This window comes from Salmo salar, chromosome 09 (genome assembly GCF_965601325.2).
Source record: "Salmo salar chromosome 09, fSalSal1, whole genome shotgun sequence".
Lineage (NCBI taxonomy): Eukaryota > Metazoa > Chordata > Actinopteri > Salmoniformes > Salmonidae > Salmo > Salmo salar.
The window spans coordinates 10,292,508-10,364,596 of NC_138299.1; the positions used below are offsets into that span (position 1 = coordinate 10,292,508).

General features: G+C 43.7%; 3 protein-coding genes and 1 non-coding gene across 4 annotated transcripts; 1 reads left to right on the forward strand and 3 right to left on the reverse strand.

Annotated features, from left to right (window-relative positions):
• Positions 1-7,314: 7,314 nt before the first annotated feature.
• On the reverse strand, positions 7,315-34,999 carry tonsl (tonsoku-like, DNA repair protein). The gene is made up of 28 exons (XM_014210148.3): positions 34,601-34,999; positions 34,193-34,288; positions 33,523-33,665; positions 33,036-33,219; positions 31,140-31,269; positions 30,527-30,698; positions 30,090-30,204; positions 29,746-29,894; positions 29,333-29,485; positions 29,061-29,186; positions 28,622-28,820; positions 28,361-28,407; positions 28,135-28,224; positions 27,972-28,044; positions 25,297-25,460; positions 25,024-25,147; positions 24,325-24,545; positions 23,658-24,135; positions 23,293-23,477; positions 22,727-22,821; positions 22,029-22,185; positions 18,915-18,993; positions 18,297-18,604; positions 16,152-16,323; positions 15,705-15,880; positions 8,146-8,219; positions 7,862-7,995; positions 7,315-7,784 (listed from the first exon to the last, which is right to left on the reverse strand). The coding sequence occupies exons 1-28, from the start codon at positions 34,623-34,625 to the stop codon at positions 7,585-7,587; spliced, it is 4,269 nt and encodes a 1,422-aa protein (XP_014065623.2). The 5' UTR covers positions 34,626-34,999; the 3' UTR covers positions 7,315-7,584.
• Positions 35,000-40,537: 5,538 nt separating this feature from the next.
• On the forward strand, positions 40,538-55,292 carry LOC106610684 (gamma-aminobutyric acid receptor subunit rho-1). The gene is made up of 10 exons (XM_014210149.3): positions 40,538-41,145; positions 47,456-47,509; positions 47,736-47,842; positions 52,009-52,076; positions 52,476-52,699; positions 53,535-53,617; positions 53,732-53,872; positions 54,046-54,198; positions 54,444-54,640; positions 54,971-55,292. Exons 1-10 carry the CDS (start codon positions 41,030-41,032, stop codon positions 55,286-55,288), a joined length of 1,461 nt encoding a protein of 486 aa, XP_014065624.1. The 5' UTR covers positions 40,538-41,029; the 3' UTR covers positions 55,289-55,292.
• A 23-nt stretch (positions 55,293-55,315) lies between these two features.
• On the reverse strand, positions 55,316-62,749 carry LOC106610685 (xaa-Arg dipeptidase). The gene is made up of 7 exons (XM_014210153.3): positions 62,286-62,749; positions 61,959-62,107; positions 61,685-61,827; positions 57,893-58,047; positions 57,660-57,786; positions 57,462-57,569; positions 55,316-57,218 (listed from the first exon to the last, which is right to left on the reverse strand). The coding sequence occupies exons 1-7, from the start codon at positions 62,718-62,720 to the stop codon at positions 57,040-57,042; spliced, it is 1,296 nt and encodes a 431-aa protein (XP_014065628.2). The 5' UTR covers positions 62,721-62,749; the 3' UTR covers positions 55,316-57,039.
• Positions 56,583-56,658, reverse strand: trnat-ugu (transfer RNA threonine (anticodon UGU)). The gene has a single exon. It is a non-coding gene; the product is annotated as a tRNA-Thr (tRNA).
• Positions 62,750-72,089: the final 9,340 nt, after the last annotated feature.

The following is a 72,089-nucleotide window of genomic DNA, read 5'->3' on the forward strand; positions in this document are numbered from 1 at the left end:
GCTCCACAGCGGAGATTGGAGTATCTGTCCATAGGACCACTTTAAGCCGCATACTCCACAGAGCTGGGCTTTACGCAAGAGTGGGCAGAAAAATTGCTTAAAGAAAAAAATAAGCAAACAGGTTTGATGTTTGCCAAAAGGCATGTGGGAGACTACCCAAACATATGGAAGAAGGCACTCTGGTCAGATGAGACTAAAATTGAGCTTTTTGGCCATCAAGGAAAACACTATGTCTGGCGCAAACCCAACACCTCTCATCACCCCGAGAATACCATCCCCACAGTGAAGCATGGTGGTGGCAGCATCATGCCTTGGGGATGTTTTTCATCGGCAGGGACTGGGAAACTGGTCAGAATTGAAGGAACGATGGATGGCACTAAATACAGGGAAATTCTTGAGGGAAACCTGTTTCAGTCTTCCAGAGATTTGAGACTGGGATGGAAGTTCACCTTCCAGCAGGACAATGACGCTAAGCATACTGCTAAAGCAACACTTGAGTGGTTTAAGGGGAAACATTTAAATGTATTGGAATGGCCTAGTCAAAGCCTCAATCCAATTGAGAATCTGTGGTATGACTTAAAGATTGCTGTACACCAGCGGAACCCATCCAATTTGAAGGAGCTGGAGCAGTTTTGCCTTGAAGAATGGATGAAAATCCCAGTGGCTAGATGTGCCAAGCTTATAGAGACATACCCCAAGAGACTTGCAGCTGTAATTGCTGCAAAAAGGTGGCTCTACAAAGTATTGACTATGGGGGGTGAATAGTTTTGAATGCTCAAATTTTAAGTTTTTGTCTTATTTCTTGTTTGTTTCACAATAAAAAATATTTTGCATCTTCAAAGTGGTAGGCATGTTGTGGAAATCAAATGATACAAACCCCCCCCAAATTTTTTTTAATTCCTTTAATTCCAGGATGTAAGGCAACAAAATAGGAAAAATGCCAAGAGGGGTAAATACTTTCGCAAGCCACTGTATAAGCACACACACACACTGTATAGATGGTCAGTCCCTTGCATCCATAGCTCTGCCTATGAAACTGACAGTGGTTACACTTTTCCAGTGTTTTCCCATTAAAAGCGATAATAATTAAAAGCGATAATACTCATTCAAGGGGTTTTCTTTATTTTTACATTGTAGAATAATAGTATGAAATAATACATTTTGAATCATGTAGTAACCAAAAAAGTGTTAAACAAATCAAAATATATTTAATATTTGAGATTTTTCAAAGTAGCCACCCTTTGCTTGATGGATTAAATAAGGATTTTTAAGCTTTGAGACATGGATTTTGTATGTGTGCCATTCAGGGGGTGAAGATTTAAGTGGTAGTAGGTGCCAGGCGCATCGGTTTGTGTCAAGAACTGCAACGCTGCTGGGTTTTTCACACTCAGCAGTTTCCGGTGTGTATGAAGAATGGTCTACCACCCAAAGGACATCCAGCCAACTTGACACAACTGTGGGAAGCATTGGAGTCAACATGGGCCAGCATCCCTGTGGAACGCTTTTGACACCTTGTAGAGTTCATGCCCTGAGGAATTGAGGCTGTTCCGAGTGTAAAAGGGGGGCGAGTGCAACTCAATATTAGGAAGGTGTTCCTAATATTTGGTATACTCAGTGTATACTGATGTTCCCTTACAGCCTGCGCTTGAGGTTCTAGTGAGAGTGCAAATAGGTATCCCTGTTTTGTACTCCTATGCAATACAACTCAGGCGGACCAGGTTTCCTATTTGGATGCATGCAGTGGGACCACGGTAGAGGGTACGAACCATATGGATAAATGAGGGTGCGAAGCCAAAACGCTTAAAAAGCTGGACATAGATAGTCCCACTCCACACCGTCAAAGGCCTTCTCTGAATCCAAAGAAAAGCCTGAACAAGACTGCTGCTGAGCAGGGGCAGCATCAATAAAACTGTACGTAGTAAACAACGGATATTATCCGAAGCCATACGGCCCTTTATGAATCCTGCCTCATCTAGATTTACCAGGGATGAAATACAAGTGTCCAATCTTCTTGATAGAACCTTTGCATACAGCTTGAAATCACAATTCAAATATGACAAGGGCCTGTAGCTGGAACATTTCACAGAATCTTTTTCACTTTTTAAAATAAGGGAAATAAGTGCAGTTTTCTGATATCTGTGAATAGTTCCAACCTCAAGCGAATAATTAATTGAGTCCAGAAGAACAGAACCAACAGTATCCCGTAATACAGTGAATAATTTGAGTGGTATGACATCCTGCCCTGGCAATTTAGATTTTGGCATTGAGTCCAAATAATCTTTCAATTCACCCAAGGTGATGGAAGCATGACATTTGATTGCATGATTCTCTGAGTGTAGGGAGCTCCAAAGAAGTGAAGGCTTGATTGATTAGAGGTACATAAGTTACCATTTACATTTTTTATTATATCAATGGATGCTAATTGTTCCGATTGCCTCAGTCTCAATGCCAAAAGTCTGCTCAGCCTGCATTTTGCATTCTGCATTTTCATAGTTGTTTTGACAGGTTCTCAGATGGAGAAATTCTGCCTTGGAGGACATTAGAGACTTGCATTCAGATTTGACAGTAGAAAGTTCCCTCTGTCTGTCATCTGTATAGTTGGATCTTTGTAAAGACTCAAGGCGAGATATTTTATTCTCAAGGGAAGATGACTTACAGTTAGGTTCTCTATTCCGATGTGAGGAAAAATATGTACAAGCTCCCTTTATGAAACACTTTGTTACTTTCCATAAGGAGTGTGAATTGACATCTGATTGAGAATGAACCTCGAACAAAATCTTGACCGCCTTTCTTAATTTGGTTAAGGAAGTCGTTATTCTGTGAGAGAGAAACATTGAAATGCCACCTCTTAAACCCAGAAGGTCCAGGGGTGTTCAAAATAAATCAAGGCAGGCGCATGATCTGACAAGAGTATCTAATAGTTGCATGGGTAACACATTTAAAAAATATATATATAATCAATTTGAGAAAATAAATGGTGGCGAGAGGAATAGAAGGTGTAGTCTTTGGTAGTTGGGTTTCTTAGACACCAGACATCAAAAATGTTCAATGAAGCCCTTCCTGCAGAGATGTCAGGGTAGAATCAATAGAGTGGTCAAAAAGTTCAAATCATCTCCCAGGATGAGAACATAGTCTGAGAAATCCTACAACTTTAGCTTTAGCGTAATCCAATAGTAACCAATACAACAGAAATATGTACATAGTTCTCTCAATCTCCGTCACATGAATTCTAATACAATTACTCTTACATATGTAAATAACTGTAGCTCAATGAGTTAACTGTAAACATTAACTCTGTAACCCATTAAAGTTACAACATCCTCCTCCCCCATGAACAAATGTGTTCATCTAAATCTCTCAACAGTATATCAACTGAATAGGTCTTCTCATCAAAGTCCCTGAGGCAGTACAAACTGAACATGACCTAACTAGGCTATCTGGGCCTTCTGTCCCACTTTTGACTGAGCTAGCCCGATTCTTCTACCCAGAGACCTCCAAAGAAAATCCTGATTGGATATTTTTTTCTCGTAAGTATTAACTATTCTATTTCCAACAAAAACTGAAGAGTTTCAATCAAAAGATCATAAAAATGATTGTAAAGATTAAGTAAAAATTAAAAACGAAATTGAATGAAATATATACAGTACCAGTCAAACGTTTCAACACCTACTCGTTCCAGGGTTTTTCTTTATTTTTACTATTTTCTACATTGTAGAATAATAGTGAATACATCAAAACTATGAAATAACACTTATGGAATCATGTAGTAAAAAAGTGTTAAACAAATCAAAATATATTTATATTTGAGATTCTTCAAAGTAGCCACCCTTTGCATTGATGACAGCTTTACACACTCTTATCGTGTTGCACACTCTTGTCACTCGGGGCTCCCGAGTGGCGCAGCGGTCTAAGGCACTGCATCTCAGTGCTAGAGGCATCACTACAGATCCTGGGCTGTATCACAAACGGACGTGACTGAGAGTCCCATAGGGCGGCTCACAATTGGTCTAGCATGGTCCGGGTTAAGGTTTGGCTGGGGTAGGCCGTCATTGTAAATAAGAATTGTTCTTATTTTAATTGTTTTATCAATCTGTATTCGCTTCTGAATCTCAGTCTCTTCAACCCAGCGAGTGAAGGTTATGAGCTGTTGTAAGAAGTGACTCTGGAGGCTGGAAAGTCCCGCCTATCACACTGTCAAATGAAACACAACGCTGGAAATCTATCTGCATCCACATGAACTAGTCCCGGCATTGTTCTTTGACAAACACGAAAGGTTGTACATTGAATTCAATAGAAGAAAACAGAGAGAAAGGGAGAGAGACTGCCAATTCCTTAATGTGGGAATTGGCTACAGTCTCTCTCTCTCTCCTTCTCTCGCTCTGTTTTATTGTATTGAATCATATGTGGCCTAAATACTTAAACACTTATCTAAAGTGGGCAGGGGGAAACACTTGAAATGCACTAATCTGAAATATGTAGTTTGGCTGTTATAAGGTATTATATAAGCCAATGGTCATCTATTAGGCATTTATTCAGTAATATTTCTTCTTTATCTAATAAATGTGTTCATTCATTCAGAAGTAGGAAGTTGCTGGGCCCAGCACATGCAGTGTGGTCCCCTGTTCTTCTGGTACCAGTGCAGTGGGAAAGGATACTAGTTTTAGCAGAGACAGCTCAGAAGTGAGTGCAGTAGATATAGGAGAAGAGAGACACACAGATGTAATGCCAGTTAATATGTTGGCTCTATTTGTAATAGCAATTAACACTTAGGAGTGACAGTGACAGACAGAGTGACAACAGAGGAGCACAAGGAGAATCACAGACAGACAGTGACAGGCAGACAGACAGACTGCACACCAAGGAGGCAACAGAGGCAGTTATACTGGTGAGTTGCATCTCCAGTGGTGCTTTTACCTGTTGTATTTTTATTAAACATGAGCTGGTTAAAAAAAAAGGACTATGTTTCACCGGTCACTGTTACAGTAAAATGAGAGGGGGGAATTTGTCCCAGTCCAGCCTTGTTTTTAAGAGACACTTTCCCAAGTAAAGTATTGTTAATTGTGAAACGCACCATAACCAGAGTTTTCTCATATCTGACATGTCTTAGTCTGGCTTGCCTTACACTCATAGGTTAGCACAGCAGCTGTGGGAAGAGAACATAACCACAGATATGCACTTGCTGCACGTTTGCAACACTGTCCTATACCATAATACTGTAGTTAGCAACACATTTTATTTGTCACATGCACCGAATACAACAGGAGTAGACCTTACAGGGAAATGCTTACTTACAGGGTCTTAAAAACAATGCTTTAGGAAGTTAAGAAAAATAAATAAAAAGAAGTGTTAAGTAAAACATTTTAAATAGAAAATAAAAGTAACAAATAATTTAACAACAGCAGTAAAATAACAAGCGAGGCTATATCCAGGGGGTACCGGTACAGAGTCAATGTGTGGGGTCACTGGTTAGTTGAGGTAATTGAGGTAATATGTACATGTAGGTAGAGTTAAAGTGACTATGCATAGATTATAAACAGAGAGTAGCAACAGCGTAAAAGAGGGGTCTGGGTAGCCCTTTGATCAGCTGTTCAGGAGTCTTGTGGCTTGGGGGTAGAAGCTGTTAAGAAGCCTCTTGCACCTAGACTTGGCGCTCCAGTACTGCTTGCCGTTCAGTAGCAGAGAGAACCGTCTATGACTAGGGTGGCTGGCATCTGGGACAATTTTTAGGGCCTTCCTCTGACATCGCCTGGTATAGAGGTTCTGGATGGCAGGAAGCTTAGCCCTTTGATGTACTGGGCTGTACGCACTACCCTCTGTAGTGCCTTGCGGTCGGAGGCAGAGCAGTTGCCATACCAGGCAGTGATGTAACCAGTCAGGATGCTCTCAATGGTGCAGCTGTAGAACCTTTTGAGGATCTGAGGACCCATGCCAAATCTTTTCAGTCTCCTGAGGGGGAATAGGCTTTGTCGTGCCCTCTTCACGACTGTCTTAGTGTGTTTGGACCATGATAGTTTATTGGTGATGTGGACACCAAGGAACTTGAAGCTCTCAACCTGTTCCACTACAGCCCCGTCGATGAGAATGGGGGCGTGCTCTGTCCTCCTTTTCCTGTAGTCCACAATCATCTCTTGGGCACAGGGACTATGGTGGTCTGCTTGAAACATGTTGGTATTACAGACTCACTCAGGGAGAGGTTGAAAATGTCAGTGAAGACACTTGCCAGTTGATCAGCGCATGCTCGGAGTACATGTCCTGGTAATCCGTCTGGCCCTGCGGCCTTGTGAATGTTGACCTGTTTAAAGGTCTTACATCGGCTACGTGATCACACAGTCATCCGGAACAGCTGGTGCTCTCATGCATGTTTCAGTGTTACTTGCCTCGAAGCGAGCATTGAAGTAATTTAGCTCATCTGGTAGGTTTGTGTCACTGGGCAGCTCGTGGCTGTGCTTCCCTTTGTAGTCTGTAATAGTTTGCAAGCCCCGCCACATCCGACGAGCATCGGAGCCGGTGTAGTACGATTCAATCTTAGTCCTGTATTGACGCTTTGCCTGTTTGATGGTTCGTCAGAGGGAATAGTGGGATTTCTTATAGGCTTCAGAGTTAGAGTCCCGCTCCTTGAAAGCACCCGCTCTACCCTTTAGCTCCGTGCTGATGTTGCCTGTTATCCATGGCTTCTGGTTGGGTCTACTTAAACAGTTAACAAGGTGGCAGTAGCACCATCAGAAACCATTTACAAATTTTTTATAAATTGGAAATGACAATAACTATTAAAGAAATGAGTTCTCCTAACCGTAACCACCTAACCATAACCATAGTCATATTGTGGAACACTGAGGTGTGTGGTGTGAGTAGGCACTTTTCCCACATGATCTTGAAGCCAGTGGAGGCTGGTGAGAGGAGCTATAGGAGGACATGTGGTTTTCATGTTTGATACTATTCCATTAATTCCATTCTAGACATTACAATGAGCCAGACCTCCTATAGCTCCTCCTACCTCTGCTTGAAGCCCACCCAACACCCTCCTTTGTGGAACTATTCAACAGTGAGAAGGCCAGTCAGTGGGTTAACGAACAAGGTAGGAAACCACAGTGTGCAACTGTGTCTTCAGAAGCTCACACCAAGTAGGCGGGGGAACAGCCCCATTTGCAAGACTCATGATGCTCCAACCTGAGAGTTGTGTCGGAGACAGCGGCTGTGGAAAGAGACTAGGAGACAGAATAGAGGGATTTAATCATTTCACAGCTTGACCATAAAATCAGCTAATTTTGTGAGGTTGCATGGAAAAAAGCACCATGGAAATAAACAGCCCAAAAATAATGACAATCATGTTCACTTTATTTTTGTGGGTTTTCCATTGAATACATAGACAATACACAAACATGTATAAACGCACCCACAAACACACTGAGAAAAGTATATCTACATTATGCATACAAGATAATTCATTCTGAGATCCTTCTGCAGCCTGTGTCACCAAAATATGCCTCAAATATGAGGACCAAAGGGTGTAAATCATCTCAAGTGTATGTATTGGAATCCAAGTGACACTAGTCGTTAACGGTGTGAGAACTCAAGGAGGCATCCTCACAGTGAGGGGGCAGCAGTGAGCAGGCACTTGGCATCTCTGGAGAGGAAGTGGCCCACGGGACTCCTCTGGCCCCAGGTCTGCCGCAGGGCCTCGCGGTCCAGTTTGTTGAGCCTCTGGGAGCACAGCCGCAGGTCCTGGACCTGTTCTGACAGGCCGTCCAAACTACAGCTGTCCCAGGGGCCGGCTACCTGACAACCTGAGAAAGAGAGATGGAACAAATTAGAGGGACTTAGAGAGAGACAGAGCCAATAGACTACTATAGGCCTAATGTACCTTGGAGGTTGAGATGGGTCAAAGGTCTCTGGGCGTCACGGAGGGCGGAGAGGAGGCTGTAGAGTCCTGCTGAGGTCACCGCCGGGTTCCCTGACAGGTCCACAGACACCACGGAGGGACAGACAGGCAGACATCTGGACACACAGAACATACGGATCTCAATACTGGACAGTCACATAAACCGGAGGTGCTGTACAGGGCAGACACTTGGAAAAGGCACAGGCAGCTCAACTAAAAGGACAAGGGTGACATGAATAGAGAGAAAACACAAAATGCACACACACCTGGCGAGGGTGGCCACGCTGCTGTCCGTCAGTCCATTTCCCCCCAGGCTTAGGTGGGTCAGGGAGCAGTCATCCTGTGGAACACACAAAGAACCACAATCAGAACCATGTCCTCTGTGACTCCTCCATTTTCAGCAAGGGACCAATCAAATCCCTGATCTCATGGTGTGCCCCTGACCAGGCAATTAGAACCTTGTATGAGTAGTACGTCTTAGTACCACAGCTGGGTGTGTATTTGATCATTTGTTATTTAAATATTTATTTTCTGTGTATGAGTATTTTCAAATAAATGTGTCCCGAATCAACTGCTTCTATTGGTTAAATGGATGGGAGTGTATTTGAGTCAGTGAATTCTTTTTTCAAAATACATGCCAATACTTCAAGTGGATTTCCAAAAACGTGTTTTCCGGAAAATAATGCATGACGTGGAAGGTGTGTTCCAGAACACGTGAGCGGAGTTGCATTATTTTTCAGAGAACGCACAGAGCCCTGAGTTGATTATCCCTTTTAGACATACTATGGCTATAATTTAACATATTTGCTGCTAGAAATGTATTAATTTGCTAGTACAAAATGTGACAACATCCACTGAAGTAGCTAGCAAGTTTACTGGCTAGATAGTTGCAGTTGTTGCCTTGGTAACCAAACCATCATCCTGGGCTTGCTATTATGAAAATCGAATTAAACAATGCCAATGTTTTCAATTCGACTTTTGCCTTCAAAAGCAGCTCAAAAATAGAACATGTAAGAATGAACTTCATTGGCATTGAACTATACCGCGCAATTGTATGGAAATAATTAAGCAATAAAGGCCAATCAGCATTCAGGGCTCGAACCACCCAGTTTTATAATGTCCCCTGCATATTTATAAACTGGGTGGTTCGAGCCCTGAATGCTGATTGGCTGATAGCCGTGGTATATCACAGGTATGACAAAACTGTTATTTACTTTTATAATAGCAATAACACACCTCAGGGGGGAGTGATATACAGTGCATTCGGAAAGTATTCAGACCCCTTTACTTTTTCCACATTTTGTTATGTTACAGCCTTATTCTAAAATGGATTAAATTGTTTATTTCCCCTCATCAATCTACACCCAATACCCTATAATGACAAAGCAAAAATCGTTTTTTTTTAAAATTTTTGCACATTTATTAAAAATAAAAATAAACTTTAAAGCATTCAGACCCTTTACTCAGTAATTTGTTGAAGCACCTTTGGCAGGGATTACAGCCTCGAGTCTTCTTGGTTATGACGCTACAAGCTTGGCACACCTGTATTTGGGAAGTTTCTCCCATTCTTCTCAGCAGATCCTCTCAAGCTCTGTCAGGTTGGAAGGGGAGCGTCGCTGTACAGCTATTTTCAGGTCTCTCCAGAAATGTTTGATCGGGTTCAAGTCCGGGCGCTGGCTGGGCCACTCAAGGACATTGAGAGACTTGTCCCGAAGCCACTCCAACATTGTCTTGGCTGTGTGCTTAGGGTCGTTGTCCTGTTGGAAGGTGAACCTTCACCACAGTCTGATGTCCTGAGCGCTCTGAAGCAGGTTTTCATCAAGGATCTCTCTATAATTTGCTCTGTTCATCTTTCCTTCTATCCTGACTAGTCTCCCAGTCCCTGCCGATGAAAGACATCCCCACCACCATGCTTCACCGTAGGGATGGTGGCAGGTTTCCTCCAGACGTGACGCTTGGCATTCAGGACAAAGAGTTCAATCTTGGTTTCATCAGACCAGAGAATCTTGTTTCTCATGGTCAGAGTCCTTTAGGTGCATTTTGGCAAACTCCAAGTGGGCTGTCGTGCGCCTTTTACTGAGGAGTGGCTTCGTCTGGCCACTACCATAAAGGCCTGATTGGTGGAATGCTGCAGAGATGGTTGTCCTTCTGGAAGGTTCTCCCATCTCCACAGAGGAACGCTGGAGCTCTGTCAGAGGGACCATCAGGTTCTTGGTCACCTCCATGACCAAGGCACTTCTCCCCCAATTGCTCAGTTTGGCCGGGCAGCCAGCTCTAGGAAGAGTCTTGGTGGTTCCAAACTTCTTCCATTTAAGAATGATGGAGGCCACTGTGTTCTTGGGGACCTTCAATGCTGCAGAAATGTTTTGGTACCCTTCCCCAGATCTGTGCCTCGACACAATCCAGTCTTGGATCTCTACAGACAATTCCTTCGACCTCATGACTTGGTTTCTGCTCTGATATGCACTGTCAACTGTGGGACCTTATATAGACAAGTGTGTGCCTTTCCAAATCGTGTCCAATCAATTGAATTTACCACAGGTGAATTTTGTAAAAAGCTAACATCTGTGCTAACATGTAAAAAATAAAACCCCTCTGGTCGCATGCCTTTGACGTCTAGCTAACAGACTTAGCTTACTTATTAGACGGACCCAAAGTCTCCTCGGGACAACATCGTTCGAGAAACAATGAAATGAGCACCTTCCCGCTGAAGAGATATGGTTTGCAGCCTGGAGCAAAACAATATACCATCCTTGCATTTTTGTTTGAGCTGGTAAGCAGAAAGCTAACGAAACCAACTAGCTTTTTGGCGTAATGTAGTTGCTAACGAGTTAGTGACTCGTTAGCAACTAACTTATTTTGAGCACATAAAGGCTCTCCTGGAACAAAGCGTATAAGATCTCCTTAACCTGTGTTAACCTCAGACCTTATTGTTGGCATATCTCCTTATACCCAATTTATTTTCCCATTCATTTCCCCCTTTAGGAATGCCCAACGGAACGAGAGGTAGAAAATGCTAACTAATTTCAGCTTTTTTTAGGACTACAAGCTGGCAAGTTCTATTGAACACTTATGGGAAATTCTGGAGTGGCGCCTGAAATTTTCAACACAAACATGAAACACCAAATGATGGAATTTCTCATGGAAGAATGGTGTCACATCCCTCTAATATACACTGCTCAAAAAATATAAAGGGAACACTTAAACAACACATCCTAGATCTGAATGAATGAAATAATCTTATTAAATACTTTTTTCTTTACATAGTTGAATGTGCTGACAACAAAATCACACAAAAATAATCAATGGAAATCCAATTTATCAACCCATGGAGGTCTGGATTTGGAGTCACACTCAAAATTAAAGTGGAAAACCACACTACAGGCTGATCCAACTTTGATGTAATGTCCTTAAAACAAGTCAAAATGAGGCTCAGTAGTGTGTGTGGCCTCCACGTGCCTGTATGACCTCCCTACAACGCCTGGGCATGCTCCTGATGAGGTGGCGGATGGTCTCCTGAGGGATCTCCTCCCAGACCTGGACTAAAGCATCCGCCAAGTCCTGGACAGTCTGTGGTGCAACGTGGCGTTGGTGGATGGAGCGAGACATGATGTCCCAGATGTGCTCAATTGGATTCAGGTCTGGGGAACGGGCGGGCCAGTCCATAGCATCAATGCCTTCCTCTTGCAGGAACTGCTGACACACTCTAGCCACATGAGGTCTAGCATTGTCTTGCATTAGGAGGAACCCAGGGCCAACCGCACCAGCATATGGTCTCACAAGGGGTCTGAGGATCTCATCTCGGTACCTAATGGCAGTCAGGCTACCTCTGGCGAGCACATGGAGGGCTGTGCGGCCCCCAAAGAAATACCACCCCACACAATGACTGACCCACCGCCAAACCGGTCATGCTGGATGTTGCAGGCAGCAGAACGTTCTCCACGGCGTCTCCAGACTCTGTCACGTCTGTCACATGTGCTCAGTGTGAACCTGCTTTCATCTGTGAAGAGCACAGGGCACCAGTGGCGAATTTGCCAATCTTGGTGTTCTCTGGCAAATGCCAAATGTCCTGCACGGTGTTGGGCTGTAAGCACAACCCCCACCTGTGGACGTCGGGCCCTCATACCACCCTCATGGAGTCTGTTTCTGACCATTTGAGCAGACACATGCACATTTGTGGCCTGCTGGAGGTCATTTTACAGGGCTCTGACAGTGTTCCTCCTTGCACAAAGGCGGAGGTAGCGGTCCTGCTGCTGGGTTGTTGCCCTCCTACGGCCTCCTCCATGTCTCCTGATGTACTGGCCTGTCTCCTGGTAGCGCCTCCATGCTCTGGACACTACGCTGACAGACACAGCAAACCTTCTTGCCACAGCTCGCATTGATGTGCCATCCTGGATGAGCTGCACTACCTGAGCCACTTGTGTGGGTTGTAGACTCCGTCTCATGCTACCACTAGAGTGAAAGCACCGCCAGCATTCAAAAGTGACCAAAACATCAGCCAGGAAGCATAGGAACTTAGAAGTGGTCTGTGGTCTCCACCTGCAGAACCACTCCTTTATTGGGGGTGTCTTGCTAATTGCCTATAATTTCCACCTGTTGTCTATTCCATTTGCACAACAGCTTGTGAAATTTATTGTCAATCAGTGTTGCTTCCTAAGTGGACAGTTTGATTTCACAGAAGTGTGATTGACTTGGAGTTACATTGTGTTGTTTAAGTGTTCCCTTTATTTTTTTGAGCAGTATAGTTCCAGGCACTTGTAGAATCTATGCCAAGGTGCATTGAAGCTGTTCTGGCGGCTCGTAGTGGCCCAACTCCCTTTGTTGGCGTTTCCTTTATTTTGGCAGTTACCTGTACCACAGGTCTGAGGCAGGCGCAGCTGAAAGCATGTGGAAATAACATTTCACAGCTTGAAAAGGAAGCATGTCATTCACACTTATCTGCTGCACAACTTTGCCTTTGCTATTCAGGCCAAGAAATACATGCTATGTTAAGGAAGACTCAATGGTTGTATCTTAAAGTGTATATAGCGTTTGACTTAAAGGGGAGCTATGGCAAGATTGTCTTCAATAGAGGAACACATGTAGTGATGGTCCCCCTGTAAGTAGGATTCATGTCGACTAATGTTTAAGCTGGAGGCCAAGCTGAGAACTCAACATTGATATATCGGGTGACATAGTACTAACTGCCTGGTACTAAGCAGACCTGGGTTCAAGTACTATTTTAAATATCTCAGTTACTTTCACATACTGTACATTTCGAAGTAAGTATTCAGATATTGTTTATTTGAAAAGACAAGTAGTTGAATATTTAAGCAATAATGCCCAAGGAGGTGTGGTATATGGCTGTTCTTAGTGCCTGGACACAGACCTTAGCTGTGGTATATTAGCCATACAGTGCATTCGGAAAGTATTCAGAGCCCTTGACTTTTTCCACATTTTGTTACAGCCTTATTCTAAAATGGATTAAATAAAAATTCCTCAACCATCTACCATTTGCACTCTGAGGTCTGCTGTTGGTGGTGGGATTTTGAGGATGATTGAGGCAACAGGGGAAAGAGCCTCAGATCCACAAAGTCCCTTCCACCAGGTGGCTGATGAGATGTGTTGGCACGACTGCCATATTGCATCTCCATCCCAAAGCCCTTGCTTGGAAGTGTGCTTCGCCAGACTGCCAAGAACCCCTCATCCAGGCCAATGTGGCGAGACACGGTATTGATGACACCATAGGCCTTGTTGATCTCTGCACCAGACAGGATGCGCTTGCCAGCATACTTGGGGTCCAACATGTACGCTTCGGCGTGTATCGGCTTCAGGCAGAAGTCTTCACGCTTTTGGATGTATTTCAGAACTGCAGTTTCCTCTGCTTGGAGCAACAGTGAAGTGGGCAGGGCGGTACGGATCTCTTCTCTTACATCTGCAAGCAGAGTCTGAACATCAGACAGGATGGCATTGTCGCCCTCAATCCATGCAATGGCTACTGCTATAGGTCTCAGGATGCTTACCACTCTCTCCCAAAATACATGATCGAGGAGGATCCTCTTGATGGGGCTGTCCATATCGGCAGACTGTGATATGGCCATTTCTTGGAGAGACTCCTTCCCCTCCAGGAGACTGTCAAACATGATGACAACACCACCCCAACAGGTGTTGCTGGGCAGCTTCAAAGTGGTGCTCTTATTCTTCTCACTTTGCTTGGTGAGGTAGATTGCTGCTATAACTTGATGACCCTTCACATACCTAATCATTTCCTTGGCTCTCTTGTAGAGTGTATCCATTGTTTTCAGTTCCATGACGTCCTTGAGGAGCAGATTCAATGCATGAGCAGCACAGCCAATGGGTGTGATGTGAGGGTAGGACTCCTCCACTTGAGACCAAGCAGCCTTCATGTTTGCAGCATTGTCTGTCACCAGTGCAAATACCTTCTGTGGTCCAAGGTCATTGACTGCTTTCAGCTCATCTGCAATGTAGAGACCAGTGTGTCTGTTGTCCCTTGTGTCTGTGCTCTTATAGAATACTGGTTGAGGGGTGGAGATGACTTAGTTAATTATTCCTTGCCCACGAACATTTGACCACCCATCAGATGATTGCAATACAGTCTGTTTTCTCCATGATTTGCTTGACCTTCACTTGAACTCTGCATCCAGCAAATGAGTAGATAAAGCATGTCTGGTTGGAGGGGTGTATGCTGGGCGAAGAACATTCAGAAATCTCTTCCAATACACATTGCCTGTGAGCATCAGAGGTGAACAAGTTGCATACATCAGCATTTCTCTGACTACGTTCCTCCATCAAGTCAAAAAAAACTTTGATTCCAGGAGGACCATGAGCTGTTGTTATCGATAAGGTGTCTGATTCATCATTTTCACCTCGAATAGAAGTATTGGGACTTTTGTGAGAGGTTGCTTGTTGTGAGCGCTGAGGGAACTTTGCTGTCGGCTACTATTTACTAGTTAACAAAAAAAAGTATATAAGATCTTGAAAATCAGCTTAACATGTGATGGGGATAGTTTAACCAAAATATGCCACAAGACCTTGAATTGCCTTGTGTATCCCACCAAAAAAAATTCACTGTTATAAGCTAATGTTTTTTGATGAATTTAAGCAAAATTCCCAAAATTCCAGGGCTTAACTTCCCATGGAAAAATTCCAGAAAGTTTCTGACCCTTTGCAACCCTAATCCTGTGTTTACCACAGACCTTTCTATGTTCATCCCAAAACCCTACAAAAAAAAACATTTATGGTGAAGTTAGCCTCCTTTAGTGCCTACAAAAAGACACCATTACCATTGCTCTCTATTGGGTTGAGATCTCGTGACTGAGACACACAAACACACCCTTTAAACCTCCTATGCTCATTTGAGACTCTTCTTTCAAAGTCACTGAGATCTCTTCTTCTAGCCATGTTAGCCAAAATAATGGGCAACTGGGTATTTTTATACTAATCAACTCAGGTACCACACCTGTGTGGAAGCACCTGCTTTCAATATACTTTATATCCCTCATTTACTCAAGTGTTTCCTTTATTTTGGCAGTAACCTGTATGGGTTTACAGGTTACAGAGAAACAAGAGTTTCCAGAAACCTAACCAATTATTTGGACAAATTCCAATAAAAAGCTTTTTATCATTTACCGATTTATTTCTTGTAATTGCACATCAGTTTATTTTCGTGTACCTTCATGGACAAATGTACACCCACTTAAGACTACTTAGTTTGTGCAGTTCTTTAGCCAAACAACGCTTCATTCATGTCAAGTATTCTAATGATGCAGTATTTGAATTTGCGCGTGTGTGTGTGTGCATTTGTGTGTTTGCATGTGCTTTGTACCTGGGACAGGACTGACGTCAGGTGTTCTAAAGCAGGGTGGTCAGCGGGTCCACAGCGGATGGCAGACAGATGGAGGTGTGTGAGACAGTAGAGAGGCAGAGTCTTCAGGACCAGCTCAAAGCCTGTAGAGCCCAGAGCATTATGGGATAGATTCACAGACTTCAGGTGCCCTGTACCTGTAGGATGATGAGATGTTCCAGAAGAATCAGTATCATTTCAAACTACCTCAAACAGATAGCAATGTATCCATTTGGAGTTGTCTCTTTCGCCATTTATATAAATTATATTTAATAATAAAATACCATTTAGCAGATGCTTTTATCCAAAGCGACTTATAGTCGCAAACATGCATACATTTTATGTATGGGTGGCCCCGGGACTCTGGAGAGGCTAATGGTAATATTTAGAATATCAGTGTGAAAAGGGTATATTAATGAGCCTGTTTACCTGCCAGGGCTCTGGCCAGTAGGAGACGGTGTTGCTGTAGGCAGCGGGCTGTGAGGTTGCAGGCCTGCAGGGAGAGGCTGGCCAGCAGGGGGCACGCTGACAGCAGGCAGGACAGGGCCTGGGACAGACCATCACCCAGCGGGTTCACACTCAGGTCCAATTCCTCCAGACACTAGAGAGAGATGGGAGGGAAGAGACGACCATTTTGTTTAGCTAGCCATCAACACATCCATCCATATGGAGCAAGGTGGACTTGATGTAGCCGTACTACGCCATCCTTTACATATTCATCCTGTTCTTATAGTTTAGATATGAATAATCTACACATTGCTGAACCTATAGGTGAGCAACAATAGCGAACACATACATACTACATTATTGATTCAAACGTTTGGTCAGTCCATATACTATTCTTAAATAACATGACCTCTGTGCAGAATAGAACAATATAAAATGACACAGACCAGTGTACTGTAAACCACGACTGAAGATAGGTTACAGAATCCTGGGCCCCTACAAGTCCATATAAGGGCACAGCACAGCGAGAGTCTTACACGTCAGTCCCATAGGGGTGCATATGTTTCTGAAACAACATTCTCGGATGCTAAAACATTCAAGGGAAACAAAAAAAGGCCTTCCGACATTCATAGCTTCACTTGCTTTCCAGCTGAGAGTATTTCACTACAAAATAAGAAACTATTCGTACAAATTACACTAAGCGAACTAAGTAAATACAAAAATCTGTCCTATTTATACTGAACAAAAATATAAAACGCAACATGTGTGTTGGTCCGATGTTTCATGAGCTGAAATAAAAGATCCCAGACATTCTCCATATTCACAAAAAGCTTCTCTCTATTTAGTGCACAAATGTGTTCACATCCCTGTTAGTGAGCATTTCTCAATTTCCAAGATAATCCATCCACTTGACAGGTGTGGCATATAAAGAAGCAGATTAAACAGCACGATCATTACACAGGTGCACCTTGTGCTGGGGAAAATACAAGGCCACTAAAATTTGCTGTTTTGTCAATACAATGTTGAGGGAGCATGCAATTTGCATGTTGACTGCAGGAATGTCCACCAGAGCTATTGCCAGAGAATTTAATGTTAATTTCTCTACCATAAGCCGCCTCAAACTTTGTTTTAGAGAATTTGGCAGTACATTCATCCGGCCTGACAAACGCAGACCACGTCTGGCCACGCCAGGCCAGGACCTCCACATCCGGCTTCTTCACCACCAGGATTGTCTGAGATCAGCCACCCAGACAGCTGATGAAACTGTGGGTTTGCACAACTGAAGAATGTCTGCACAAACTGTCAGAAACCGTCTCAGGGAAGCTGATCTGCGTGCTCGGTGTCGTAACCGACTTAAGTGGGCAAATGCTCACCTTCGATGGCCACCTGCACACTGAAGAAGTGTGCTCTTCACGGATGAATCCCGATTTCAACTGTACCGGGCAGATGGCAGACAGCGTATGACGCCGTGTGGGTTTGCTGATGTCAATGTTGTAAACAGAGTGCCCCATGGTGACGGTGGGGTTACGGTATGGGCAGGCATAAGCTACGGGCAACGAACACAATTGCATTTTATCGATGGCAATTTGAATGCACAGAGATACCGTGACAACATCCTGAGGCTCATTGTGGTGCCATTCATCCGCCGCCATCACCTCACGTTTAAGCATTATAATGCACGGCCCCACGTTGCAAGGATCTGTACACAATTCCTGGAAGCTGAAAATGTCCCAGTTCTTCCATGACCTGCATACTCACCAGAGATGTCACCCATTGAGCATGTTTGGGATGCTCTGGATCAACGTGTACGATAGCGTTTTCCAGTTCCCGCCAATATCCAGCATCTTCGCACAGCCATAGAAGAGGAGTGGGACAACATTCCACAGGCCACAATCAACAGCCTCTATACGTGTCACGCTGCATGAGGCAAATGGTCCCACCAAATACAGACTGGTTTTCTGATCCACACCCCCTGTATTCCCAGTCATGTGAAATCCATAGATTAGGACCTAATGAATTTATTTAAACTGACTGATTTTCTTATATGAACTGTAACTCACTTTAAAATCTTTTTGAAAAAATGTTATTGTTGCATGTTGCGTTTATATTTTTGTTCAGTGTAGTTACCGGGAAAGCAGGTTGAGTCTGCCCTTCCATGGCGTTCGCCGCCTTCTTAAGCCCCTCCCCCGTGATGTGATTGGAGGACACATCCAGATGGCGGAGCCGGGGCATGGTGACGGCAGCGGCGACCAACTCAGGGAAGAGGTCGTCATGGAGACGGTTGCCAGACAGCTGTAGCCGTGTGAGGTTGGCCTGCAGTTTGAGGGCACGGAGGAGAGGGGAGAGGGAGGAGGGGGGCAGGCTGAGGCCACACACTGACACAGAGGGACTGCCGTCCTGCACCTCACACAGACGAGCCACACGCTTGTTCTCCTCTAGAGAGACAACACACACACACACACAGAAACACACGGCATGGATTAACAATGCACATCAGGTATTCAAATACCAGTAATTTAGGGATACACGCTGAAAACTCTTAATTCTGTTATACACCGATGAACTGGATGTGGATTAAGGGAGCCCCCCCGCACCTCTCTGATTCAGAGGTTAAATGCGGAAGACACATTTAGGTTCAACGCATTACAATTGTGCAACGGACTAGGTTTCCCCTTTCCTTCTCTTATTCGCACATCTCCGCGGCAGGAAATGAACCAGGGAGGTATCAGTTGTTCACATACTCACCGACTGCCAGGCTGCGACAGGCCTTCTTGTAGCGCTCAGGAAGAGGTGGGAGGTCCCACGAACACACCTCAGCCAGGACCTGCAGTGGACATAATCATCAGCCTTTTCCTTACTTAGTTACGTTCACTACATAAACAACTGTAAAGATTAGTGTTTCTAATATTGCAATCCTTCACGGCACCATTCAAAACTGAGGCAGCACTGTACCAGATGATCAAAACAAGTAGCAGAATTTGCCATCGCACTCCTACTTACGCCAATTTGAAGGTAGGAGTTTCTTCTACCGACAGATCTAGGATCAGATTACCCTATCCTCACTCTTAATGTTAACCATCAGACTGAGGGTTTAAATAAGATCTGATCCTGTGTCAGTGGTTAAAAAGGTCCAATGCAGCCGTTTTATTTTCAAATTATTTCTGGGTAACAATTAGGTACCTCAGTGTGATTGTTTACAATTAAAATGGTCAAAAGGAACAAAAATAGCTTCTTAGCAACAAAAATGTTGCTAGGAATGTCGGAGTGGGCAGGGTAAAATTAGCTGAGAAGCAGGAAGCACCAGTGACTCTGTCTATAAAAAAAAGTGGTCAGATGAAGCAGATGCTAAACTACAGGACTGTTATGCTAGTACAGACTGGAATATGTTCCGGGATTCTTCCGATGGCATTGAGGAATACACCACATCAGTCACTGGCTTTATCAATAAGTGCATCGAGGACGTCGTCCCCACAGTGACTGTACGTACATACCCCAACCAGAAGCAATGGATTACAGGCAACATTCGCACTGAGCTAAAGGGTAGAGCTGGCGCTTTCAAGGAGCGGGACTCTAACCCGGAAGCCTATAAAGAAATCCCGCTATGCCCTCCGACGAACCATCAAACAGGCAAAGCGTCAATACAGGACTAAGATTGAGTCCTACTACACCGGCTCCGATGCTAGTCGGATGTGGCAGGGCTTGCAAACGATCAGACTACAAAGGGAAGCACAGCCGAGAGCTGCCCAGTGACACGAGCCTACCAGACGAGCTAAATTACTTCTATGCTCGCTTCGAGGCAAATAACACTGAAACATGCATGAGAGCATCAGCTGTTCAGGACGACTGTGTGATGACGCTCTCCGCAGCCGATATGAGTAAGAGCTTTAAACAGGTCAACATTCACAAGGCTGCAGGGCCAGAGGGATTACCAGGACGTGTACTCCGAGCATGCGCTAACCACCTGGCAAGTGTCTTCACTGACATTTTCAACCTCTCCCTGACTGAGTTTGTAATATCAACATGTTTCAAGCAGACCACCATAGTCCCTGTGCCCAAGAACACTAAGGTAACCTGCCTAAATGACTACCGACCTGTTGTACTCACTTCTGTAGCCATGAAGCGCTTTGAAAGGCTGGTTATGGCTCACATCACATTGTTGTATGTGTCGAATTGCTATGCTTTATCTTGGCCAGGTTGCAGTTGCAAATGAGAACTTGTTCTCAACTAGCCTACCTGGTTAAATAAAGGTGAAATAAAAAAAATAAAAAATAAACAACATCGCAGAAACCCGAGACCCACTCCAATGTGCATACCGCACCAACAGATACACAGATGATGCAATCTCTATTGCACTCCACACTGCCCTTTCCCACCTGGGCAAAAGGAACACCTATGTGAGAATGCTGTTCATTGACTACAGCTCAGCGTTCAACACCATAGTGCCCTCAAAGCTCATCACTAAGCAAAGGACCCTGGGACTAAACACCTCCCTCTGCAACTGGATCCTGGACTTCCTGACTGGCCGCCCCCAGGTGATAAGGTTAGGTAACAACACATCTGCCACGCTGATCCTCAATACGGGGGTCCCTCATGGGTGCAAGCTCAGTCCCCTCCTGTACTTCCTGTTCACTCATGACTGCACGGCCAGGCACGACTCCAACACAATCATTAAGTTTGCTGATGACAACAGTGGTAGGCCTGATCACCGACAACAATGAGACCGCCTATAGGGAGGTCGTCAGAGACCTGGTCATGTGGTGCCAGGACAACAATCTCTCCCTCAACGTGATAAAGGAGAGGATTGTGGACTACAGGATAAGGAGGACCGAGCACGCCTCCATTCTCATCGAAGGGCTGTAGTGGAGCAGGTTGAGAGCTTCAAGTTCCTTGGCGTCCACATCACCAACAAACTAACATGGTCCAAGAACACCAAGACAGTTGTGAAGAGGGCACAACAAAACCTATTCCTCCTCAGGAGACTGAAAAGATTTGGAATGGGTCCTCAGATCCTCAAAAGGTTTTACAGCTGCACCATCGAGAGCATCCTGACAGGTTGCATCACTGCCTGTTATGGCAACTGCTCTGCCTCTGACCGCAAGGCACTACAGAGGGTAGTGTGTACGGCCCAGTACATCACCGGGGCCAAGCTTCCTGCCATCCAGGACCTCTATACCAGGCTGTGTCAGAGGAAGGCTCTAAAAATTGTCAAAGACTGTTCTCTCTACTACCACACGGCAAGCGGTACCGGAGCGCCAAGTCTAGGTCCAAGAGGCTTCTAAACAGCTTCCACCCCCAAGCCATAAGACTCCTGAACAGCTAATCAAATGGCTATCCAGACTATTTGCATTGCCCCCCCACCCCCCCCCCCACTGCTACTCTGTTATTATCTATGCATAATCACTTTAATAACTCTGTGTATATATTCCCTCAATTACCTCGACACTGGTGCCCCCGCACACTGACTCTGTACCGGTACCCCCTGTATATAGCCCCGCTATTATTATTATTTACTGCTGCCCTTAAATTATTTGTTATTGTTATCTCTTACATTTTTTTTATGGGTATTTTCTTAAAACGCCATTGTCGGTTACGGGCTTATAAGTAAGCATTTCACTGTAAGGTCTACTACACCTGTTGTATTCGGCGCAGGTGACTAATATAATTTGATTTGAGAAGTTTGGAACTCTTTCCTATTGGTCTATTAATTAAATTTACTCCGTCCCACCAAAACAGGCTGAAATTTCAGGCGGTCTTTTCAAACAGCTCTTACACTAAAAGTGCATTGTCATTTTCACACAATTATTCCAACCTCCAGTGTTTTATGTGCATTTCCACACTATCGTAAGTGTTTGGCCTCACCTCTTCATTGGTGTGGAGAACAGCCAGTAGCAGGTCTTGGGGAGAGAGCAGAGCGCCCTCTTTCTGCAGCGAAAGGCGTGGCAGGAGGCCACAGGCCTGGTAGTAGCGCTGGGACGCCTGTTCACATAGCCACGACACCGTGCATGAGTCTGCCTCGCTGGAATACACAGTGTTATGAGCACGCACAGTGTTATGAGCACGCACAGTGTTATGAGCACGCACAGTGTTATGAGCACACACAGTGTTATGAGCACGCACAGTGTTATGAGCACGCACAGTGTTATGAGCACACACCCCCCCCAGTTACAAAATATTTTCTTCTTCTTGAACTGCACTGTTGGTTAAGGGCTTGTAAGTAAACATTTCACAGTAAAGCCTACACTTGTTGTATTCGGCGCATGTGACAAATAAAGTTTGATTTGAGTACAGAAGCTGAATCTCAAGCAAGGCCAAGTGCGGCAGGTAGCCTAGCGGTTAAGAGTATTGGGCAAGTAACGAAAGGTCACAGGTTCGAACCACTAGGCCGATTAGGTGAAAAATCTGTCCGTGCCCTTGAGCAAGGCACTTAACCCTAATTGCTACTGTAAGTCGCTCTGGATAAGAGCGTCTGCTAAATGACAAACATTTCAATTTAAAATGTACCACTTTAGACATTCACTCTCTTTCACACATACATGCAGGAAGACAAATACACCAACCTATGTGGTACTGGTATCAGAAACACGTTAGCTTGAACCCTGACCCGCATTCTGATTGGTGCAAGCATTGGCACAGCGACTGTCTGGTTTGGGACCTGAGGTTGAGAGGCAGAGAAATACAATTTTAGAAACAATAAAAATAGAACTACTAGAACAAAATCCACATTCAAGTCAATGATCCGTGATGGGTGAACCAGTCTAGTAAAATATATTTCTACGTTACAAACCATGAACTACCCATGAACTGAGTCTGCGACATAATCTTTGCAAGTCCGTTCACCCATTTAGGACCTTCATCTCCATACTGCCATCCCTGACAGTCCAAAACAGAATCTTGATGAACGATGTTCCGGTAACAGCCTAATATGCCCTGCTACAGTAATGATGTGACTTGACTCTGTCTCTCGCGCTGCGCTTGATGGAGCTTGCTTGTTAAAAATGAACCAATAGAAAAAGGTCCAAAAGGGCAAACCCGCCCACCTGGCACTCCAGGCAGACTAAATCAAACGCTCAAGGTATCTGAAAGATCTGAAATAGTATTTGAACCCAGGTCGGATCTCACTGACCTGCTGAGTGCTGTAGCGAGTCTGAGGCGGCGTGGAAGCTTGAGGGTCGTCGTCGTCAGTTACGGTGGGACTCTGTGGCCTGCTGACCTCTCGGCGGCCCAGCATTACCATGCCTGAGAGCTGAGTCATCTTCACCTGCCGCGGCATGCCGCGCAGAGGGAGACCCCTACTGGAGGAGGTCGACACTGCAGGACGAGAAAAAATATATATAAATAAATAAACAGGTTGTAATTCCACTGGCTAATACTGCCCCTTATAGTTCATAGATAGGCTTGTGCTCCTCTGTTAGGTTCCATATGGTTTCTACATTGAAGTATAGAGATGGGGCTGTGTGTGTGTGTGTAATCAGTGCAGCTGCTACACACCTCTGCTAGCCATTTCAGTCGTGGTTGAATGACAGTTCTGACTCCTGGCCCCTGATGACATCATATTCAAGTCCCGCCTTCCATTCTGCTCCTCCCCCACTCTCCTCTTCTTCTTCTTTGGCTGAACATTGCCCATGTCGTTCTCCAGCCAATCATCTATCAGACATTCCTCCTCGGGAACGAGCGCTGGCCTGCTATTGGCCGACACTGCCGGTGTGCTGCTGAACTGCGGCAGGCTCTGGGAGAGAAGGCGGGTCTTGGCACTGCCTAGGCCGCGAATGGCACTGTGGTACTCCTCCCTGCCAAAGACAGAGGGTACCGCAGACTCTCTCGCTTCAGGAACAGAAGAGCTTGTTTCCTGGCTGAGGGGAACTTCCTGTGGAGCTGGGGCTGCTGGGAAACGTCGGCGTGGTCGGACAGGGCGCAGAGGGCTAACCGCGCCATCCAAGTCACTGTGGTCGGAGGAGCTGCTGTCATCCTGAGGAAGACAGAGATTATTTGTCAGTAGGAACAGTGTCTCACTTGCAAATCTGCTTCACAACAACTAACTTTATGAACGCTGCTCTAGACTGAGATTCTATGACAGTCGTAAAGTGCCGGGTCATTGAGAATTGGTTTCAAACCTATGACAGACATCTAATTTCCTATGTTGTAATTCAACTAGTACCCCAAAGAGGATGGAGGCCCCTGTCCCTCTATGTCGTTGTTGGGGCCTCGGTTTGGGGATAGGTGGTACTGCGCTCTCCTTGGGGCTCCTGGTTCTGGGCTGGCTGTTGGTGGACGAATGGCGCCCCCCGGTGGGGATCAGAGGCTCTGAGTTCTCTGCGTCAAACAGCTGGCTGTCCTGCAGAGCATCAAATGTCTTGGGGGGTGCAGGAGCGGTGGGGACTGTGGTACAGAGAGTGTAGAAAAGTTAAGCGCACAGTAGAATAGTTAACGTCCTTACAGCAACAGGAATGTATATTGTGGGAGACGCCATATTTTCTGGACATTAATCAAGCCGATTTTAGGCCTCACAAACAGTGTGTTTAAGATGATGAATCCACATGTACGGAGTATATTTACACACAACACAAACTAAATGTGACACATTGAATAGACAACAGGGTTGGGGTCAATTTCATTTTAAGTCTAGTCAATTCAGGAAGTACAATGAAATTCCAATTCTCTTTAATGCTTTTCAATGAGGAACATTTTGAATTTGGTTTACTTTCTGAATTGACTGGAATTTCAATGGAACTGACCCCAAACCCAGACATAAAGGCCTCATAACCACACAGTTTCATTATATAAACCACTCTACACTGTTCTAGCCTTCTTGTATTGCGTAGGCCTACACCCACCAGAGGAAGCACGTAGACCTCACCTAACCCTGCTAGGGCCCTCCTCAGCAGTTCCTCTGTGCTGGACAGCTCATGTCTGGCCTCCTGGTCCAGCTCTCTTCTGTACATCCTCTGCCACAGACGCAGGCTGTCCAGGGGTGTCTCACCCTGAGGGGGACACAGACATACATGAGCCACTTGCACAAACACGTACAGGTGCGCACACGCACACACACACACACACACGCACACACACGCACACACACGCACGCACACACACACAGTCCTCCAAAACACACACACCATCTTGTCCTGACCTTGGCATTGCAGACAGTGACTGAGGCCCCCCTCTCCACCAGTAATCTGGCAGCTTGAAAGTGTCCACAGTTGAGGGCGTCGTGCAGGGGGGTGACCCCCTCACACAGTGACCCCCCCGGGTCGTTAATGTCAGCCCCCCTTTCTAGCAACAGAGCCACCACGTCTGAGAGAGAACAGAGAGGGAGAGAGAGAGAACAGAGAGGGAGAGACAGAGAACAGAGAGGGAGAGAGAGAGAACAGAGAGAAGCAGATGAGGGTTAAAAATGTGGATTAAGTCCAGACCTGCCAACCCTGTCCAACTTTTTAGAGTACCAGACGCTCGCGGCAAAGTGGGGTTTCAACTCACGCGCCGAATTTGGGTTCTCTCCCCGCCGCGCGGTTTGTGAGTCTGATCGCAATTATAGAATTGTACCAAATGAAGTCTATAAAAAGGTTGGAGTACTATCTTGACAGCATTCCATTCACACATATAGTAAAAGTCACTAACAAAATGTAATTAGAAAGAACACACAAAGGACCTTTCTTCTTGGAGTAAAAAAAGTAATAATATTTAACAAATAATAAAAGTTATTTGTTTAGGTACAAAATGTACAAACGTCTTATCCACGCTATTTTTTTTTTTTTTAACTATGATAAGAACAAAATGTTTGAAGAAGAGCATCAGTATCAAATAAACATGTTACCCATAATAAAAAGGAAAAAGCTATGATAGGAAACACTGGGTGAGAACAAATCTTCTGGAGACAGATTTGCCTGGTAGCTAGCAGATTTAGCCTTACGCAGCAGAGCATCCGGGTAGACTTCTCTGTGGCAAACAGTGCCCCTGGCAATCGTTGAAACCTACTCCGTAACGAGGGCACTCAGCATGTCTGTACTGAGGGAGGCTCTGTACTGGGTTTTGTCCTTGGAAACGCGACTGAGTATTCGTTCGCAGTCTGCATTGCTATGGAATATGACCAATATACCCAGCATCACAGCCGAAAGGTGGGAGTAGACCGGACTGCCCCCCCCCTTCTCATTGTGCCGATTTCTCTCCAGGCCTGATCCGTACACGTTTCCCAGACTCTGCTCAAAGGTTGTTGCCTGATGGAGTATTAACTCATCTTCCACCAGATCAACAGAGGCTCCCCTCGGGAATAAATGCTGTTGAGGGATGAGAACTTGGTCGTCTGCCTGTTGGCAATGTCAGCGACCACTGCATGCTGGAGGAGCACATCTTCAAAATGGAAATTTCATGGAGTATTAAGAAGAAAATATATTTCTGACATCTGCATAGGTCTTCAGATCCAGCTTGCCTTGGCCCCCAAGTTTGTCACCTCTCAAAACAGGACCAATCACTAGGGCCAGCTCACAAGTATTGGCTTTTCAGACACGGTTCCTAATCAACAGTAAACTGGCTACCGCAAAGGGAATCTGACCGCTGTTCAGCAGGCTACCGCAAAGGGAATCTGACCGCTGTTCAGCAGGCTACCGCAAAGGGACTCTGACCGCTGTTCAGCAGGCTACCGCAAAGGGAATCTGAACACTGTTCAGCAGGCTACCGCAAAGGGACTCTGACCGCTGTTCAGCAGGCTACCGCAAAGGGAATCTGACCGCTGTTCAGCAGGCTACCGCAAAGGGAATCTGAACGCTGTTCAGTAGGCTACCGCAAAGGGACTCGGAACGCTGTTCAGTAGGCTACCGCAAAGGGACTCGGAACGCTGTTCAGTAGGCTACCGCAAAGGGACTCGGAACGCTGTTCAGTAGGCTACCGCAAAGGGACTCGGAACGCTGTTCAGTAGGCTACCGCAAAGGGAATCGGAACGCTGTTCAGTAGGCTACCGCAAAGGGACTCTGACCGCTGTTCGCTAGAAGAGTCCGCTGTTTCAGCCTATGTAAAGGTGCCAATTGAATTTCTTTGCAGCGCATCCATCATTTGAGATCTTTGACATTGATAAAATGCCAAATCTCGTGCAAAGGCATTTTAGAAGCATTGCCTCTATAGCTAATACTCATTCATTCTTCATCGCGCCGTCTTCTAAACTCCCGACTCCATTTAATGCCAAGATGTTTATATTTATTTTTTATTATACTTTTGTAATGCTTTTTGTGACGTGGATCACAATTACAGTTACAGTCTATCAGGTTGCGTGGTCCTCGTAATGTTACGTGGAAAATACAACTAATGGGACGCAGAATGAAATCTATATCACACTCGCAGAAATGCGACCGGTTATTTTTCGTATTTGCGTTTCATTTCTTTCACTAGGAAATGTGAGCGAACTGCTGTCACTTTAGAGCCCACTGAATGTCCATCTTACGTTCGCTAACGTTAGCTTGAAACCATTAGGGGTTCAGCTTCCCACAACACACGGAGTGGAAAAGGGATTTGTCCGTGTGTTTACGTACAGCTGACAGTGGGCAAACTCAGCATCACAACAAACAGGGGGTAGCTACGTCGAATAATGATGTATTCATCTCCATGTCCGTTGACACAAAACTCCTTACATGTCTGTGTTGCAGCTCGAGAATCGGGATGTTAGATTTACTCAGTGGATTTATTTTTTATTAAAATGTAAAAAGAAAAATGTGCAAAATATATATTTTTTTATTATTTGTATTATTATTATTATTATTATTAATTTTTTTTTTTTAAATCAGGCCCTATTCATTTCTGCATACTTTTAACTGTTACCTGTGTGTCCGTGGTTGCTGGCCTCGTGGAGAGGAGTCCAGCCACAGTAGTCCCTGGGGTTGACAGGATGACCCTGAGACACAGACATACTGGCTGAATACTACCATAGACAGTACCAATAGTCACAGAGAAGTAGCAGGAGTATAAACCCAGCTCCACTCACCTGCTCCACCAGGTACTGGACCTGCTTCAGGTTCCCATCTATACAGGCTCTGTGGAGAGACGTCTCCCCCTTCTCATTCCTCTTGTTCCACTGAAATCGAGGCAGACAGACATGAGTCTCTGCTTCTTTCAGTAACTTGAAAGCAGACCGCTTACACAAGTTAAAAAAAAATTATAATCCCAGACAAATCAAAAACAAAGCCGTCATTGACAAATTTGGCACTTACCCGACCCGGCTTTCTCCTGCCGCTACAGACCATCTTGTCATCGTCCTCTACGGAGAGACAAGAGAAAGACACTCAGACAATTAGCCAGATTGAAAAGAATCTGCGTAAGCAGTGCCAATGTTCATTGCTTTATTCAGCAACATCCTGTATGCTAAACTAAATGACTGGATAGCTCAAACTGAGGTAAAAGGTGCTTATTCTGTCATATAACAGATGCCCGCAGAGGACAAACATAGCTGTGGAGACCATAGTCTCACTCACCAGAGTCTGAGAGCTGGATATCGCTGTCCTCCATGGGTTCACTGTTCTCCATCTCCTCTTCGTCCTCCCCTCCCTCGCTCCCCCCATCAGGACTCCAGCCCTCGGTGGCACACAGCTCCTCTAGCCTGGCCTGCGTGTCATCAGTCTGCGACGAGCCCCCACGGCTCTGGGCAGCCAGCCATGTCTTCAGCACTCGCCTCTGATGAAGAGAGTGACAGGAAGGAAAGAGATCAAGAAAGATAGAGGGGGAAAAAAATTAAAAATGAAGATGGAAAAGAAAAACACGTAAATAACTTGCGGTTTCTGCTGTCCGGTTGAATAAAATATTTGATCTATACAGGCCTAGTGCTTTTCATTTCACTAAAAAACGAAACAAAAAAACAATTAGCATATTTCTATGGTGAGCCCAATCAGAGTGGACCACGACAATCTACAGTACCTGTAGTTTGGGTTGGCCAGCCCTCTGTGCACAGCGCAGGGCAGTGTCGTAGCTACAGTCCACATCCTCCACGGTCCTCCCACTCTCCTCCTGGGCTGCTGCGATGTTCAGCCACGTGTTACACTCCTGACACACACAAAAATGACGTGAGCATAGATTAAAAGAAACACAGCCAACGCTGATAAGATAGTATGCACCAAAGGAAACTCTTCCATATGACAAGCCCAGACTAAGAAATCCAGCCCCAGGCCTGAGTCCCAGGCAGGTCGTACCTCTTTGGGGTTGCCCTGTCTGAGGGCCAGCTCCTGTCTGTAATGCTCCACAGCCTTGTCATGCTGCCTGATGTCTGCGTAGGTGGCCGCCAGGGACACGTGAATGACAGCCAGCTCCCGAGCAGGCTTCCCCAACGCCTCTGCACTGGATAGCTACCGAACAGCGGCAACAGACAAGTGTCACGTCATTGGATAGGTCAAGGTTATACAATAAATACATGGATTGTTCACGCAGCTCACGACACACAAGACTGACGGGTATAGATGGGGCGGGAGTGGGGATAGGGAACGTTTGGATGGACGTGTACTCATCCAGGCAAGTGATTTAAATAGTTCAACGTTAAGAAACAGGAAGTGAAAATGGACACCGGAAGTGGTGACGGTGTGGGGCTAAGTGAGTGTGATGTTTTCACCTGCGTACGGTAGGCGTCCAGGGCTTTGCGGTAGCATCCCACTTTACAGTAGAGGTCCCCCAGCTGCTCCGCCAGTCCCACAGCCTCCTGGGAACGCCCCTCGTCACCCAGCTCCCCCGCTGCTTCCTCCAGCTGACTGCCCCGAATCGCTACGGCAACCATACACACAGAGAGAGAGAGTTCAAAGTTGCTGCAAGAGTAAGAAAAACCATTGAATCTATGAAAATGACATTTTCCCCCAGACACAGACGAAAAGCCCAGTCCAGGTTGACATGTGTGGCCCAGCCCCACTCTCTCTATCTCAGTGGTTTTAAGAGTAACAAACAAACAAGCCTCTCTCTCACCTTGTTTGAACGCCTTCTTCACAGCCTCCCTGTCCACAGCCTGCTGGGAGCCCAGAGAAAAGGCCTTCTTCAGGGAACGCCTGGCTGCCACAAAGTCCCCCAGAGACAGCTGCACCTACACACACACGTAACAGAGGTGGTTGAGTGACCACCCTCACGTGATCACTTGAGAAACCCTGCTTAAGATCGGAAGAGTTGCATTGCGAGTCAATACCCAGGCTTTTTAATGGGCAGGTGGAGACCCAGGTTCGAACCCTGTCGCATGCTCAAATGCACAGCCAAATGCGCGCGCGCACACACACACACACACACACACTAGCTTATACTGTTAATGGGAAGTCAGTTATAACATACAACTGTAATGCTTTATAACTGACTGAATTAGTGTGTTCATTTAAAATGAAAAATCGAACACCGTGAGAATTTCCACTCCTTACCTTGCCGATGGAGTAGAAGCACTCGCTCTCGCTGAACTTGTCTTTGATCTTGCGGGCACACTCCTTGGCCTGCTCCAGACTGCGCAGGGCATTGGAGTGGTGCCCGTTGCGGAAGTAGATGTTGCCCAGGTTGACGTTGGCACGGTACAAATCCTCCAGGAGCTGGTTCTTCCTATACAGACAAGGCAGAGGGACACCAACTCACTTCATGGTAAGATATTAGGAAAGGTATTATCTACTACTGTACAAGGATGCCATGGCTTGAACCTTACTCTAGGTCCTAGTTCAAAGTGTATTAGACCTAGCTATATATTTATAGAGTGTGGCATTGTATTGCGCTGTACTTCATGTTCTGCCTGCTATTAAATGTGTGGCACTGCATTGCAGGTGTATCTGTAGTCTAGCCGATGCCTTTGAACAGCAAGCGTTGGTGTCATGGTGTGCTAACTGTGTTACCATTGGCAGACCAGGGCCCGCATCCACAAAGCGTCTCAGAGTAGGAGTGCCGATCTAGGATCAGAATCCCACCTGTCCATACAATCGTATCAATTATGATGTGAAAGGCCAAACTGATCCTCCGTGGATACGGGCCCAGGTTGAGGTGAGCTCTTACTCAGCAATGTAGACGCTGAGGCGGATGTATTCACTGCATTGCTTGGGCTCCCCCAGGTGGTCACACACCAGCCCAAGGTTGAGGTACAGGCGGGCCCTCATCTCACTCAGCTCCAGAGCAGCCACTGTTCCTGAGGGGGAGAGGAGATGAAGCGTTGTACAGGAGGAAGATAAAGACGGAAAACCCTTTGGCTTAACTCATGAATAGGCCCAGGGGTTTATCCTGATCAGATCAAGTGGTCAGGAAAAACTCTGGGCCCCAAATATGACTTTTCTGTTCACACATTTATTTGCCTCACTTGGATTCACATATATAAAAGCCATCCCACAAACACACAGTACCAGTCAAGTTTGGACACACCTACTCATTCAAGTTTTTTTTAATTAGTTTTTTTTACTATTTTCTACATTGTATAATAATAGTGAAGACATCAAAACTATGAAATAACACATACGGAATCATGTAGCAACCAATAAAGTGTTAAATCAAAATATATATTTTAGATTTGAGATTGTTCAAAGTAGCCACCCTTTGCCTTGATGACAGCTTTGCACACTCTTGGCATTCTCTCAACCATCTTCATGAGGTATTGACCTGGAATGCATTTCAATTAACAGGTGTGCCTTGTTAAAAGTTCATTTGTGGAATTTCTTTCCTTCTTAATGTGTTTGAGCCAATCAGTTGTGTTGTGACAAGGTAGGGGTGGTATACAGAAGATAGCCCTACTTGGTAAAAGACCACGTCCATATTATGGCAAGAACAGCTCAAATAAGCAAAGAGAAACGACAGTCCATCATTATTTTAAGACCATCAGGCATTACGATGAAACTGGCTCTCATGAGGACCGCCACAGGAAAGGAAGACCCAGAGTCACCTCTGCTGCAGAGGATAAGTTCATTAGAGTTACCAGCCTCTGATTGCAGCCCAAATAAATGCTTCACAGAGTTCAAATAACAGACATCTCAACATCAACTGTTCAGAGACTGTGTGAATCAGGCCTTCATGGTTGAATTGCTGCAAAGAAACCACTACTAAAAGGACACCAATAAGAAGAAGAGACTTGCTTGGGCCAAGAAACACAAGCAATGGACATTAGACCGGTGGAAATCTGTCCTTTGGTCTGATGCGTCCAAATTTGAGATTTTTGGTTCAACCGCCGTGTCTTTGTGAGACAGAGTAGGTGAACGTATGATCTCCACATGTGTGGTTCCCACCGTGAAGCATGGAGGTGGTGGTGTGATGGTGCTTCGCTGGTGACAGCGTCTGCAATTTATTTAGAATTCAAGGCACACTTAACCAGCAGGGCTACCACAGCATTCTGCAGCAATACTCCATTCCATCTGGTTTGCGCTTAGTGGGACGATCACTTGTTTTTCAAAAGGACAATGACCCAAAACACACCTCCAGGCTGTGTAAGGGCTATTTGACCAAGAAGGAAAGTGATGGAGTGCTGCATCAGATGACCTGGCCTCCACAATCAACCGACCTCAACCGAATTGAGATGATTTGGGATGAGTTGGACTGCATAGTGAAGGAAAAGCAGCCAACAGGTGCTCAGCATATGTGGGAACTCCTTCAAGAGTGTTGGAAAAGCATTACTCATTGAAGCTGGTTGAGAGAATGCCAAGAGCGTGCAAAGCTGTCATTAAGGCAAAGGGTGGCTACTTCGAAGAATCTCAAATATATTTGGATTTATTTAACACTTGGTGACTACATGATTCCATGTGTTATTTTATAATTTTGATGTATTCACTATTATTCTACAATGTAGAAAATAGTAAAAATAAAGAAAACCCTTTTTATAAGTGAGGACTGGCAAAGTGTTCTCAATTCTCCGTTTTTTTGTTGGTTTACTATTCTTGTGGTACTCACAAGTATAGTAAAACGTGTACACACCTTCCAGTTTTTTGTCCACAATAGTCATGCTCTTTATAAAGGCATCTTCCGCCTGCTTCAAGCTGTCCCTCGATTGGTCTGACTCGTAGCGGAAGAGGAAGGTTCTTCCGATGGTGGCCAGTGCCCTTTGTTCCTCTGCATGATCATTGACGGAGCGAGCCAGATCGAGATGACATCTCTGGTGCTGAATCCAAAATACACACTCTTAATTAATATACTCTGCTTGTGTATGATTGGCAACAAGTGAAATGGTGGGGATACTCTCGTAATAGGTGGTTAGTACAGAATCTGATTGTATTAAACATTTTGCCTGTTCTTGTTGTGCCTTTCAGGCTGCATAGTTAAGTCTCAAAAATGTATCCAAATGTGTAGCACAAGCCCAATCTGAAGTTCCAGTCCTGCAGACAGTTGGCATCCCAAGTAATGTGCCCATCTGAAACAAAAGCAGGTAGAGGTTCAGAGAGTAAAGCTTGAGCTGTTCACTCACCTTCAAAGCCGCCTCAATGTTCCCCATCTCCGCATAACACTCCCCAATCTTACGATTGGCCACTGCACGTCCAATGACGTCATGCATTGCCGTGGAAATTTGCAATTCCTGCCGATGTTCCTCAATGGCAGCTCCATAATCACCTGATAGGAAACACAATGTGTAGAATCGTAGAGATGAATCAAGAAAAAAAATGATGATTAAATGATTCCTCATGAAACCCAGACAAAAAAAAAACATGACTTGGGGGATTTTCTCAAAATGTAATGCATAGAATAGTGGAAGGATTGTTGACATATGTCAAATATAATTGAGAAAGAATTACTCAAAATTGTTGAATGTATGACATTTTGGCCTGACCCAGGCCTTCTTTAAGACTCCGTGTTTCATCTGTAGATGTTACAAAACAAAGATTTGTGTCATATGAAGCTTAACGCTTGCTCTGTAATGGGAGTAGTAAATCATAAATATGCCAACTTTCCTAAAAGCATAACTGAGAAATAATTTTAATACCAACATATGTCAAGAATCCTTCCTCCAAAAGGACTACTCTATGGATTTGTGAAAATACCAAAATTCATGGTCTTTTTATGTCCGAGTTTCATAAAGAATAGATATGACTAAATTGACACTTTCTCTATGCAATACAGTAAAAAGATGACCACATTACCATTTCGTGACAGCACCACTCCCAGTTGATTGCACAGACTGGCCTCTTCTCTCAGATTATTATTGCTCTGAGCTTTACTCTTAGCTTTCTGTAGCTCTGTGGGTAAAAATATGAAAATACATTGTGTGTGTGTAATATATATATATATTACACACACACACACACACACACACACACACACACACACACAAACACACACAAATGACTGAATGCCTTGGTATGAGTTATGTTTGGTCAACAATAGTCTCGCGTTGCCATTCCTTCAACATCACGTCAACAGCAACCAGGCAATCATGATATATATATAAAAAAAGTTTTGGCAAATTCAGCTAACAGGCAATGCAACTTTTGGCAACTAGCTAGCTAGTACTCATCGTTACATGATCGGAGTAAAGGTGAGCAACTTACGTTTTATCTCCCGGGCAGTGTTCATCTTGTCCCGTTTGAAAGCGTACGTTAGGCAGAACTGACTAAATAAATCGAAACTCTGCAAGCTAGCTAGCTATCATTGACAGAGTAAGGTACTAACGTTACACGGATTACTAGCTAAATTAGCTTGCTAACTAGGAGTGATTGTGAAGAAACTAACGTCAGCTACCGCTTTTATTGTTCTGTCTGCTATTAGACTTTACTGCCTACCTCATTATACGACTTCTACACTCACATTTCTCTTGATCATGATCCATAGTTCCTATATAATCCGATTATTAACGTTAATCCGTTTTTGTAGCTAAAATCATTTGTTGTCGTCTCAATACCTTTCCATAAAGTCCCGCCAATGTTTATTCTTCTTCGGGATTGGGTTGGCAGATCACAGCCAACGTTTAAGGTGCATACACCGCCACCTACTGTAATGGAGTGTGAGGCCAGTCACGGCCGACCTACATTCAATTCTCTTCATTATTCCTGTTCCTCTAAGAAAGTGAAATAGAGCCCGAGACACCACTTCCCTCCCCCCACTACACCACCCAAACCCGTCCAGCCTCTCTAACCCTTTCACCCAATCTCACCTTATCTATGTCATACAGTTCACAAAATATCAACACACTTGCACCGTTTCCTCCACTAAACACTAATAATCGTAGACTTGTTTCGTGTCTCCCTATCATCCATAACGTGGCATTCAAACCTGTGTGCCCAAACCGTAGTCTACTCCACACAACTTCCTCTCACCTACATCCCATACTCCCCACCTCTTCCTTTACTGACCGGTGCAGAGGATAAAATTGCCTCCCCTTACTTCTAGCATCCTACTCCCTCTGCCAAGGATTGAGCCCTTTTGCCCGGATGATAATGGAATTTATATGTCTAAGGTTTTGACTAAATGATTCCACCCTAAAAACGTATAACTGAGTGATTATAAAACTAATTCTCTAAATGTCTGTGCATAGGACAAGCTAAGACTTTACTATTTAGCAATGTAAGTGAGACATTCAAGGAAAAGAAGAACTGTTAACAGACATCTTGGGACAGACAACTTGTGACCACTGTGAAACTAATAACAGGAAATGGTTTCTCCCCTCCCACCCAGGGAGGGGAGAAACCATTGGGCTTGCAGTAGATTATGTAACATGGGGCAGGATATGACAAGCAATGTATGTGTTGGAGAAGACTTGTAAATAAGCATTGACAGTGTTAAAGAAGAGGAGGGGCATTTGCAAGGGGTATGACATTTGTATGTGAAATGTGTAATATAAAAGGTTATGTGCATTGTATGAATTTCAGAGCCCTCGTGAATAAACATTGTTGACTATTGTAAGCTGGGCCTGTGTCATTTAACCAGAATCTTACAAACTCTGGGGTACAGACTGAGTAGTTTAATTGAAGTTCAGTTTATGAACATTGGGAACAGAATTCCCATATCAACGGATCAAGGACTTGACTTCCCTGCGGCCCAGCGGGACCTGAATATCTACTCCCTCTCTCCTCACAGCACTCTTAGCCACAACATTGTCTTTCTCATTATCCTCCACACCCACATGGGCGGGAACCCAGCCAAAGCTTACCACCACTCCCATCCTCTCCAATCCCGTTAACAGCGCCATCCTGTCCGACCTGCCCGTCCTCACACTACTCAACACTGCATCAGAATCAGAACAGATCACCCTTCTCAGTGATTTCACCTCCTCCACCCATCTAAAACCTATAATCATGGCCATCAACTTGCCCGCATATACTGACACATAATCAGTTAACCGCTTACATATTCTAACATTGAAATCTGGGATATACACCCCTGCCCCCACTGTACTGTACCACTGACTGGATCCTCTGAACCATCTGTATATATCCTATATATCTATGTATCTCTCCACACATACAGTGACGGAAAAAAGTATTTGATCCCCTGCTGATTTTGTATGTTTGCCCACTGACAAAGAAATGATCAGTCTATAATTTTAATGGTAGGTTTATTTGAACAGTGAGAGACAGAATAACAACAAAAATATCCAGAAAAACGCATGTCAAAAATGTTATAAATTGATTTACATTTTAATGAGGGAAATAAGTATTTGACCCCTCTGCAAAACATGACTTAGTACTTGGTGGCAAAACCCTTGTTGGCAATCACAGAGGTCAGACGTTTCTTGTAGTTGGCCACCAGGTTTGCACACATCTCAGGAGGGATTTTGTCCCACTCCTCTTTGCAGATATTCTCCAAGTCATTAAGGTTTCGAGGCTGACATTTGGCAACTCGAACCTTCAGCTCCCTCCACAGATTTTCTATGGGATTAAGGTCTGGAGACTGGCTAGGTCACTCCAGGACCTTAATGTGCTTCTTCTTGAGCCACTCCTTTGTTGCCTTGGCCGTGTGTTTTGGGTCATTGTCATGCTGGAATACCCATCCACGACCCATTTTCAATGCCCTGGCTGAGGGAAGGAGGTTCTCACCCAAGATTTGACGGTACATGGCCCCGTCCATCGTCCCTTTGATGCGGTGAAGTTGTCCTGTCCCCTTAGCAGAAACCCCCCCCCCCCCAAAGCATAATGTTTCCACCTCCATGTTTGACGGTGAGGATGGTGTTCTTGGGGTCATAGGCAGCATTCCTCCTCCTCCAAACACGGCGAGTTGAGTTGATGGCAAAGAGCTCCATTTTGGTCTCATCTGACCACAACACTTTCACCCAGTTGTCCTCTGAATCATTCAGATGTTCATTGGCAAACTTCAGACGGGCATGTATATTTGCTTTCTTGAGCAGGGGGGACCTTGCGGGCGCTGCAGGATTTCAGTCCTTTACGGCGTAGTGTGTTACCAATTGTTTTCTTGGTGACTATGGTCCCAGCTGCCTTGAGATCATTGACAAGATCCTCCCGAGTAGTTCTGGGCTGATTCCTCACCGTTCTCATGATCATTGCAACTCCACAAGGTGAGATCTTGCATGGAGCCCCAGGCCGAGTGAGATTGACAGTTCTTTTGTGTTTCTTCCATTTGCGAATAATCGCAACAACTGTTGTCACCTTCTCACCAAGCTGCTTGGCGATGGTCTTGTAGCCCATTCCAGCCTTGTGTCGGTCTACAATCTTGTCCCTGACATCCTTAGAGAGCTCTTTGGTCTTGGCCATGGTGGAGAGTTTGGAATCTGATTGATTGATTACTTCTGTGGACAGGTAGGTGTCTTTTATACAGGTAACAAGCGGAGATTAGGAGCACTCCCTTTAAGAGTGTGCTCCTAATCTCAGCTCGTTACCTGTATAAAAGACACCCGGGAGCCAGAAATCTTTCTGATTGAGAGGGGGTCAAATACTTATTTCCCTCTTTAAAATGCAAATCATTTTATAACATTTTTGACATGCGTTTTTCTGGATTTTTTTGTTGTTATTCTGTCTCTCACTGTTCAAATAAACCTACCATTAAAATTATAGACGAATCATTTCTTTGTCAGTGGACAGAACGTACAAAATCAGCAGGGGATCAAATACTTTTTTCCCTCACTGTACATCCTCACCCCATTCACTCCTACCCTCAATCATGTCCACATCTACACCTGGTTTCGGAAACAGCCACAGAGGAATGTTCCCCAATGCAATTGCCTGCCCTATCTCTCTCTTCCCCAGTCCATATTCTACCACCTTTTACCCGATAGTCTACCCATACAGTACGCCCTCTGCTTACCCACTCCTCGCTCCCAGCATTCCCCAGTTGCCGTGACCGCAGGATGTCCTTCTGAACTCCCTTTCAATCTCGCCCAGTACACTAATGCAAGTTTGTCCCGCCTTATCCTCAGTGGCAGTTCCCCACTATCCACCTGCAATGCCTCAACAGGTGTCTTCCTGAAGGTACCCACACACAATCTCAGGGCCCTTGAATGTATCCTATTCAGGCGCTGTAGTACCGTTTTGTCTCCCGATCCATATACAAAGTACCCATAATTCAAATATGACCTGATCAATGCCTGGTACATATATAACAGTGTATGTCTATTTGACTCCCAATCACATTCTGCCACTGCCCTCATGAGGTTCAGCACCTTCCTACACTTCATTTCAATATGCTCAACATGTCTCTTCCACGTAAGCCCCTCATCAAACCACATACCTAAATACTTAAACTCAGACACCCAACTTATATCCTGACCATATATTTGCATCCTAACATCTTAAACCTTCCTCCTAGAATACACCATAGAATACACCCATGTAAGAGACCAATTTTACACAACTCCCACAGCTTCCTGCATCTTCCTGATCACATATTTCACATTCCCACCTCTCTTCCATACAGCCCCATCATTGGCATACAAGGCCACAACCACTCCCTGTCCCACCTCCTTAAATATGTAATCTATCATCAGGGTGAACGACACCGGGCTAAACACACTTCCCTGAGGAGAAACCATTGTCCACCCTCTCTCGTTTGACTCTGAAAACACCAAAAGAAAGATGCCCAGGGTCCCTGCTCATCTGTGTGAACGTGCCCTAGGCATGCTGCAAGGAGGCATGAGGACTGCAGATGTGGCCAGGGCAATAAATTGTAATGTCCGCACTGTAAGACGCCTAAGACAGCGCTACAGGGAGACAGGATGGACAGCTGATCGTCCTCGCAGTGGCAGACCACGTGTAACAACACCTGCATAGGATTGGTACATCTGAACATCACACCTGCGGGATAGGTACAGGATGACAACAACAACTGCCCGGGGTACACCAGGAATGCACAATCCCTCCATCAGTGCTCAGACTGTCCGCAATAGGCTGAGAGAGGCTGGACTGAGGGCTTGTAGGCCTGTTGTAAGGCAGGTCCTCACCAGACATCAGCGGCAACAACGTTGCCTACAGGCACAAACCCACCGTTGCTGGACCAGACAGGACTGGCAAGAAGTGCTCTTCACTGACGAGTCGCGGTTTTGTCTCACCAGGGGTGATGGTCAGATTCTCGTTTATCGTCGAAGGAATGAGCGTTACACCAAGGCCTGTACTCTGTAGCGGGATTGATTTGGAGGTGGAGGGTCCGTCATGGTCTGGGGCAGTGTGTCACAGCATCATCGGACTGAGCTTGTTGTCATTGCAGGCAATTTCAATGCTGTGCGTTACAGGGAAGACATCCTCCTCCCTCATGTGGTACCCTTCCTGCAGGCTCATCCTGACATGACCCTCCAGCATGACAATGCCACCAGCCATACTGCTCGTTCTGTGCGTGATTTCGTGCAAGACAGGAATGTCAGTGTTCTGCCATGGCCAGCGAAGAGCCCGGATCTCAATCCCATTGAGCATGTCTGGGACCTGTTGGATCGGAGGGTGAGGGCTAGGGCCATTCCCCCCCAGAAATGTCCGGGAACTTGCAGGGGTCTTGGTGGAAGAGTGGGGTAACGTCTCACAGCAAGAACTGGCAAATCTGGTGCAGTCCATGAGGAGGAGATGCACTGCAGTACTTAATGCAGCTGGTGGTCACACCAGATACTGACTGTTACTTTTGATTTTGACCCCCCCTTTGTTCAGGGAGACATTATTCAATTTCTGTTAGTCACATGTCTGTGGAACTTGTTCAGTTTATGTCTCAGTTGTTGAATCTTGTTATGGTCACACGATAATATACACATGTTAAGTTTGCTGAAAATAAACGCAGTTGACAGTGAGAGGACGTTTCTTTTTTTGCTGAGTTTATGTGGATTATCAAAATAACTACTCATAAACAGAGCTGACTTCCTAAAATAATGAATGACAGCCTATGCTGGTATACTCTTCATTGATGAATATGATTCATTTCTATATTAATGAACTATTTGTTTAAATAGGTTAGGCTCATCCAATAGACACCAATCTCTTTAGAGAGTGTATGTAGGCTAATCCCACATAACTATGTTAGCAAAACTCAGGCTGAAGCCATATTTTAGCAGCATACTCTTGCAGCCTTTCGAAGACGTCTTAGCAAAATAGCCTCGGGAGACACGTTGAATAGCACTGATAAACACGCAGCTGAGGGATTTAACAGCCTTCCACATCAAGGACTCTGTGTCTGACTGTGCGATCCAGATCCTGTAGCTACAATATCTCCCGCCATTGACCTCCCAAACGAGCACGCCGCATCATTATGAGAATTGGTCTGGGCGGTACAGAGCAGAGTAGAGTAGAGCAGCAGAGCGAGTGAGCCACATCCGCCACTGGAGGGATCTAATCTGTGCAATCTGACGCTCAAGGATTTATAGGTTTAGTCAAAATTGCTTTTCTCCACTGTGGAGATTAAGCACCGTGGGATGTTTTGTTGGTCAGGCCAGAGCTGCTGCTTCTTACCCGGCCCGAAGCTGTTCTGCTGAAGACAATGTCCCAGGACCCACGCAGAGAGGTTTTATCCCTATTGGGGTGTGGAATTTGACTGGAATTTGAGGGGTCCGCGGTGGTATGTGCACCATGCAAGTGGATACTGTGTTTGTGCTGTTCTGCGTCTGCCTCATGGGGGTTGCTGGGAGATCAGCTCATCAAAGAGGCCAAAAGCTAGAGACCTACAAACAAAGCAGGTAAATGCACCTTACATCCTGACATCTATACATAAAATACATTTTAAAATGGCATGAAATGTATAATTTGATTCACATTTTAGATCTGGGCATGGGTTAAAATGTGAATCTGTATTTTTTTTAAAAAGTGATTTCATTTAATAGTATTAATAATAAGCCATTTAGCAGACGCTTTCATCCAAAACCATGTATAGTCAAGCGTGCAAACATTTTTACTTATGGGTGGTCCCAGGAATCGAACCCACAATCCTCGCATTGCAAGCGCCATGCTCTACCAACTGACACATATTTGATTGGTGCTGAGTGCCTGGGTGAGGTCCACTTGGTGATAATAATGTGTCACCTGTTCTGTTTTCCTCACCTGTTTCCTTACCCCACCAGGTGAATTCAGATTTATTCAGAAAGGGGATTAAGAGAGGGCACCTATATTCCGGTATCTATTTATGTTCTATTGGTGGATGTTTTGGCTGTTGCTCCATGGTGTGCTGGATGTGGCACTATTGGCAGATATAATGTATGTAATTCTCATCAGCTTATGATACATGTTTATGGAGCCCTAGCTCAACCTAGCCTAGTCATAGATCTGTTTGTGCTGTATTGTGGTGTTTAGTCACCTATTTTTGGCATGTCAACAACCATAGCTGGTGGCAAGACAGCACTAACAGATCTAGGACTAGGCTAGGCTCAACGAATACTTTGTATGAAATGCATACACTTAACAACAAACATAACTAATTATGCGGGAGTGATGGATTAATTGTTACCCGCAAATACCATAACAAATACCACAGCATGCAAAATATGAAATATTCCTTAAACGTGATAGCTGAATCCTACATTACAATGACAAGTACAGAACAGTGCACCCGTTCATCTCTGGTAAAGATGATAAGGATTTTTCCTATCCAAAGTGCAGGGTGCCTTTATCAGCTTTGAGTGATTTATACCCACTTAATGTATTCCAAAGGCCCTTTCATATCATAATCCCACAAAACCATGTCTCCTTTAGGCAGTATCACTCTCATGTGATCATGGCCCTTTGAGCTATTTTTAGGTCTGATCTGAAAACAGCAGCTAGAAATCTTTTCACCATTAGACCAATCTTACAGATGGTTTATAAATATATATCAGTGGTTTATTATAGAGTAGGGTTCCCCGACTGGCGGCCCGTGGGTGATTTTATTTGGCACCCCAAGTTTTTGTATTTACATGTTTTAATTGTTGTACATCAAAAAACTGTTCAAACACCAGTAAATCAACTCCAAGTGATTTTAATTTTGGAACTCTGTTCCAATGTAATCCCACGCATATTAGAGAGATATATGTGATTGTATACAAATAAATGTAAGCAAAGTTTTAAATGATAATTTTTTGTTATATCTCTTTGGGCTTCTTGCGGTCAATTTGCTGTCTACAAATGATATGTAATTATGTTCCAGCACCATCCGTTCAAGAAAAAATCATCCCGCAGCTGAACTACTTGATGATCCCTGTTATAGAGTTTGACTTCTCACAAGAGATATAGTCTATCAATAGGCATTAGGCAATGCATACTTTTACAGGACAACCATGTTTTAAATTTAAAGGAAAAAAACATTGTGTTACAATATTGAAACACAATTATATGTTTCAGGGAAAATGTCAAGTTCTTTATTTCAAAGTTATACAAATGAAGAGTTTATTTCCAAAATGCTATATCCACCAATTCTTCACATTAGTTTTTTTTTCATCAGAAATGATTGCTTATGGGTACCTTCATGTGTGTAAAAATATCACTGTTCTCAGATTTTTCATTCAATTTGGTATTCAAATGAATGTAAATGTCATTTTTTTTGGTCAACAATCTACACAAAATACTTTGTAATGTCAAAGTGGAAGGTTAAAAAAATATAATAATTAAAGATGAAGAGAAATGAAGTAACTAAAATATAGTCGCTGCATAAGTATTCAGCTCCCTGAGTCCCACTCCAATTTTTTTTTTATCAACTAGTATATTTGAGTTTAACCATAATATTTGTTGTAATATTTGTTCTGTCTTTTATGGTGGATTAAACATGTTACATATTAGAAACACCTTTGGCAGCGATTACAGCTGTGAGTCTTCTTGGGTACGTCTCTAAGAGCCTTACACACCTGGATTGTGCAATATTAGCCCATCATTGTTTTCGTAATTCTTCAAGGCCTGCTCTGTCAAGATGTTGGGGATCATGGCTAGACAGCAATTTTCAAGTCTTGCCATACATTTTCAAGCATATTTAAGTCAAAACTATAACTTGGCCACTCATGAACACTCATTGTCTTCTTGGTTAGCAACTCCAGTGTAGATTTGGCTTTGTGTTGTAGGTTATTGTCCTGCTGAAAGGTGAATTCCTTTCTCAGTGTCTGGTCTAAAGCAGACTGAAGCAGGTTTTCCTCACGGATTTTCCCTGTGCTTAGCTCCATCCCGTTTCTTTTTATCCTGAAAAACTCCCCAGTATTTTCCGATGTCAAGCATACCCATATCATGATGCAGCCACCACCATGCTTGAAATTAAGGAGGCAGTTACTCAGTGATGTTTTCTGTTGGATTTGCCTCAAACGTAAAACAGTGTATTTCTTTGCCGTGTTTTTTTGTTGTTGCAGTATTACTTTAGTGCCTTGTTACGTATGTTTTGGAATATTTTTATTCTCTATATTTGTATTCTTCTTTTCACTCTGTTATATAAGTCATTATTGTGGAATCACTACTACTGTATGTTGTTGAGCCATTCTCAGTTTTCTCCCATCACAGCCATTCAACTATGAAACTGTTTTAAAATTACCAATGGCCTCATGGTAACATCCCTGAGCAGTTTAATTACTGTCCAGCAGCTCAGTTCAGAAGGACAACAGTATCTTTGATGTGTCTGGGTGGTTTAATACATAATTATTAACTTGACCATGCATGTTAAAGATACATTTAATGCCTGATTTGTTATTGTTACCCATCTACCAATCACTACCCTTCTTTATGAGGCTTTCGAAAAGCTCACTGGATTTGTAGTTGAATCGATGCTTAAAATTCAATACTTGACTGAGGGACCTTACAGATGCTGTATGTACTGTATGGGGGACCAAGGAAGGGTTAGTCATAAGAAAATAATGTCAACCCCCATTATTTCATACAGAGTGATTACATGTAACTTATTATGTGATTTGTTAAGCCAAATTTGATTCCTGAACTAATTTAGGCTTGCCTGAACAAAGCGGCTGAAAACGTATGCATTTACTATATTTTATTAATCACATTTTTATTCATATATTTTTTTTTTAATCTTCCACTTTGATATTAAAGTATTTTGAGTACATCGTTGACAAAAAAAATTACAAATACATGTTTATCCCACTTTGTAACATAATTAAATGTGAAGAAATCCAAGGGGTATGAATAATTTTGCAAGGGATTTTGCAAAAGAAAAATGATTATTTGTCTTCTTGAAATGAAACCATCAAGTGATACATATTAAACAAATACATGTCTGTCATTAAACAACCCCATGCCATGATAAGATTGTGAAAAAAACGCACCGATCGCTTTCATCATTTATTTAAACAATAAAAGCTAATTTATCAACATTTCTGAATATGTACAGATAATTTAGGCAATAAGGCCCGAGGGGGTGTGGTATATGGCCAATATAACATGGCTAAAGACAAACCCTCGAGGTGCCTTATTGCTATTATAAACTGGTTACCAATGTAATTAGATCAGTAAAAGTAAATGTTTTATCACACCTGTGGTATACTTACATACCACAGCTGTCAGCCAATCAGCATTCATGGCTTGAACCACCCAGTTGATAAATAGCGTTTGGAAATGACTCTTCAAATATTGTTGTAGATCACCAATTTCTCTCTCATGTAGACTGGAAATGATGAATTGTATGGTCATAGATGCCACACATTTTTTGCAATTGAAACATAGTAGCCTATATTGGTGTGGGTGATACCAAATGTTAGTGACACATAACTTGAACCAGACCTATAAACTGTACATACATGGCTTAGACTTGAACATGTGTTATTTTCTCTCTATAAAAACAAGTGAACAGAGTACAACAAAAACACTATCAGACCAGCTTAGCTAAGTTTAACAGACACTGAAGGTATACTAACTAACCCTGACTTCTCACCCCGAAGGTGTTTCTCCAAAGGTCATGAAAAACATTCTCTGTCCTCTTGAATGGCACCAAATAACAACAATAATCAATAGTACAATCCGATTCTGAGAAATGCAATGGCTTGTTGGCTTGCCGTGGATCCAATCCACAAAACTTGAGCAAACCTATTTCTGGACAGAGCAATTTTCAATTGGGATCTGTGAACTGCGATGCACTTTTAACTGAGTTTGCACTTCTTATGTGCACTTAACAGGAGTCGATTAATGATCATGTTGTTGACTCCGTCTGTCCAGAAAAGGCAGGCAGCTGTATAGCAGCAGCAGAACTATAGGAAGCCCAAAGGCAGTGTTCTGCAGACAGACAGACAGACAGACAGACAGACAGACAGACAGACAGACAGACAGACAGACAGACAGACAGACAGACAGACAGACAGACAGACAGACAGACAGACAGACAGACAGACAGACAGACAGACAGACAGACAGACAGACAGACAGACAGAGACTCACAGACAAACACATTCAGTCGTACACACACACACATGAATACACACACACTGACAGACTGTTCTAGTCTCCGGTTCGTGGAGGGGATTCTGCCAAGCGGATTAGCTGCTGGGGCGTACAGAGAGGAATAGCATCCATTACCCATCAGCCCACAGCAGTTAGCACCCAATAGCTCTCTCTCTCTGATTGTCACGGTAGATAATATCGCTGTCGGCTGTTCTCTCTCCATGCACGCCTGTGGGGCATGTCACCACATGCACTCATGCCTCTAGGCTACCCATTAATCCAGTTTAGGGTTTTAGGGGGAAATCTATTTTTGTATTCTGTTTCAAATGTTTATGCCCTGACTGGGATAATGCAATCAAAGAGACAATTCATTCAGATGTAGGATCTCTTTGAGCGTTGTCAAGAGATGAGTGCGTTCTCTTGAAATAGTGTTTCTCTGAATGCCTTCATGCCCTTCATGTCTTTTGGGATAAAAATGGCAATGAATCAGCCTGATCTATCTCCTTGAGCCAAGTTGAGAGTAAAAGAGACATTTTTGTTTGTTTAGCTGTATAAGAAAACATGATATAAAGTGAGCTAGAAAAGTATTGGGACAGTGACATTTTTTGTTTGTTTTGGCTCTGTACTCCAGCATGTTGGATTTGGAAGGATACAATGACTGCGAGGTTAAAGTGCATACTGTCAGCTTTAATTTGAGGGTATTTTCATCAATATCAGGTAAACCGTTTAGAAATTACAGCCCTTTTTGCACTTACTGTAGTCCCCCCATTTTAGGGGACCAAAAGTATTGGGACAAATTCACTTATAGGTGTATTAAAGTAGTCAAAAGTTTAGTATTTGGTCCCATATTCCTAGCACGCAATGACTGCATCAATCTTGTGACGCTACAAAAAAATGTTGGATGCATTTTCTGTTTGTTTTGGTTGTGTTTCAGAATATTTTTTGTCCAATAGAAATGAATGGCAAATAAAGTATTGTGTTATTTTGGAGTCCCTTTTATTGTAAATAAGAATAAAATACGTTTCTAAACACTTCGAGATTAATATGGATGCTACCATAATTTGTAGAGTCACAAGGTCGATGTAATCATTGCGTGCTAGTAATATGAAACCAAATACTAAACTTTTATCCCAATACTTTTGATCCCCTAAAATGGGGGTTACTGCTGTATGTACAACTTCTAAACAGTTCACCCGATATGGATGACAATGCCCTCAAATTAAAACTGACAGTCTGCACTTTAACCTCATAGTCAGTGTATCATTTCAAATCCAAAGTGCTGGAGTACAGACTCAAAACAACACAAAATGTGTCACTGTCCCAATACGTTCGTAGTTCAATGTAGTCTAAGCCTTTGTAGTTTTTTGCTTTGAATTATTTATTTGTTGTCGTTGCTGCACAAAACTTCCTTTGTATTTCAGCCTCACAATACTGTCATACAATGGTCTTCAGCAAGATTATAGGTCATTACAAGGTTACTACACTTCTATGGTCCTTTGTCACTTCTTCTGTTTCTACCACCTATACTAGAATTCATCTTGACATTTTGACCAGAAGTTGTTTGCAATCATTTTGTGTTCTTTTCATTATGCCCAGGTGAATGCCACTATTTCTTTCCTAAAAACAACAAACATCTTGTGATTTTTCCATCAACAGATCCAGGAGACAAACGTCAAGAATGGATGGAGGAACTCATAGCAAGTCTGAAAGGTTAGAGTTCATTGTCATTGTACAAAACACTGATCTGAAAAAGTGGGTTGCAAACTCATAGCATAACATGAAAGGTGTTATCAATACTATTGAGATTGTAAATACAGTAAAGCTGATATTGTAATTTGATACCCTACTTGACAGTGTAAAACATGTCTTTGCCCATTGAAAAAAGAGATAATCTCATAGCCTAACCCTATAAAATAACCAATTTTCCTATCTACAGACCAATGCTAAAGCGAAGTTCAGACATGACAAAATCTCCCATGACAAAATCTGAGCAGCTCCTAAGAATAGATGACCATGATTTTACCATGAGACCAGCATTTGGAGGTAAGACTTTACAGGAGTCATGTAATTTGTATATTTCTACCTAGTGAAATCATCAGGTTTAGCACAGTTGAAGTCGGAAGTTTACATACACCTTAGCCAAATACATTTAAACTCAGTTTTTCACAATTCCTAACATTTAATCCTAGTAAAAATTCCCTGTCTTAGGCCAGTTAGGATCACCACTTTATTTTAAGAATGTGAAATGTCAGAATAATAGTAGACAGAATGATTTATTTCAGTTTTTATTTCTTTCATCACATTCCCAGTGGGTCAGAAGTTTACATACACTCAATTAGTATTTAGTAGCATTACCTTTAAATTGTTTAAATTCGGTCAAACGTTTCGGGTAGTCTTCCACAAGCTTCCCACAATAAGTTGGGTGAATTTTGGCCCAATCTTCCTGACAGAGCTGGTGTAACTGAGTCATGTTTGTGGGCCTCCTTGCTCGCACACACTTTTTCAGTTCTGCCCACAAATCTTCTATAGGATTGAGGTCAGGGCTTTGTGATGGCCACTCCAATACCTTGACTTTGTTGTCCTTAAGCCATTTTGCCACAACTTTGGAAGTATGCTTGGGGTCATTGTCCATTTGGAAGACCCATTTGCGACCAAGCTTTAACTTCCTGACTGATGTCTTGAGATGTTGCTTCAATATATCCACATAATTTTCCTTTCTTCATGATGCCATCTATTTTGTGAAGTGCACCAGTCCCTCCTGCAGCAAAGAACCCCCACAACATGATGCTGCCACCCCCGTGTTTCACGGTTGGGATGGTGTTCTTCAGGCTTGCAAGCCTCCCCCTTTTTCCTCCAAACATAACGATGGTCATTATGGCCAAACAGTTCTATTTTTATTTCATCAGACCAGAGGACATTTCTCCAAAAAGTACAATCTTTGTCCCCATGTGCAGTTTCAAACCGTAGTCTGGCTTTTTTATGTTGGTTTTGGAGCAGTGGCTTCTTCCTTGCTGAGCAGCCTTTCAGGTTGTGTTGATATAGGACTTGTTTTGCTGTGGATATAGATACTTTTGTAGCTGTTTCCTCCAGCATCTTCACAAGATCCTTTGCTGTTGTTCTGGGATTGATTTGCACTTTTCACACCAAAGTACGTTCATCTCTAGGAGACAGAACGCGTCTCCTTCCTGAGCGGTATGACGGCTGCGTGGTCCCATGGTGTTTATACTTGCGTACTATTGTTTGTACAGATTAACGTGGTACCTTCAGGCATTTGAAATTGCTCCCAATGATGAACCAGACTTGTGGAGGTCTACACATTTTTTTCTGAGGTCTTGCCTTATTTCTTTGATTTTCCCATGACGTCAAGCAAAGAGGCACTGAGTTTGAAGGTAGGCCTTGAAATACATCCACAGGTATACCTCCAATTGACTCAAATGATGTTAATTAGCCTATCAGAACCTTCTAAAGCCATGACATCATTTTTTGGTATTTTCCAAGCTGTTAAAGGCACAGTCAACTTAGTGCATGTAAACTTCTGACCCACTGGAATTGTGATACAGTGAATTATAAGTGAAATAATCTGTCTGTAAACAATTGTTGGAAAAATTACTTGTTTCACGCACAAAGTAGATGTCCTAACCAGCTTGCCAGAACTATAGTTTGTTAACAAGAAATGTGTGAAGTGGTTGAAAAACGAGTTTTAATGACTCCAACCTGAGTGTATGTAAACTTCCAACTTCAATCCTATGTGAAAAACATGCTCCACATAAGATTTGAAGGAGCACTTCATCAATGTACGTAATGTGCAACAGCAGTGATGCACAAATTACTTTGAGGGCAATGTACAAATACTTTATTCGCTCCTTTTAGTTGTTGTTGTAGTTGCTTTTTTGTTGTTTTTTATTGTTGCTTAGAGCATAATTTCTTCCCTTTAAACGGGGTCGTCCAATCTATCCAATGGTCTTATCAGCTCAGGCCTCCAAAAGCCCTTATGACACCAGCAACATGACAAGCTGTACATTGGCATGCTAGTACTCTTTCTTTTAACAGGGATGTTGACAGAGTGTTTTTGGTTTCATGGTCAACGTACAGGGATTTGCTGTTGTGGGATTAAAGGCCCTGCATGTGGGATCTATTGTATTAGTGAGAGGCTTAATGGGTTCTCATGTTAAAGTAACATGTTCTTTTTGAGCTATTTACATGTTTGGAATCCATAATACCTTGAGGACGGCCATCTCAGGTCAGAGATACATCAATGATCTAGGACAAATGACAAAATGTGTTTCACACAAGCCCATGGATCAAGCAACATGTGGGTTGCTGAAAATGAATGTCATATTTTTGAACAGAACAATGGCCAAATATATTTTGTTTTATGTGTTTTATGAATATATATAAAATAAACAATAACAGACTGTAAAGAGTAATCTGAGTGATAAAAACATCACACTATGAATGATCCTCCTTTAAAATGTCTGCTATTGGGCCTCCCGAGTGGCGCCGTGGTCTAAGGCACTGCATTGCAGTGCTAGCTGTGCTACTAGAGATTCTGGGTTCAAGTCCAGGCTCTGTCACAGCCGGCCGTGACCGGGAGACCCATGGGGCGGTGCACAATTGGCCCAGGGTCATCCGGATTAGGGGAGGGCTTGGCTGGCAGGGATGTCCTTGTCCCATCGCACACTAGCGATTCCTTTGGCGTGCAGTGCACGCTGACATGGTCGCCAGGTGCACGGTGTTTCCTCCGACACATTGGTGCGGCTGGCTTCCGGGTTAAGTGGCCATTGTGTCAAGAAGCAGTGTGGCTTAGTTGGGTTGTGTTTCGGAGGACGCACAGCTCTCGACCTTTGACTCTCCCGAGTCCATACGGGAGTTGCAGCAAAGAGGACAAGACTGTAATTGGATACCATGAAAAAGGGGTAAAAATTTAACATTTTACATAAATAAATAAAAAAGTTGCCACACCAGCTCTCCAAATCTGTCTGGAAGAAGAAAAATAAAAGATCTCAATAGCTTCCAGATGTTTGACGCTGCAACAACTTGATCCATTGTGACCTAATTGTATTCCTGTACAATGGCGGATGATGGCGAGTAAAGGCTAAAATAGGTCAAAAATAGCCAGTCATGGCACAAGCAAATCCAGCCTATTAATAGGCCTACACTGTATTTGAATAAAACTACTATATACTCCACACAGCCTAGTCACAATACACTCAGTGGTCAGTTTATTAGGTATACCCATCTAGTTTCGAGTCAGACCCCCCTTTCCCTCCAGAACAGCCTGAATTCTTCAGGGCATGGAAACATTGTTCAATTGGTATCAAGGGACGTGTGCCAGGAAAACATTCCCCACACCATTACACCACCAGCCTGTATTGTTGACACCAGGCAGGAGGGGGGGCATTGACTCATGCTGCTTACTCCAAGTCCTGACTCTGTCATCAGCATGACGTCGGACCAGGCAATGTTTTTCCACTCCTCAATTGTCCAGTGTTGGTGATCGTGTGCCCACTAAAGCGGCTTCATCTTGTTTTTACCTGATAGCAATGGAACCCGGTGTGGTCATCTGCTGCAATAGCCCATCCGTGACAAGGGTCGACGAGTTGTGCGTTCCAAGATGCTGTTCTGCACACCACTGTTGTACTGCGCCATTATTTGCCTGCTTGTGGACCGCCTGTTAGCTTGCACGATTCTTGCCATTCTCCTTCAACCTCTCATCAACAAGATGTTTTCGCCTACAAGACTGCCACTGACTGGATGTGTTTTGTTTGTCACACCATTCTCGGTAAACTCTAGGCACTGTCATGCTTGAAAAGCTCAGGAGGCCGGCCGTTTCTGAGATACTGGAACCTGCGCTCAAAGTCGCTTAGGTCACTCGTTTTGCCCATTCTAACGTTCAATCGAACAGTAACTGAATGCCTCGATGCCTGTCTGCCTGCTTTATATAGCACGCCACGACCATGTGACTCACTGTCTGCAGGAGTGAACCATTTTCGTGAACGGGGTGGTGTACCTGACACATGATGTTCTCTGTGGTAGAATCAATGAGTATCCATTACAGCAATGCATGAATGAATGAAGGAAAAACTGTAGTGCCCTTCTAATTACATTTCTTTGATAGCTTTTTGAAAAGAGGACAAATATAGCAAATTCAATCTGAAAATCTACTCTCTCACTGAACTTTCTATTAATATAATTGTATTTAATTACAGGACCCCCTATTCCAGTTGGGGTAGATGTTCAGGTTGAAAGTCTGGACACAATCTCTGAAGTGGATATGGTGAGTGGGATTTGAGTCTCTTTATTACACAGTGAAGAGTAATCTTTCCTAGCATGGTGTAAACAAGCCTCATAGCACGATAGCTCACATTCTGTTTCACTTGAAGCGAAAGGAAACGTGAGCACAGCAGTCAGTCTGCTTGACCAAGCTAAATCTTTGCCCCATACTATTGCAAAAGTATTCCACTATCTAGAAAATGTTTCAACCAGAGAAGCCTTTCATGAATATTACATAAGCACAAAAAGTTAAGCTCACTCAAATCAGATATCTCTATGTGGAATCCTCCAACACATGCTGTACCTACATTCAATCCAAAAACCAGCTTCATCGATAGGTGTGATTGTCCCCCAACAGAGGGCATCACCACCACCATAACAAGCCCCTATTGTGTTGTTTCAGGACTTCACCATGACCCTGTACCTGAGGCACTACTGGAAGGACGAGCGCCTATCCTTCCCCAGCACCAATAACCAGAGCATGACCTTCGACAGCAGGCTGGCCAAGAAGATCTGGGTTCCTGACATGTTCTTCGTCCACTCCAAAAGGTCGTTCATTCATGACACCACCACAGACAACGTCATGCTGAGGGTGCACCCTGACGGAAATGTGCTCTACAGTCTAAGGTAGCTGCTCAGCTCTCCTGTATTAGAATGATGAGAACTGGGCCGTGTCCATTAGGGCACACCATAGAAAAAGTTTTGCAACGGAACATGAAAACAAACGTTTCTTATTGGACAGGTTCCAATAGTACCCCGTTTCCGAACGTTTTCATGCTAGCTGAACACGACCGTCGTCTGATGAGTATTGGATTTAGCGCTGAGCTCATGTTCAAACTGATTTATCAAGGTATATGAAGAAGGCCGATTTGTTGGACTGCTAAACAAAGCTATTGAACATGCTACTTAGTAAGCATGTAATGTTACCATATGGGAAAAGGTTAAATCATGTGCGAGCAACCTTCCTGGGTTGTTGAATTGGACAACCTGGAACACTTGAATGAGTTATCTTAACACATATTTTGTCCATTGAATAAATTATGTCCATTGAAAGATATACAGTGCGTGACATAATTTTCCATTTTATGAGACAGATGGACAACACTGAAATGGATTCTAAACACTTTCCCTTCCCCAGCCAAATAGAGACCTCATGTAACCCATGTTATACATAAGTCCTTCAGTGACATCCCACTGGGAAAAAAACTGGTTGACTCAACACTGTTTCCACATCATTTCATCCCAAAAAATCAATGTCATGACGTTGAATCAATGTGGAAAACTGATTGGCTTTGCAAATAGTAATCAACGTAGGGGCATTTTGTCGTATTTTTTTCACCCAATGACATGGTGAGATGTTTTTGATTGAATTCACGTTAGTTGAAAACTCAACCAAATGTAAATCAAAACTAGACGTTAAATTGACATAAGTCAGGCTATGATGTCACTTTTGTTCTCACAGAATCACAGTCACGGCCATGTGCAACATGGACCTGAGTCGCTTCCCTCTGGACACACAGACCTGCTCGCTGGAGATAGAGAGCTGTGAGTGCATCTCTCAACTTCACCATTTATCTACACATCTCTGATGACATTTGATCCAGTTTTATCACAATCATGTGAGGTATTCATTGTTTTTTTTTAACGTTCTCTCATCAGACGCGTACACGGACGATGACCTCATGCTGTACTGGAAGAAAGGCAACGAGTCACTGAACACGGACGAGAGGATATCTTTATCCCAGTTCCTCATCCAGAAGTTCCACACCACTACAAAGCTGGCCTTTTATAGCAGTACAGGTAACCCTGAAGTCACATATTTACTAAGACAACCATGGGCCACATTAAATTGCCTTGCGGGCCGCATTTAGCCAGCGGGTCGTGAGTTGCAGACCTCTGCACTGTGGGAATGGAAACAAGTGAAAGGGGCAGGATTTGCGTAGAATATCAGCTGTGTTCTTTTTCCTTCCCAGGCTGGTACAACCGTCTGTACATCCACTTCACTCTACGACGCCACGTCTTCTTCTTCCTGCTCCAGACCTACTTCCCTGCCACCCTCATGGTCATGCTGTCCTGGGTCTCCTTCTGGATTGACCGCAGGGCTGTCCCCGCTAGGGTCCCTTTGGGTAGGAAAGGCCCTTGCCAGAAGGACAAGAATGTTTCTAGCTCTAGGTTTAATGGATATTTCAGTTTTCTATTTGAGATGTAGTACAGTCTTGATGCTCATGTGTTTGATTGTGATGTTTGGTCTCAATTGTGGCCCCAATGAGGCTTTAAATGAACTGTAAAGGGACAGACTAAAAAGCTATTTCAATGGAGATCGGTGTCAAATCACCTATGTTGCTGAACCCTCTGTTTTGACTCTGTCCAGGTATCACCACGGTGCTCACCATGTCCACCATCATCACTGGAGTCAACGCCTCCATGCCCAGAGTGTCCTACATCAAAGCGGTAGACATCTACCTGTGGGTCAGTTTTGTGTTTGTCTTCCTCTCGGTCATAGAGTATGCAGCGGTCAACTACCTCTCGACCGTGCAGGAACGGAAAGAGAGGAAGCTAAGAGAAAGGGTACATTTTGTTTAATTTCATTAACATGAAATGTTTTTCTGCATTAATTTATTTTTAGGACAACATCTGGTGCACAACATTGCTCATATCTCTCCATATGCCAAATGTTGTGGCATACGGAGCTTAAACTGCATAAGTAGCCTCAGGAGGAAGTATTTCAACACAGAGTCCCCGAAAACTTTTCTTGCCACAAACAACCTTGTTTAGAAGCCCTATGCAAAATAATTTGCATATTAGACATATTAGTGTCTTTAAAGCCACTTCAAATACTTCAGTTTTGTAGTTCTAGCCTTGTCCGTTAATTCACCTTTTACTTCCGCATACTTGCAGTTGCCCTGTACCTGTGGCATTGGCAACCCGGACGACATGACGTGCGACCCCCAGATCTCCGGCTACACCACCATGGACGTCAACAGCACAGTGAACTATGGCACAGCAGGGAACTATGGGATGCCAGAGAACGGCGGCAGGCAGGAGAGGATGTTGGCCCAGGTGGTTCTGGGGGATCCCCAGCTCACGGGCCAGGTAAAGAGGCCAGGCTATGTGAACATTTGGATAGACACCCACGCCATAGACAAGTACTCACGGGTCCTATTCCCTGGTTCCTACGCCCTGTTCAACATCATCTACTGGTCCATCTACTCCTAACGCCTGGCCTGTGCCACAAATGGGGAAGGACCCTTCTACCCTGTCACACTCACATGCTGCAGTTAGAGCACAACATGGTCATACGCATTAAGCACCAAATAGGCAGAGAACTGGCTCAAACAGTGAAGGAGTGGGACTACCTGAACTTGTCGATTTTTAGAGTGTGCCCTAATGAATATGACCCAGGACTCCACTGTGACTCCAATAACAGGGATAGTGGCCACAGAGAGAACATGTTTTTGTCTGTTTTTCAAGACGCAGAAAGAGATTGAGATATGGCTCATAAAAGGAAAAGGAACATTGCCTTCTTGACCGAGCCTCTTAAATGGACTTATTTAAATATGTACTCTTTCCATGTGTATTCAAGAAAACAGTTAAGGGTTTATCGTCATTTCCACTGAGCCACCGGGTCAAGCATTACAAAATTGGGTGCAGTATTTTTATTTAAACATCCACTGAAAATGTTCAGTTACAATATGGTTTCTCAAACATCAGACTACTTAATATTGATAACTGGTGCATCGGGGTTGAAAAAATTATTTTTGATTGCAATGTTTTGGGAATGTCAAATTTTGAAATACAATGTTTTGAATTATTTTCCATAGAACGTATAGCCCCTTGTTAATTATATATTTGACATTGAGACGTTTTTTTTAATTATGGTCACGATTAATTCTAAATTCGAACTTTTTGGGATTGCGTCATATTGACTGTGGCCAATGGACAACTAAGCAACTGAAAAACAACATTGATAGGTTTCAGATCTGAAGGCTTGCCCACTGGGTGAAGGGCCTTGAGATGACGTGTATATATTAGTGACTTAGCATGACTATGACGCCTCGGAGAGTGCTAGCCCGTTCAACTCTAAAGCCTGAATTTCAGGTGATATTTTTCATTTTTATTTTCGTATTTGCAGTTCTAAAATATGAACACACTATTTGGATGTTATGTATCGTTGCTTCTGATTTTAAACACTAGTTTGTTGGTAATAAGCAACCATTTCACTTTGTGATAATTTTCACATCAATAGCACAACTACATGTGACACTAATACATAAGAAACAAACAGGTTAGGTTATTTGAAGCCAAATGTACAAATCACCTTAGAATGTTTTCCACTATTTTGATACTTTGAAATTGTCTCTTGGTGTATATTATTGTGGGAAATTCACTGTATTAGTTGTTTCAGGTTTTAGTATTTTTCCACTTACATTTTAGTCATTTAGCAGACGCTCTTATCCAGAGCGACTTACAGTAGTGAGTGCATCCATTTCATATTTTTTTTTCTCCGTACTGGTCCCCTGTGGGAATCGAACCCACAACCCTGGCGTTACAAACACCATGCTCTACCAACTGAGCCACACGGGACCCGCACTTGAATGCGTTTGAATAAATAACCTCGTTGATAACCTCATATATAGCTACAGGATGGATATATTATTGTCTTACGAGGAGAGATCGTGTCTCCAAATACCCCTTATTTGTATAATCAATATGAGCATAATCACTCAACACACCTATGTAAAGCTATGTTGTGATCATTGTTAAACATATTTAATAAATGTGATGTTTTCTGAGAAAGAGGAAGTCATTGCATCTGAAATGGAAGAACACCTTTTGAACTAGCCTACTGCAAAGTAAAGACATGGAAATTGACATATTACAGTAATTGCAATGCTGTAGTGTCTCATTAGAAGCTTTGCTTTATGCTTCAATACTTCCTGTTAATCACGAGGTCATCAATGTTTTTTTCATGAATGTGTGGAGCCAGTAGTGTCCTTGTCTTTCGGTCCTTGCTCCTGCTTTAGTTTGGCCTCAGAGAATTCCTCCCTCATCTTGTTAAACAGCTCAGGGCAGCACAGCACATCCACAGCTGTCATGGCCAGGGCCTTGGCCGTCCGGAGTGTGTAAAACTGGGCCTTTTCTGCACCTGGACCGTTCAATGGAATAGGCATGTGAATCAGTGGAGGCTGCTGAGGGGAGGATGGCTCATAAGCCGTCCTCCCCTCAACAGCCTCCACTGATGTGAATAATGTCATAATGGTCCGAAAAACAGTCTGTACCAGGGTCCATTTTGTATCCATTTTCTGTATTCACAGTTTATTTTGTAGAGCTTAAAATAGGCTGAAATCAAGTTGAGCAGTACCCATCTGTTTTTATTACTGGATCCTACCTGCAGCTGCAGTATACTCCTCAGTATGGTTCAGCGCATCGGTGCCAATGTAAAAGAAAGGGTGTATCCCGGGGACGACAAATGACACATTGCCAAAGTCAGTGGAACCTGCCAAGACATAGACAAGACTATGAAGACAAGTGCTCATCTCCAGTAATATTACTCGCTCTACAATGATTATTATTTCATTTTTTCTACCTGAGAAATTGTTCTGCACTTCCACAAACTCAATCCCCAAGGCTCGACCATTCTCTTCGTAGAGCTGTGCAAGGGTGGTGTTGGGAAGGATGTTGGAATATGTGTGGTTTGGATAAGTTATCTCCACCTATGAGAAATAAACTTACACGATTTACCCACCAACATATTTTCCCTCAACCTTGATGGTAAACAAGGGACAACGAAAAATATATATATATTTTGAGCATGCTTACTTGGCAACCAGTTGCCATGGCAGCTGACCTGAAGCAGGCCTCTGCCTTGGCTTTGAGGTCAGACAGGTCCGTGACCAGTGGAGTGCGCAAGTAGTACTCCAGCTCGGTGTAGGCTGGGATGATGTTAGGCTTCACTCCACCATGTTTGATGATGCCTGTGGAAGAAGACAAAGAAGAAACCAATTGAACCTTTATGTCTGATAAGGAAGAGGTGCACACAGAGACTGTGAATCAGCCAGGTATGGTGGTTTGTTCAACAGCTGTTACAATATGAAGCCATCAATGGTGTACACAAAGACTTGATACATAACTGCACAGGTGCAACAGGTGAATACCAAAATATTTTTTTAAAGCACATTAAATCAAAACATTACTTTCAATGGTTATGCCCACACATGCAGGCAGGGGCGCAACTTTGGTTTTAGAAGTGTGGGGGGGGACATAATATACACTGCTCAAAAAATGAAAGGGAACACTGAAACAACACATCCTAGATCTGAATGAAAGAAATAATCTTATTAAATACTTTTTTCTTTAGATAGTTGAATGTGCTGACAACAAAATCACACAAAAAGAATCAATGGAAATCCAATTTATCAAACCTATGGAGGTCTGGATTTGGAGTCACACTCAAAATGAAAGTGGAAAACCGCACTACAGGCTGATCCAACTTTGATGTAATGTCCTTAAAACAAGTCAAAATGAGGCTCAGTAGTGTGTGTGGCCTCCACGTGCCTGTATGACCTCCCTACAACGCCTGGGCATGCTCCTGATGAGGTGGTGGATGGTCTCCTGAGGGATCTCCTCCCAGACCTGGACTAAAGCATCCGCCAACTCCTGGACAGTCTGTGGTGCAACGTGGCGTTGGTGGATGGAGCGAAACATGATGTCCCAGATGTGCTCAATTGGATTCAGGTCTGGGGAACGGGCGGGCCAGTCCATAAAATCAATGCCTTCCTCTTGCAGGAACTGCTGACACACTCCAGCCACATGAGGTCTAGCATTGTCTTGCATTAGGAAGAACCTAGGGCCAACCGCACCAGCAAATGGTCTCACAAGGGGTCTGAGGATCTCATCTCGGTACCTAATGGCAGTCAGGCTACCTCTGGCGAGCACATGGAGGGCTGTGCAGCCCCCCAAAGAAATGCCACCCCACACCATGACTGACCCACCGCCAAACTGGTCATGCTGGAGGATGTTGCAGGCAGCAGAACGTTCTCCACGGCGTCTCCAGACTCTGTCACGTCTGTCACATGTGCTCAGTGTGAACCTGCTTTCATCTGTGAAGTGCACATGGCGCCAGTGGCGAATTTGCCAATCTTGGTGTTCTCTGGCAAATGCCAAACGTCCTGCTCGGTGTTGGGCTGTAAGCACAACCCCCACCTGTGGACGTCGGGCCCTCATACCACCCTCATGGAGTCTGTTTCTGACCGTTTGAGCAGACACATGCACATTTGTGGCCTGCTGGAGGTCATTTTGCAGGGCTCTGGCAGTGCTTCTCCTGCTCCTCCTTGCACAAAGGCGGAGGTAGCGGTCCTGCTGCTGGGTTGTTGCCCTCCTACGGCCTCCTCCACGTCTCCTGATGTACTGGCCTGTCTCCTGGTAGCGCCTCCATGCTCTGGACACTATGCTGACAGACACAGCAAACCTTCTTGCCACAGCTCGCATTGATGTGCCATCCTGGATGAGCTGCACTACCTGAGCCACTTGTGTGGGTTGTAGACTCCGTCTCATGCTACCACTAGAGTGAAAGCACCGCCAGCATTCAAAAGTGACCAAACATCAGCCAGGAAGCATAAGAACTGAGAAGTGGTCTGTGGTCACCACCTGCCGAACCACTCCTTTATTGGGGGCGTCTTGCTAATTGCCTATAATTTCCGCCTGTTGTCTATTCCATTTGCACAACTGCATGTGAAATTTATTGTCAATCAGTGTTGCTTCCTAAGTGGACAGTTTGATTTCACAGAAGTGTGATTGACTTGGAGTTACATTGTGTTGTTTAAGTGTTCCCTTTATTTTTTTGAGCAGTATATATATATATATATATATAATATATATATATATATATATATATATATATATATATAGTCAGAAGTTTACATACACCTTAGCCAAATAACTGAGTTTAAATGTATCACAATTCCTGACATTTAATCTTAGTTAAAATTTCCTGTCTTAGGTCAGTTAGGATCACCACTTTACTTTAAGAATGTGAAATGTCAGAATAATAGTAGACAGAATGATTTATTTCAGTTTTTATTTCTTTCATCACATTCCCAGTGGGTCAGAAGTTTACATACACCCAATTAGTATTTAGTAGCATTGCCATTAAATTGTTTAACTTGGGTCAAACGTTTCAGGTAGCCTTCCACAAGCTTCCCACAATAAGTTGGGTGAATTTTGGCCCATTCCTCCTGACAGAGCTGGTGTAACTGAGTCAGGTTTGTAGGCCCTCCTTGCTCGCACACACTTTTTCAGTTCTGCCCACACATTTTCTATAGGATTGAGGTCAGGGCTTTGTGATGGCCACTCCAATACCTTGACTTTGTTGTCCTTAAGCCATTTTGCCACAACTTTGGAAGTATGCTTGGGGTCATTGTCCATTTGGAAGACCCATTTGAGACCAAGCTTTAACTTCCTGACTGATGTCTTGAGATGTTGCTTCAATATATCCACATAATTTTCCTTTCCTCATGATGCCATCTATTTTGTGAAGCACACCAGTCCCTCCAGCAGCAAAGCACCCCCACAACATGATGCTGCCACCCCCATGCTTCACGGTTAGGATGGTGTTCTTCGGCTTGCAAGCGTCACCCTTTTTCCTCTAAACATAACAATGGTGATTATGGCCAAACAGTTCTATTTTTGTTTCATCAGACCAGAGGACATTTCTCCACAAAGTACAATCTTTGTCCCCATGTGCAGTTGCAAACCGTAGTCTGGATTTTTTATGGCGGTTTTGGAGCAGTGGCTTCTTCCTTGCTGAGCAGCCTTTCAGGTTATGTCGATATAGGACTCGTTTTACTGTCGATATAGATACTTTTGTACCCGTTTCCTCCAGCATCTTCACAAGGTCCTTTGCTGTTGTTCTGGGATTGATTTGCACTTTTCGCACCTAAGTACGTTCATCTCTAGGAGACAGAACGCGTCTCCTTCCTGAGCGGTATGACGGCTGCGTGGTCCCATGGTGTTTGTACTTGCGTAATATTGTTTGTACAGATGAACGTGGTATCTTCAGGTGTTTTTAAATTTCTCCCAGGGATGAACCAGACTTGTGGAGGTCTACAATGTTTTTTTTAGGTCTTGGCTGATTTCTTTTGATTTTCCCATGATGTCAAGCAAAGAGGCACTGAGTTTGAAGGTAGGCCTTGAAATACATCCACAGGTACACCTCCAATTGACTCAAATGATGTCAATTAGCCTGTCAGAAGCTTCTAAAGCCATGACATCATTTTATGGAATTTTCCAAGCTGTTTAAAGGCACAGTCAACTTAGTGTATGTACATTTCTGACCCACTGGAATTGTGATACAGTGAATTATAAGTGAAATAATCCGTCTGTAAACAATTGTTGGAAAAATTACTTGTGTCACGCACAAAGTAGATGTCTTAACCTACTTGCCCAAACTATAGTTTGTTAACAAGAAATGTGTGGAGTGGTTGAAAAACGAGTTTTAATGACTCCAACATAATTGTATGTAAACTTCAGACTGTATACCTCCTGTCCCCAGTGAAAGTTGCGCCCCTGCATGCAGGTACATGACAGTAGGAGCCTCTCTCATTCATTATTTACCATGGAGTCTCCAGTCTGGCTTTAACTGCTGCCTCAGAACTGACAGGCTGTTGTACGCCAGCACTGCTGCATCCAGGGCATTGACCCCCTCCCAGGGGTACGCTGCAGCATGAGACGCCTTCCCATGGTACTTCACTGTCACACTGAGAATAGATGAACCAAGATTGAACCAAAATGGAAGCATACACCTTAGCCAAATAACTGAGTTTAAATGTTTGTAAGTTACAATGTTGTCAACTGGAATTGGATACAGACGACAGAAACAGAATCTCACTCTGTAATGGATACACAGGGTAGGAAGGCAACATCCTGCTGAGCGGGGTGAGCCATGAAGACAACATCCATGTCTTCAAATGCCCCAGCCAGGATGAGGTCAACCTTCCCTCCTCCATCCTCTTCTGCTGGGGTCCCAAGAACTGTCACCTATGGCAATGACACATGGCTGTGTTTACTGAGGCAATTTAATCAATCAGTAGGTCAATCGATCATTTATTCAAATGGCAGATGGTGACATTTTATCCATGCGCAATAATTTAGTAAGTGGACAAATGGACACACCTTTAAGGCCACAATATATGCACTCGCTGCTGGAAAAATGTACCTTTACACGGAGAGGAGTCAGACAGTCCGTTGGTTCTCTTACTAATCCTAATGCACCAGTCAGCCCTAGTGCAGCAGCCACACCGACTTCTGCAATAAGGTTGTGTCCACATGCATGGCCAATACCTGGCAACGCGTCGTACTCGCATAGGAATCCCACATTCAAAGCTCTGTCGCCGTCTTTACCACCAAATGGGCCCCATGTCGCCCTAACTGCGGTAGGCAGTTTGTAGTGACTTTCAACTACCCATAAATTATCATCAGAGAGAAAACGAACGAGCCTGTCGTGCGACTGTTTCTCCCCATATGCAAGCTCTGGACACCTCCATATGTCTTGGCTTAGAATAAACAGCTTGTCTTGAATTGTGTCTATGCAGGGTCCAATATTGTGTTTCAACTGCATTCTATTGTCACGCGATTGAGAGCCTAGTGCCATAATCTGTTTAGCAGTCCAGCAAACTAGTAATAGTCTTGCGCATACTGATTTTGAGATAATAACTAGGGCAGAGGTGTCTCACCGCCATCTACTGTCTGGAGTAAGAATGTGCACTTATTCAATATGAGGTATCTGAGGAAGGATGTAATTATTATGGGGCTATAATTTAAACCATTCTGAAATTAACTTGATTTTTTTTTATTTTTTTAAGTAGGCCTGAAAAGCATTTGTCTTAATCTATAGATGGTCATAAGCAAGGCTGAGACTGTTTTGAATGGTGTCATTTTTTGCAATCTCATATATGTAGGCTAAAACGAGAAGCGAATTGAGTGAAGTCCATCAACCTTCTGCATTTCAATCTAATAAAAAGAATCAGAGGTTCTTTTTCACTCTTACTACACTAGAGGGACCCAAAGTAATATTTTTGTGCCGATGCAAGCACCACGCTCCATGGTTGTTATTACTGTATTATATACCAATGCCTACAGCACTTCAAATCCTATTATTTGACAGAATGAGGGTTTTGCAGCAATTATTTCAGAATCCATTTGGTGAAAAAGACAATACACTGTATTCAGTAGAGCATTTGTCTCTCACCTTGAATTAATAATGAAATCCAAACTGACAATATTAGTGTGAAATAAAAGCATAGAAGGAATCAATTATTCCCCCCCCCCTCCTTTTTCTATTGTCAAGAGTCTTTTTTCATGGTCACTCGAATAATAAAACACTCATGCAGGAAACAACGGAGTACCTTGGGATGGGGCTACACAACTGCGAGCAAGGTCTGACCCAGCGGAACGAGCTCAATTAGTGCCAAATGAATAAAAACAAGACCATATGGCTGTCACGCTACGACAGAGGACTCAAGTGTGTGTGCGTTTGTGTGTGTGTGTGTGTGTGTGTGTTAGAGAGAGCAATTGTGTGCATGCGCTGTGTGTCTGTGTGTGCGCACTCTTCATGCGCGTGTGTGTATAGAGGGGCTGCCGTGTAGGAGTTGGGGGGTTAATTGGGGTCTTTGTCAGCCACAGGAGGAGATGTTGTTGGACAGTGCAGAGCAAGCTGTCACCAGTACCCCTCTCTGACAGGGCCTGTCACTCAGTTTACTTTACACACCACCGGTGTCACTCTCTATTGTCTGTCAATTAGCTGACATAAGGGAAATAACCCTTTTGCTTTCCTATTTTCTTAATCACTGATTTAGTTTGTGGACAGCTGTTCAATTCCACCTGATTACCTAGTAGTGCTTCATACCCTTTCATATCTACCCTGAGAGGGTCAAGACTGTTCCATGCCAAACAATTTCCGTCAGCTTTCGCTCTGTTTCTCAGTGGTGGATAAAACGTTATAATATAATATCTATGTTATTGCACTACTAAAACAGACGGTACAATATTAGTTTAATAGTGTAGAATACATTTCAACTCGTGTCTTAATATGAAATAAAGGTGCCAGGAATGCCAATCTGAATGATGGGCCAAATAAAATCCTTGCCAAATCCATAAAGTTTTCTCTTGCAGCAACGTAGAGACATTTCCTATGTTCAATATTTCAAGTAACCCTTGACGTGATGACTTGATCAGTGCAGTCCGTCAGTGAATTGGCATCAATCCAAAGTAGAGTGATATGATATGCACATATAGGCATCACAACAACAGGAATTCCTTAGGGAATAGTGTGTTGATAGGCAGAATAAATGTGCTCCTCATTTCAATGAAATTAGTGATTGGATAACAAAGACCTGTGTTTACTGCGTCGTGTGTGTTGTGTGCTATCTTTGTTGTGTGTGGGTGTGTTTACGTGTGTGTTTACGTGTATGTTTACGTGTATGTATGTGTGTGTGCGTGTGTGTGCGCGCGTGAGTGTGTATGTGGTGCGTTTGTCTGTGTGTGTGTGTGTGTGTGTGTGTGTGTGTGTGTGTGTGTGTGTGTTTGTCTGTGTGTGTGTGTGTGTCTGTGTGTGTGTGTGTGTGTGTGTGTGTGTGTGTGTGTTTGTCGTGTGTGTGTGTGTGTGTGTGTGTGTGTGTGTGTGTGTGTGTGTGTGTGTGTGTGTGTGTGTGTGTGTGTGTGTGTGTGTGTGTGTGTGTGTGTGTGTGTGTGTGTGTGTGTGTGTGTCATTGACTCTCATCACAACCAGTGATGTCCTCAGAGACACACTCAGACAGTACTGATCAGACGGTTTTAAAACATGAGGTTTCAGTCGACTGAGGTGAACTGTCATTCTGTCATTATTTCTGGAAAGATGGAATCTCAATACCACTATCGAACAAAAAGCACACCCCAGCACGCACTGCTCCTCAGGGCAAGAGCTCTGTTAATTGGAGGAGAGGCCGCAGGGCCTCTTGAGGGTGTCTGTTTGTATTCTGCTTGAAAGCCCTTCTTGTCATTTATGTCACACTGCACACACAATCACAGCACTCCTGCTGTGGTAAACACCTTCGATACATTTCTTTTCCCCCTGTAGGTCTAGGTGGAGGTTGGGTGGGATTCTCTCAGTAATGGTCCTGGTTTTGTGAAGACCGAAGGACAAAAACTGTTACAAAATATTGTCCAGGTACTTCTTTGTCTATTAGGTAAAACATAATACAGTATATAAATGCTTGCTAAAACACAAATATTCTCTCCAAAAGGTCCTCCCCAGCATTGTAATACAAAACAATGTTGTAATGCATTTCTCTCCTTAGATAAATTATGCACGGGGGTCCTATTCTTCTGCCTACTTCAGTTCTGTCAGTCAGTGGATTGTGAGTCTCAAGATTCACACAGAGAGCCCATACAACTGCCCAGCTTCTCCCCAATATTCCACTGGAGGAGCGTGTAGTTCCTTTGTGAAACCACAGAAAAGGCTGCTGCCAGTCTCAATAATGTCAGCCTTTGTTGCGAGTCTCGCTGAACAGGAAAGAGTGAGCTGTTCCTCCTACCGCAGAATAGCCTATCAGCAGGGTGGGTGGAGAGGTCTAGAGAATCAAAGGTTAGCACAGTCTCATGGTTTTTCTGTCCACAAAAGGTTAACCGCATGCTGTGCTCAAGTCTGTTGAGAGGCTAAAATGGCATTGTAGTGTTACCATCATAGTCTGAGCGCAGTGCAGAGACAACTACATTCTGGTCATGAAGAGAAAAATAATCATTAGACATTAGGACATCAGACATTTCTCAAACAGACGCATCTAATGCTACAAAAGTACCAGCAATGAGATTGGAACTAAGGTTGGAACTGGTCTGTGTGTCTGTCTGTATCAAACCTATAGTCCCCAATACTAAGCGACAAAGTGTAAACTAATACATACAGACACAACAATCCAGCAGGCAAACAAATCTTCAAAATAAGTCAGTGTTGGTGGAGCGTTCACAGAGTTCAAACGTGGCTCTACAAACATTTTACATTTTGGTAGAGGACCTACAATACCTCCTCTCAGTGAGAGCTTATTACGACTAGAATGTCTTCTACTGACTTGAACATTCAAACACTGAACCCTGCATGTGTGTTCACAAAGACATGAAAGCTAGAGAAGCTACGATCGCAGTGCATTCCCCAATGGAAAGATCTTTGTTGGATATTTCCCACTTGGTAAGGTGAGGACAAGGATATTTAGATCTATTAATATTTTGAAGATGAGCTTTTTGTTTTGGGTCTGTGATTCATTTCTCTCTTTCTCTCATATCTGTGCATCCTTCCATTGCTATTTTCATCATAATGATGCCACATATTTTTATTATTGATTTAGTTCACCAGTTTACATGTTCTTTGCCGTGACCTTTGAATTACAGCAGTTGACTTATCACTAAGGAAGATAGTTAATTTTACCTCAGATTCATCATCATTCATTGTTGAGATGCTGGGTTATAGGTCTTTGAAAAACAGTATAAATAAAACATGGTCTGGTGACGAGGGATTTGAGCACAGGTGGTTGGTGGCACCTTAATTGGGGAGGATGGGTTCATAATAATGGCTGGAACGGAGCTAACGAATTAGTATCAAACACATCAAAAACATGGTTTCCACGTGTTTGATACCGTTCCACTCACTCCATTCCAGCCACTATTAAGAGCCGTCCTCCCCTCACCAGCCTCCTGTGGACTGGAGTGCACCTGTCGAGTATAAAAACATATCGATATCACAAATGTTGCGTTGTCACACTCTGAATACTAAGAAGGCTGGTGTATTCCTCCTCACAGTGGTTCAATTCAAAAAGGTGAAACTGTAGCTCAAAAGTCAAGCTGTTGCTATGAAATGGATCTACTGTGATTTAGCGTAGCAGGCATGAGGTGGGGTGGGTGGGGATCAGATAGGAGTGTAATTGTCCTCAGGTGAACTCTCTCTCTCTCTCTCTGGAACACCTGCAGTCACAAGGTAATATCCACTACCTCAGTGTGGACTGGTCACAGCCACTTGGAGGATACGAGTAGATGTGAGTCATAAACAGGGTTGCTCAGAGGTAACATTAGGTTTTGTTTTTGTCCAAGTTATATGTCGAAAATGTTATCTAAGAAGGTTTAAAGAAACAAATCAAATCTGACCATCTGGGGATTTCAAACTTCTTTCTTTCATTTTTGGTTGGATCTCTAACTTCACAGTTACAAACGTGCATACATGCACGCACTTACGCATTCACGCGCGCACTCACTCACTCCAACACATCAGCCAGAGAGCTAGAGTAATTGGTAACTCTCCTATGGGAACTCTGGGGCATCTTCCTTGTCCTTGGTGTTTATGAGCTAATGTGATTGGCCACGGCTTCCTTGGATTCACACTCCTTGAATAATGCACATACTTAATATTCACTCTTAAAGAAAGGGTTTTATCATGACCTGTTCTCCATAGAAAATAGAAGAGGGTGTTTAAATCAAGACCTGACACATTTTGAATATGTATTGTTACACACTGGAGACCATGTCCACAGGGTTACATATTAGTATATGATTTGATTTATTGCAAGTGTTTACTGATGCATTTACTTTGTGCATTCCCTGGCTGTTAGTGTGATACATGTTGTTAAGTAATGTTTCTATAGTATGAAAAAGTATGAGTATCCTAAAAATATTTACTTTGATTCAATTACTACGCATACTACTGAAATGTTCCGCAGAACTAATTCTATTTAATGAATGTCATGTGCTTGATCATTTACATTTAACCTCCAGTGATGACGCAATTCATTTTCTGACTGAAGGATAATGTTGTCTCTACATTGTTTGTCTTCTGCTCATGGACACAGTCGTACAAGAATGATACCATAATATCATGAATATGAAATTAAAAGGAGCCACTCATTATTAATAGCAACTGAACCAGAGTCATGCTTAAATTACTTGATGGATTTGACTGTATTGATCAGCCAAACATCAGCATTCACATCACAAAATGCACATACATTTTGGATGATTTCATGCACAATGCATCATACCCATTAGGTCACATTTGGCCCTTCAACAGTATAATATTTACATAATAAGTAGGGTGTGATTACATTTCATATTCAACTCTTTTTTCCACTAGTTACCACAGCCACAAAGTCCAAATTGGCCTATCATAAAAATGTATTGAAAAAAATAACATTGGTTTTTTTGGTCTTAATTTAAGGTTAGGGTTAGGCATAAAGTTAGAAATTAAGTGAAGTGTCACGACCGTCGTATGAATAATTGGACCAAGGCGCAGGGTGAGTAGAGTTCCACATTTTAAGGATAGTGAAACTTCCAACACAACAAAGATATAACGATCGTGAAATACGTAGCGCACATAGGCACTCATACAAAACAATATCCCACATCGCTGGTGGGAAAAAGGACACACTAAGTATGATCCCCAATTAGAGGTAACGATATTCAGCTGCCTCTAATTGGGAGCCATACACACACACCAACATAGAAATATAATACCTAGAAACCCCCCCTAGTCACGCCCTGACCTAACACACCATAGAGAACCCCGAGGGCTCTCTATGGTCAGGGCGTGACATGAAGGCTAAGGTTAAGGTTAGGGTTAGGTTTAAAATCACATTTTAAGAAGAGAAGTTGCAGAAATAGACAGGGTTTATGACTTTGTGGTTGTGGTAACTAGTGGCGACCAGATTATTGTAATTTATAAACTGGGTGGTTCCAGCCCTGAATGTTGATTGGCTGACAGCCGTAGTATATCAGACCTTATACCATGTGTAACAGTATAGGTTCCGTCCCTCTCTTCGCCCCAACCTGGGCTCGAACCAGGGACCCTTGCACACATCAACAACTGACACCCACGAAGCATCGTGACCCATCGTGCCACAAAAGCCACGGCCCTTGCAACGCAAGGGGAAACCCTACTTCAAGTCTCAGAGCGAGTGACGTCACTGATTGAAACACTATTAGCGCGCACCACCGCTAACTAACTAGCCATGGGTATGAGGACGTCGGGCGAGGGGCCTTCAGTACCTCGTGGACTGGGAGGGGTACGGTCCGGAGGAGAAATGCTGGGTTCTGGTGGAGGACATGTTGGACCCTTCAATGCTGCGGGAGTTCCACCGTCTCTGTCCGGATCGCCCTGCACCTCGCCCTCCGGGTCGTCCCCGGTGTCGGCGCGCGGCTCATTGGGGGTACTGTCACGACTTCCACCAAAGTCGTTTCCTCTCCTTGTTCGGGCGGCGGTCGGCGTCACCGGTCTGCTAGCCATCGTCGATCCACTTTTCATTTTCCATTTGTTTTGTCTTGTTTTCCTACTCATTATTTGTTGTGTATTTAACCCTCTGTTCCCCCATTGTCTTTGTGTGGGATTGTTTTGTTGTAAGTGCTTGTGCACTTGTTTACTGGTGCGCGTCAGGTTTTTTGTACCCATATTCTGTTGTATTTTTATGCCGTTGGTTTTTGGATTAAACTGCTCCGGCTACTACCTAGTTCTGCTCTCCTGCGTCTGACTTCCCTGCCACCAGTTACGTACCCCTTTACAGTGTGTGTGTTGAGAGAGCAGCACAGCTATTGGCTGAGTCATGTGAGCGAGAGGAGATTAGGCTACAGGTAAAACAAATTCTAAAAAATAAACACTGGCTGTTGTTGACAAGCATATTCAGTTCATATACATATGTTTTATATTTAATTCAGTGATTCAAATTATTACCCCATCCTCAGTAGCCTATTGCAGCAGGCTATTGGGAAACACTTCTTACCTCTTAATAGCCTCGCTATTCATGTTGAATAGATTAGTCTATTCATTTGAAATATGCAAGTTGCTAAATCGTTCAGTTTACATCTTGCCTACATCTTGTCTAGGCTACTGTATACCATCGGAAATGAGATGTAGGCCTATCAGGGGCAATAGAATACTTGCCTTTATCCAAGAAAACCATGGCAAATTTGAATTACAATCATAAACCCAGATTTTAATCTGCAGCCTATGCCTATTGAAATGGGCCATTTGTAGTCTTAATATTTGGCATATAATAACAGCACAATTGCCAGAAAATAGCCTAACATTAGTTTTTATGTTGATCCAAGTTTTTTTTGCTCATAGATTTCGAGATCCTCTGTCCAATTCTCATCACTCAAACTCTCCTGTCGGGTTTATCTATAGTTATGCACATGCGCAAAGGGATTTATTTACAATTATTAACCTGGTTCGAGCCCTGAATGCTGATTGGCTGAAAGCCGTGGTATATCAGACCATATACCACGGGTATGACAAGACTACTTTTTACTGTTGTAATTACGTTGGTAATCAGTTTATAATAGCAATAAGGCACCCCCGGGGTTTGGGCTAGTTTTCAGGCCTTTTGGGCGGGTTTTGAGTGGTCATTAGACTATCAATTTGTTTGACCTGGCAACCCTGCTTTCGAGACATTTTAGTGGGAGGACCACACAACATGTCATCGAATGACTCCCAAGTTTATTTAGATCCGATGGTTATTGGATCAATATTTGTGCATAAATGCGTTTCCACCAACATTTGTCACATAATTAATTTTATTGACAGAAAAATATATTGTCTAGCGTATTTTATTTAGTCGACATTTGTAAAGTTTGCAGACAAATGTTATTTTTCCATCAGGCCTGTCATGACATTTTTTACAGTAATACAAGTGTTCTCACAGGATTGTTCATGAAGTATCAAATCAAATCAAATCAAATTTATTTTTATATAGCCCTTCGTACATCAGCTGATATTCTCAAAGTGCTGTACAGAAACCCAGCCTAAAACCCCAAACAGCAAGCAAAGCATGTGAAAGAAGCACGGTGGCTAGGAAAAACTCCCTAGGAAAAACTCCCTAGAAAGGCCAAAAACCTAGGAAGAAACCTAGAGAGGAACCAGGCTATGAGGGGTGGCCAGTCCTCTTCTGGCTGTGCAGGGTGGATATTATAACAGAACATGGTCAAAATGTTAAAATGTTAAAATGTTCATAAATGACCAGCATGGTCAAATAATAATAATCATAGTAGTTGTCGAGGGTGCAACAAGCACGTCCGGTGAACAGGTCAGGGTTCCATAGCCGCAGGCAGAACAGTTGAAACTGGAGCAGCAGCACGGCCAGGTGGACTGGGGACAGCAAGGAGTCATCATACCAGGTAGTCCTGAGGCATGGTCCTAGGGCTCAGGTCCTCCGAGAGAAAGACAGAAAGAGAGAAAGAGAGAATTAGAGAGAGCATATTTAAATACACACAGGACACCGGATAAGACAAGAGAAATACTCCAGATGTAACAGACTGACCCTAGCCCCCCGACACATAAACTACTGCAGCATAAATACTGGAGGCTGAGACAGGAGGGATCAGAAGACACTGTGGCCCCATCCGATGATACCCCCGGACAGGGCCAAACAGGCAGGATATAACCCCACCCACTTTGCCAAAGCACAGCCCCCACACCACTAGAGGGATGTCTCCAACCACCAACTTACCGTCCTAAGACAAGGCCGAGTATAGCCCACAACGATCTCCGCCATGGCACAACCCAAGGGGGGGGGGGGGGGGGCGCCAACCCAGACAGGAAGACCACGTCAGTGACTCAACCCACTCAAGTGACGCACCCCTCCCATGGACGGCATGGAAGAACACCAGTAGGCCAGTGACTCAGCCTCTGTAAAAGGGTTAGAGGCAGAGAATCCCAGTGGAAAGAGGGGAACCGGCAAGGCAGAGACAGCAAGGGCGGTTCGTTGCTCCAGCCTTTCCGTTCACCTTCACACTCCTGGGCCAGACTATACTTAATCATAGGACCTACTGAAGAGATAAGTCTTCAGTAAAGACTTAAAGGTTGAGACTGAGTCTGCGTCTCTCACATTGGTAGGCAGACCATTCCATAAAAATGGAGCTCTATAGGAGAAAGCCCTACCTCCAGCCGTTTGCTTAGAAATTCTAGGGACAATTAGGAGGCCTGCGTCTTGTGACCGTAGCGTACGTGTAGGTATGT

Bases quoted from the DNA above. Each gene is read 5' to 3' on its own strand.
- tonsl (XM_014210148.3), bottom strand. From the start codon at position 34,625: ATGAACACTGCCCGGGAGATAAAAC. The intron at 24,136-24,324 runs GTACTAGTTGAA...TGTCTTCCTCAG, and splicing joins GGGCCTCCATCCTCTTTGGG to GATGACAGCAGCTCCTCCGA. The intron at 8,220-15,704 runs GTACAAAGCACA...TGTGTTCCACAG, and splicing joins TGACGTCAGTCCTGTCCCAG to GATGACTGCTCCCTGACCCA.
- LOC106610685 (XM_014210153.3), bottom strand. From the start codon at position 62,720: ATGGCACTAGGCTCTCAATCGCGTGACAATAGAATGCAGTTGAAACAC. The intron at 61,828-61,958 runs GTGAGATTCTGT...ATCTATTCTCAG, and splicing joins CCCTGTGTATCCATTACAGA to TGTGACAGTGAAGTACCATG. The intron at 58,048-61,684 runs GTAAATAATGAA...CTTCTTCCACAG, and splicing joins GCCAGACTGGAGACTCCATG to GCATCATCAAACATGGTGGA.
- LOC106610684 (XM_014210149.3), top strand. From the start codon at position 41,030: ATGTGCACCATGCAAGTGGATACTGTGTTTGTGCTGTTCTGCGTCTGC. The intron at 47,843-52,008 runs GTAAGACTTTAC...ATTTAATTACAG, and splicing joins CATGAGACCAGCATTTGGAG to GACCCCCTATTCCAGTTGGG. The intron at 54,641-54,970 runs GTACATTTTGTT...GCATACTTGCAG, and splicing joins AGAGGAAGCTAAGAGAAAGG to TTGCCCTGTACCTGTGGCAT.